At 35.2% G+C, this 72,089-nt stretch overlaps 1 protein-coding gene across 5 annotated transcripts; it reads left to right on the forward strand.

The window, feature by feature from the left end:
* The first annotated feature begins 39,508 nt into the window (after positions 1–39,508).
* Positions 39,509–47,646, forward strand: ZWINT (ZW10 interacting kinetochore protein). Of its 5 annotated transcripts, XM_088791984.1 has the most exons (10): positions 39,591–39,660; positions 39,799–39,855; positions 40,501–40,591; positions 40,758–40,881; positions 41,042–41,208; positions 41,358–41,414; positions 41,900–42,042; positions 42,122–42,266; positions 42,357–42,479; positions 42,649–42,778. In XM_088791984.1, the coding sequence occupies exons 3-9, from the start codon at positions 40,589–40,591 to the stop codon at positions 42,432–42,434; spliced, it is 717 nt and encodes a 238-aa protein (XP_088648110.1). In that variant the 5' UTR covers positions 39,591–39,660; positions 39,799–39,855; positions 40,501–40,588; the 3' UTR covers positions 42,435–42,479; positions 42,649–42,778. The 5 variants fall into 5 exon arrangements, with proteins under 5 accessions (XP_019587273.3, XP_088648109.1, XP_019587274.3 ...); XM_019731714.3 differs by lacking the exon at positions 39,799–39,855 and having other exon boundaries at positions 39,509–39,660; XM_088791983.1 differs by lacking the exons at positions 39,799–39,855; positions 42,357–42,479; positions 42,649–42,778 and adding an exon at positions 44,514–47,646 and having other exon boundaries at positions 39,509–39,660.
* Positions 47,647–72,089: the final 24,443 nt, after the last annotated feature.

Below are 72,089 nucleotides of genomic sequence, written 5' to 3' on the forward strand. Positions count from 1 at the left end.
AATCTCAGCTAGGTAAGAAGAAAAATGAGCCTCAATGAGTGAGGGAACATTTCTTAATTCCAAGGCAAAATACATCTGAACAGATAAAAATTGGATTAAAAAAATAACCGACAATGGGGTTAGAAGAAACTGCACATAAAATAATGGCAGAGCATACATATAGCAAGTACAGAACTTCTACTTAGATCAAATAATAATTACACAGGGTTAGAACTAGAATAAGAACACAACTCATATCTACCACCACAACCTTTAAAAAAGCAATTACGTAGAAGAAAGAATAGATAATAGATATTACTCAAAAAACAATACAACTGTTTCCAACATGTCATCACTAATGTCTCGCTCATATATGAGGATATTGATTCGTTTTGATTGATAAAATTTGTCAAATAGAAAACGGCCTTTGTCTATCTTCCTACCACTATCAATTTGGAAATCTATGAGGAAAAGGCTAGAAAAGATACCCAAACTCAAAAAGTAGTAGTAAGAGGATGCAGATGAGAATGTGAAAACAATAAGTAGTAACACTTTCATGGGCAGATAAATGATGATGAATAGAAATAACAATGACCAAAAAAAGAGCCATGGGCCCATGTGACAACAAATAATGTATACAATAAAACTTCAAGAAAAGGTAACAACTGTGACAAAGAATGAATATAAATCCCAAGGAGAATTAAACATTTTTCTCAAGTGACTAAACTTAAAAAAAATAACTACTGCCTTTTTACATTTTATATTTATCTACTATTCTTCAAATATCCCTGGGAACAACTATGTTTGATATGTATAGGTATTTGAAAAAATGCATGATATCTTTTCTGTACACAATTTGGGATCATTCTCCTTTGAAAAACAACTTCTGTCTGACAACCGTCTTTTAGACTTTTGTTCAGGGGAAGCAGAGTTATCACATTAAAATCCAAAGGTCAGCCATCTGTGACATACTGTGTTAAAAGCCAAGAAGCTAAGGCAGAAACATTCTTTCTCCTTCATCTCAATATAAACTACAGATCAAACAGTGATCTGGACTGACAATGGCCATCCTATCTGAAATGAATTGTATTCCATTTAAAATCTAAAATGTCACGCTGGGTACTTCGTGTGGCTTAATTTTCAACTGCCCAGACTTGTACTCAGTATTTGTACCTTCCAAATTTGCTTTTCTGACCTTCAGATGATAGAATTTTATGCCTAGAATGAACAAGTGAAAGCTTTATTCATCCATTGTAGTCAATGATTGCTTATTTGCTTATTCATTTATTTTTAATATATTAATTTGTGAATAAACAAGAAATACAATCTGAACTGATTTATTTTTAGTCGATTGGTAACTTACAAAGAAATATAATTTTAGCATTCTGTGCAATGGGTAATATTTTAAAAATGGGAACTTGAAACCTATTTTCTCAACAGAATCAAGAATTAATAGATAAAATTAATAGTTATCATATATTTGGTTTCTACCCTATGCCACATACTTTGTAATGAGGGTTGCTAAGCCTCACAATACAGTTTTTAAAAATGTTCTTAACTTTGTTATTCTTTGAAAAGAGGATGTTACTATGAAGATAAAATAAAACCGTCACTAGAGAAGTTCACTTTGAAAAAGCAAATTTCAAAAGGAGAATGTTTTACTTCTTGTCCTTCACATAAGCTTTCTCCAGATTCCTTTCCAATACATGTCCTCCGTAAAAGTAGTATTAAGGAGAAAAATGTCTTTATTTGGAACTTTTATTAATGTAATTGAAGAAAAAAATTTATTTATGTAGAAGTGCCAAGGATGGAAAAAAGAGTACAGGTGACTGGATAAAAGAAAATATACATAAAGTTAAAGAATGGGCTTTGGATTCACTCCAGTGTTTGAGACTCAAGCTCACCAATTACTAATTTTGGAAAAATTCACTTCTCTGAGTCTCAATTTCCTCAGGTTTGTTAATGCTTACTTACCTCAGAGAACTGTTGTAAGAAATATATTAGCTAATGTCTAAGTAGACTACAATGTAAAATCAATAAACATGTATAATTTTCCTACTAAAATTATTTTTTTAAATGAGCTATAGTTGTTGCCATGTAATCATCAAAATAAATATTTTTTGCCTCACTGCTACACCAGATAATCCCACAGTTTTCCTGGTCACTTTTCTGGCCTGAGTAATAATTAAATATTTAATAACACATTCAACCTGGTCACTGACCAATCAGAACCAACAGGAAATGTAATTCTATAGAGGCCCTGATATGCCAGGCACTAAAACATTAGTTGCTAAATGGTAGTTGGGACTTACATGACTGGTAAATGCTTTTGTTTTATGTTGATTATGTGAAGGCACAAATCAAGGACATAGGTTGAGTTCCACGTATAAATAATCAGCAGAAGAACGTGGATAAGCACACCAATTATAAGATGAAGAGTTCAGTACTCACGAACACAAACAACAATAAGAATGAAGCCCACAGAGAAATTCACAGAAAAATTTTCAAGGCTTTTAAACTTCTCTCAAATCGTAAAGTGGAGGGATTTAGTATTCTATGAACAATAAATTTATATTTTAAACTACCTAAAATACATACACTTCCTATAAAATGAATGTTATGTTGCATCTTACCATAATTTATATATCGTAATTCTGTACATTTAGATAATTTTAATAGTCTTAATGTGAGAAACAGAACAAGAATAAACTGCCAGTGAGTTAGTTGTAAAAACTTCAAGAAAATAGGTTAAAAATTGAATATATATATACATACATACATATATATATATATATATATATATATATATATACACACACACACACATATATACATACACACACACACACATATATGCGCTTAGTGGGAAAATTTTTTTAAATAAATTATTGTTTGGGTTCAATTTTCTTCTAAATCTGTTTTTAGAAATTATGTTGGTATTGGATTTGGTTTTGTTCACACAGTCTGGAACCCTCCCTCTATTTCCAGATTGCTGAGGACAAAAAGAAGAGCATTATCTTAAGGTATTTCAGTGAGCATGTGGGTAGTAGCAGTATTGACATTATAATGCTGAGATGATTGTATATATATTGTACTATAAAGCAAATACTGTTGCTTCTATTTTGGAAACTGGGAATTTAATCATCAAAGAAAAATAATATAATTGTGAAGTTGAAGCAATTAAGTACAAACGTCGGAGTCCTAATTTGAATTGCAAATATCACTGTGAACTCATGATGAGTTTACTATTAACAAAATAAATTCCTAGATCTTTCTTTGCTAGGCTGGATAATGGTCCCCCAAAGATGTCTGCTCCCTAATTCCCAGAACCTGTAAATGTTCATTTGTATGGCAAAAGGGACTTTGTAGATGTAATTAAGTAACGGATTTGGGTTTAAGGAGATTATCCTGGATTACCCTGGTGGGCCCAATATGATCAAAAGTGTCCTTATAAGAGGGAGGAAGTCAAGTCAGACAGAATGCAATAAAATGACAGAAGCAGGACAGAGGGAGACTTGAAGATACTAGGCTGCTGGCTTTGAACATCCAACGTGGGATCAGCAGCCAAGGAAGGTATGTGGCCTCTAGATGCTGGAAAAGACGAAGTAACAGATTCTCCACTGGAGCCTCCAGCAGAAACACAGATCTTCAGATCTATTTTCTACTTCTGACCTCCAAACTAAGTAAATAAAATTATATTGTTTCCAGCCACTGTTTGTGGTAATTTGTTAGAGAAACAAATATAATGTCTACTAAAAAGATCAATGTCTACTGAAAGAAGACAATAATTTGCAATGCGTTCACTGACCACTTAGATTGTATATCTAAATAGATTTATGTTACCAAAATTTTCTACCAAAAGGAATAAATCAGGTGTTCTTGAAGAAATGGCTGATTGACGTGTGGGTCAAAGAGCAATCAGAACACGTAAAACCAGATTTAAAAAATGATACGAAAGTTTACCACGATCACGTCAAAACCTCCTAGAGACCAATTTGAAAGCCTTTCCCTGGATATAATTGAGTCAATTTGACCATCAATAAGAATTATAACTGTAAAAGATTGAAATTGATCAAACATATTGAAATCTATGTATAGATTATATCAAAACAAAGCCAAAACTAACATATTAAAGAAACAAACCAAAATGAAACAAAAAAGCTCACTGGTCATTATTAGGGAATAGGTAATTAACTCATTGCATTAAAAACCAAGTACTAAAGGGAAAGAGTCAAGAGTTTATCTCTCCTTACTATAAAAACAGTACCCCAGTACGGATAAATAATTGATAGGAAAGTTATTTTTTATAAAATTATACTCAAAGTTCTCATCCAAAATGCCCTCCAAGTTAGTACATAAAATTAACCATCACAGGTCCTTTGTCCAAATAATTACAAGAAGTATTTTTAGTACCAAAATATGGATGATGGGAAAATGGATTCTTGAAAGATGAGTAAACATTTGTTAGACAAGATACACAATAATCGCCTAAACCAAGAGGCAGATATTTCTAAGCAGAGGGAGAAGCATGGATTTTTCTAATTTCTAAGTTCGTGTTAAAAACTGCCTGTTAATAGCTGTAACACTTTCCTATGCAATGCTAATTGTATTCTAGGAGTGTTCACCACAATATTGGGGATGAGGATTTTATTCTGGAATTAGCCAAATCCATTTTTCTGTCACCAGATTTGAGGGTCAATATGTAAAATAGACTATTCATATGTGATGAATAAAGGAACATGCTCCATCTTTTAATACCATGGAAACATTCTCCCCAGGTTTGCCACACTGGAGTTACAAATCCCAAAGTCAATCTCAGTAATACATAAAATTCTGCTGTGTTCATTATCCCAACAAGTTATATTTAGCTGCAGTTGGAGATGTGGCCTCCTGGAAGCACATAATCATTTTAGTAAATTTCTTTTGGCTTCCTTGGATGCAACTTCCTTTGAAATGAAACACTTCTGGAAATGTTGATTACTTGAATGCCATGAGAGTGAAGTACTTTATTTTTAGCTCTTCTCATTTTTTCCATTTCTTCCATTTTTACAGAAAATACCCCATAGAGGTATTACCTCATTGCAAAGATGTAAAGGAACTTACTGAGTGCCACATTTTGTATGCTGGGATTCAGTCACCATATATGGAAAATTTTACTGATGTTGCCCGTCTCTTCACTCTAAGCAGTTCTGTCCAGCAAATCCATGTACAAGTGGAAATTTCCTGGAGCCAAGATTTCCTGAACGTGTACCCAAAATATTAAACATACCAAGTTTCTCCTTTCTCCCTTTCAGTCTCTCCCACTTTATAGTCTCATGCAAAGCTTCACAGTAAATTTAGCTATACGGCCCTGGTCAGAGGAAATGACACCTATGATAGAATGAGCGAAGACCCCCCCTACATAGCTCAAGCCCCCATACACACACCAAACAAAGACATACCATACGACTAATAGTGGGCTAGACTAGTAAATAGGAGGTCAGAGGGTTTGAAACATGCCTGGAGCACTCTTCTCATCATTTCTCACTTGACTGGTTCCTTTTTATCCCTACAGTCTAAACAGAAAACCTTCAGAATGCTTTCATAAATTATTTTATAGCACTTATTTCATTCATTCATAACTCTGTTTGCAAATTATAAATATATATGTATCTTCAGTTTATATTTTTTCTGGCCATGTCTCCCTCTAAAATGTGAAATAAATCCTACAAAGGTGGGTACTTTGTTTTATTTGCTGACCACTATATACCTAAGATGTAAAATGCATTAAATAAATGTGTGCTAATTAAATGAATACTTAAATTAAATGAAAAAAATGTGAAATATAGTTTTATGAGTGTTGGGCTAACTACTTAACATTACTTTAGTTTTCTCCATCTGTAAAAAGAGGAAATTGTAACTTTTTTAGATGTTTAGCAGACTGTGTGATGATCAACTGGGGAAATGAATAAAAAAATATTTGTAAACCTCAAAACTTCATAGAAATATTGAGGATTTTTCAAATCAGGTTATATCTACCAAGTCATTAAATCCAAACTGTAAGCAGTGCCATTTTAATGTCTAAACATCATTTTTTCTTTAATTTTTGGTCTGTCCAGTGATTTTTTTCTAATTGATTTAATGGATTTTCACTCTGTACTCACACTTTTCTCCTCCAATTTTCCTGTCATCTCATAATACACGGGGTGGCCAAGTTCAGTTGCTTTTTTAGAGGAAATTGTGACTCAGAAGTTGGAACCTGCTCAAAATTTCCCATTTTTAATAAATGACAAGCAGAATCTTGTCCCACATGCCAGGATTCCAAGTCTTTCTATTAAATCATAGGTGGAAGACATAGCAAATAGGAGGGTTAGTCATATTCCTTGAAAGTAAAATAGAATGAGTATGACATTTTGATTGAAATGACTCTTTGTCTACCTATATAATAGTAGAAAATCCCAGGGCCAAATATTACTTTGTCTGATGAATTTTGTATGCTAGGATTATATAAAGTTGATGTTCCATTTCTCTAGCATTCCTTTGAACTCTATCAATTGGATGATAACCCATTTGTAGAAAGAACTGCAGTATAATTTCAGAAATGTTGGGTTTCAACTACAAGAATTAAGTAAGGCATTTGAGTAAAATATTATCTCCCTGAATTACAATTATAGTTCTTCCTGCAGCTATAATTCTATAGGTTTGTCATTGACATTGTTTTGTGCTGCCAACATGTACCTGAAGTAATTAATCTATGAGTATAACTAGATCATCTTCCTTGGCTATGTTCAATAAAATCCACAGGTGAACTACGAGGTTGGTGGAAAAGTTATTGTTGTTTAAAAAGCTAAAAATAATTGCAAACACCACAATTACTTTTGCACCAACCTAATATATTCCAATTGTTGTAAGAGTAGGATACTCTATTTTTAAATAAGTTGATCCTTTAATATATTTTGAGGAAAATAATGCATTCAAAGACATTCGTATCTGCTAGCCAACTTTGCTTACCCTTAAATACATGCGTGGTTGTAGTAGACAGTGTGAAGTCCTATGTTTGTGATATATGTATTTCCTTATGAACATGGTCAAATTAGCTTTACATATAGTTCTTCCTCTGTTTGGTTTTCAAGGTAATTCAGAGGTGGTTGATCAATCTTTGATAGAGAGGCTTTACAATCATAAATTAACTGCTTGGGTCGTCACCTCAATACACTTAGTGAGGCATTTTTGGAAACAATCCTGACATAGTTCTTCCTCAACTCTCCTCCTGACAGAATTTGAAATTATAATATAAGGAATGCATTATTTGTATTAAAGTAAATGTGTAGTAGGCAGAATAATGGCCTCTCAAAGATGTTCATGCCCAGAACCTATAAATATGTTACCTTGTATGATAAAAGGCATTAAATTAATCTTGAAAAAGGAGATTATTCTGGATTATACAAGTGGTCCCAATGTAATCAAAGGGTTTTTTTTTATAAGAGAAACACAGGGGGCAGCCAGTTGGCTCAGTTGGTTAGAACATGAGCTCGCAACAACAAGGTTGTCAGTCCAATTCCCACATAGGATGGTGGGCTGTGCCCCCTGCAATTAATATTGAAAGTGGCGACCAGACTTGAGCGGTGCTGTGCTCTCCACAACTAGATTGAAGCGCAATGACTTGCCTTGGAGCTGATGGATCCTGGAATAACACACTATTCTCCAATATTCCCCAATTTATTATTTTTTTTTAAAAGGGAGAGACATGGGGATCAAAGTCAGAGAGATATGAGAATAGAAGCAGAAGTCAGAGATTTGAAGATGCTGTGCTGCTGGTTTGAACATGGAAGATGGGATCATGAGCCAAGGAATGCAGGCAGCCTTTTAGAAACTAGAAAAGGAAAGGAAACAGATTCTCCTTTAGAGCTTCAGAAGGAGCAACCTTCCTAATAACTTGATTTTAACTCACTAAAACCCATTTCAGACTCCTGATCTCTAGAACTGTAAGATATTAAATATGTATTATTATTGTCAGCCACTAAGTGGGTAGTAATTTGTTACAGCAGCAATAGGAATGTATTACAAAGAACTACTCTGAAAGCCATGACACCTGAATTATGAGCAATTAATACTTTATTTTATCCAACCACTTCTCACTAAAATATGTAATAAAGAAATTGATGCTAAAAGAATGAGAATCATTTATCAACTATTCAATAAATATTGAGCAAAAACTAAACTCTAGGCAATAATAAATGATAGGAATAAATATAAAGTTAAAAACTATGGAAACCAAACCGTAGGATTTTGCTCCAGAGAACAGGCTAGAGAACATAATTCATTATGGGTCTTTGTGTACAACACAGTCTGGGAGAGATATGGGATTAGACTCACGTTTTCCACAAGGTGAAATTTGTGATAAGGCTCAGAAGAGGTTACCTTTAGACGTAACTGCAATTCAAATAACCAGCTTTTAGGGTTTCCATAACGTATCAATCACCATCCCATGAAGAAGTGAATCTGCTCTATTTCTTCTCACACAAATATAGTTATTCTAAGAATTGGCTCCTGTGATTTATAATTTTCCTCTTTGTTAAATGAGAGCGTGCATTGGTAAAGTTCTCCTTTAGCTTTGGGACAGGTTATATCAAAATATCCCAATAATTTAGTCAAACTACTAGTTTGAATCTCCAGGCAATCTTCAGTATTTGGTCATTGCTATATAGTTGTGAGCTCTTAGAATATGTCTTCTCAAGGTGTCTCCAAAAGTTTTCATATGCTGTTTGCAGTAGTGCTAATTTTAAAATGGCATGCATAATCATTTAAAAGATACACTTTTCTCTCTTTTTCTTATTTGATTCTTCAAAATGTCTCATAGAAATTATGAAAACACCATTTATTGTTTTTTGGTTTTTGTTTTTTTTTACTTTTCATAAGGGTAAACTTCAAACATATAAATAAGTCTTCTCACCTACCTTCAATAATTATCAACTCAGAGCCAAACTCATTTCATCTATACCTCTCTCCTGAATTATTTTAAAGTAAATCTCAGACATCTTATCATGTAATTTATCATTATGTAAGTTTATATCTCTAAAAGATAAGAATGTTAAATAAGCATAGCTACAACATCCTTATCATACCTGAAGGAAAAATTAGTTAATTTCAGGTAACTTGTTTATAGAACTCTCAGAATCTGGATATTAAATGTAACTTTATGGATTTGCTTTACATGTCCCATTGACTCCTATATTTCTGGGGAAAATAAAATTAGATTTAAAGGTCCAGGTCCTTTTTTTTTTTTTTTTTTTGGAAGAATATTTGCTCTGGTGTTGGGTATTTCTATCAGGGGACACATGTCTGATTGTCTTCATGGTGTTCACAGCCATCAATGATCTTTCGTAGGAGCCATTACATTCTGAGGAATTAGAGTGATACTCAATTTCTATCATTTCCCCATTAATAAGTAATTGGCATAATTTTATGAAAAAGAACTTTCCTATAAATTTATTTGTATTGAGATACTGTTTTATAGTAAGGGGAAGTAAACTCTGGATTATTTCCCTTTATTACTCAGCTTTTAATACAACGCGTTAGTTACCTATTCTCCAATAGTGACCAGTGAGTTTTTTTGTTTCATTTTCGTTTGTTTCTTTAATATGTTAGTTTTGGCTTTGTTTTGATATAATCTATACATATATTTAACTGTGTTTAATCAATTTCAATCTTTTGCAGTTATAATTTTTATTGATGGTCAGATTCACTCAATTTTATCCAGGAAGAGCAGTTCAAATTTTTCTCTAGGAGTTTTTGACCTGACCCTAGTAAACTTTGGTATCACTTTTGTGTTATGTGGTTTTACAACATGTTCTGACTGTTCTCTGACCCACATGTCAATCAGCCATTTCTTCAAGAACACCTGATTTATTCCTTTCGGTAAAAAACTTTACTCACATCAATCTATTTATTAATAGATATACAATCTAAGTGGTCAGTGAACATAATGCAAATCATTGTCCTTTTTCAGTAGATGCTGATCTTTTTTAGTAGACACTGTATTTGTTTTCTGTTGTAACTCTAACAATGACCACAAACAATGGTACGAATCTACTTTAAAATTTGAAGTATAAACATCGCAATGTATTATGAGAGATGGAGGACTTCAAGAGGTAAAGATCAGCCTGATATAAAACAGAAACTGCAGAATTAAGCCCTGAATAAGTACCTGTTGAATTATTGAATTAGCAATCCAAGGGATATTCTCAATATCACTGTTGAAAGTAAATGCAGCTTAATGTGACACAAATCTGTGAAAAACCACCGATACACATTTCATCTTGATATACTGAATCACTTTTAGTATGAGAATCCTGGCTCTTAGAACTACCTGAGGCCTCAAAAGAACATCTAGTATAATCCCTTGCCTTTAGTCTAATAAAGAATTATGATTCTCATTTTAGACATAAGAGCCAGAAATATTAAGTGACTCAGATGGGAATACAGCTAATAAGTCATCACTTGGGATATAGAATATCTGGATTTTTCTACTTTTTTGCTTATTCATTGAGTTATTTTTTCCACTTCATTGTGTAGTCAGATGTGTTAACCCTTTGGGGAACTTTGAGGAATAGTTATGTACTGAATGAACACTTATGAAAGTGGTATCATCATATCATTTTTGAAGTGTGTGTTCCATCCTTTCTCAAAGGGAATAAAGGTGGTAAATTTTCAACATATCTAAGAGACACAGTCAGCTGTTAATTAGTATGAAATTTCCCAGATGCACAAAATCTTTCCTTTTCTCATATACGATATTATTTCTATTTGACAATGCTTGTAGTTACAGCATCTCTAGCGACAAGTCCAACACATGAGGAAATAATAATTAAATATAACTTTACAAGAACACCTAATTAATTTTTATTATAGGTCTGTGAGGGAGGTAACTATTGGCATAAATTCCTTGTAGGGTGAAAGTAAAAAAACAAAACAAAACTAGACGTGAATTAAGGACTCAAAGCCTTTCTCTCTTTGTCTCCGTTCTTCCTCTCAGGAAGAGTTGGAGACAATGGGATGGAAGGTGAAAGAAAAGATAACAAAATGACACCCTGTATCAGTGCTCATATTTTTTAAATGTCCAAAGTTTACTTATGAGGTCCCCAGCAGAGTTAATTCATTATCCATGTTCCTCTGTGCTGATGGCTTTCTATTTTACAGATGACTGATGATTACAGGGCTAACTGAAGGGCCATTCTCTGGTTTTTCCTGAGCTTTGCATTGATTAAATGTGAATAATTTCTCTTGCGAAGAAATAATAAAATTGTTTTTGCACAAAGGTGAAAATTAGAGGCACTAAAAATTTTTATTTGATGTTGCTTTGCTAGAGGACACACTATTCAGTAGACAGTTTTGCACTATTTGGTTCCAATTCCACAGCAACTTCACTAGAGATTCACAATCTATTTCTAATTGTACTCCCTAAGGACCACTGAAATTTTAAAGGTGAAATGCTATCAGAATAGAAGATAAATCAAGAGTAATGACATTATCAGTTGTTACAGTCTAAGGTTATTTAAAGGTCATTGAGCCTGTTTCCTTCCATTTATGCTTGAAGGCCTTTCAGCCTGTAAAGGTGCAGCTCATTCAAATTCATGCAGCTGGGTAAAGGTGGATCTAAGATTAGGAACCAGTTTCTTAATGATGGATCCAGTTTTCTTTCTGTACCATGATCCCCTTGTTAAGAAAGAAATTATTTAATTTAATCAACTACTAAGATCATCAAAGGCATCAATAGAAGGGCTTCTACTGCCACTTCCCATTCCTGACAAGCAGAGTATGATTTGTCCAGAAGCAAATGACCCCCCTCCTCTGTTATTTAAATTCCTAAATATTTTGTCCTTGTTTTCTCTTCACACTCGTTATATTTTCATTGTGTTTCCATTACCTAGTAGTCTACAATTATGACAGAAAAAAATACAAGACAGACATAGCAGGAACATAATTTCATTAGTGGAAAGTGAATAATGACACATTGAACTTCAGTTTGAAATTTTTCAGTGAGAGAAATACCTGCATACATTCCTCATTCTACTTCTTCCTTCATTTGGGCATAATTACATTAACTTTGCAAGTCTAGATATATTTTTCATGAGAAACATAGTAAAGTTTCATAAGTATTAAATGTGCCCTTATATATATTCTTAAATTTAAAATTCCTTCCTCCCTATTGAGTAACTGAGTGTGTATGTGTGTGTGTGTGTGTGTGTGTGTGTGTGTGTGTGTGTGTGTTTTAATAAAAAGCAGTGATTAAGTAGCAGGACATAGCTAATTCAAGGTAAAGCCCTTCATCTTAAAACACAAACTATTCTTTGTTCATATAATTATGTACTTTTAATGTCCTTCGTTAACCCATTTTTCTAGACACACAATGAGATTAAAGCATTCCAATTTCATTCACAAAGAAAAAATGAAGCATGATACTAAAAGCTCCTAGAAATAATAAAACTCATCGAATCAATTATTAAATTGTTAAAGGAATGTGACTTTTAGGGCTATAGTCAGACAGTTGTGGATAGTTCAATGCTATGGAGTTACCTGCTGTTTCAAACTGATAAAGTAGTATATTGGTCAACTTGGTCTGCAATAAAAAATACCACAGATTCTGACTTGGGGTGGCTTAAACAACAGAAATGTATTGGCTCAGAGTTCTAGACCCTGGAAATCCAAGATCAAAATACCAGCAGAGTTGTTTTTTGTTGTTGTTTTTTTTGTGAGACCTCTCCCTTTGGCTTGCAAACAGCTACCTTCTTTCTCTATCCGGACCTTTTCTCCATATGTGACTGAGTGTCTCTTGTTATTACAAGGAGAGTAGTCAAATTGGATTAGGGCCTAACATTATGACATAATTTAACCTTAATTACCTCCTTAAAGCCTCTATCTCAAAAGAGTGTTGTATTAGGGGTTAGGACTTCAACATACACATTTTGGGGGAAAACATTCCAGTCCATAAAAGTGTGGACATAAATATTTATAAAGTATCGTATACCATGGATCAATAGCAGTGATTACAATTTGCATTTGGAGTCAGTACACTTGGACAATCCATGTGCATGTTATTGTTTTTGTCCATCCTCCCACCTACTTTAATGACTATATCCCCTAAACCTACAAACCTCCCCTATTTTGCTGGGGTAGAGCCTGGAACCATAAACCAGATATCAAGGAGGTCACTTCATCAGCAAGTTCATTCTTAATGGGAAGAAGTGAGAGGAAGGGGCAAATCCAACTCTTCTCTTTCTTTCCCAACTCACCAATTAAATGAAGGCCCTGTCTCCTCTAATGTTAAATATGTGAGGAAGCAGAAACCAGTAGTGCTTACAGGAGAGGGAGCATCAAGGGTAGATGATAGTCATTTTCTCTTCAAACTCCTGCCTTAATAGTGAATATAATTTACACAGATTAATTCATACAAACTGGAAAAAGGTAAATGTTGTGTATGAGTGAGTGAGAGTGTGTGTATGTGTGTGTGTGTGTGTGTGTGTGTGTCTTCAGATCAGGTCATATAAGACAATAGAATTCTGATCTGCCATATGTATATAGGATAATATTTATAATTAAAAAATCAAGTTTAAACATAATTTAAATATATGAAGGGAAATATTAGAAAAAAATAGCTGTAAGAGTTCAAAGTAGTTGTTTCAAAGGAGCATAACTCAGGGGGTGAGGCCAAGTAGCTGCTCAAAAAATAACTCATTTATTTTTTAAGCTTTTAGCACTATTTTATCTAAATAAGTATATATTTTTGCTTTGATATAAATTTTAAATACTATTAAAATAATAATAACAGAGATCAAATTTTTGCCTGTTTTTCTGATATGTATTATAGCCTAGAAAACAAAAGAAAAAGAAGGAAGAAAACAATACAAAGCAAAACAAAAACAACTGGCTCTGGTATAGGTAGAAGTTATGGTCAAAATAAAGACAATGGCATTGCATCTCTGTAGGTTCCTTTTTACAAGGGAAAGAGAGAGAATATTGTTGCATAAGTAGTTTCACACTTCATTTTTTAGAGACCCATGCCAGCTTTCAAGTCCTCTTGAAAGAGCCACAACTGTTCAATATGGTAACCATTAGCCATATGTGGCTACTTAAGATTAAATTTAATATAGATGTTCCTCCACTTACGATGGAGTTCATCCAATAAACCGATCATAAGTTGAAAATATCCTATGTCAATAATACACTTAATACACCTAATCTACTGAACTTCATATTTTAGCCTAGCCTACCTGACACGGGCTCAGAACACTTAAGCAAAGTCATCTAACTTAATGGATACACTGTTCAGTATCAGTTATTTACCCCCATGATCACACGTCTGTCTGGGAGCTGTGGCTCACTGCCACTGCGAGCCATTATGAGAGAACATCATACCACATATCACTAGCCCGGAAAAGATCAAAATTCAAAACCCGAAATACGATTCCTACCAAATGCATTATCACTTTTGCATCATCGTGAAGTGGAAAAATCGTGAGTTGAAACACCAAAAAATGAAGACTGTCTGTAATTAAATTTAAATAAACTTTTTTAATTCTATCAATCACGTTAGTCATCTTCCACATGCTCAAAAGCCACTTATGGCTTCTGGCAACCGTTTTGGACAGCAGAAATAGACATTTCCATCATTGCAGAAATCTCTATCGGAAAGCACTGTTCTAGGTCTTGCTGTTTATATGTTCAATTTGCACTGAAACATTTCCCTGAAGTCCAGTATCTTGAAGAAATATGAACAAACCTGCCAAAGCATCGGTGTCTTCATAAAACCAAGTATTTTTATATCATTTAAAAACAAGCTCGATATTCTAAGCCTGAATATTGACTACTTCATTCCAATTCTACAGATATTTATTGAGTACCAGCTTTGTGCTAGGCAGTGTATTGCATACTAAGAAAACAAGGTTGTTCAAGATGCTCAAAATTCAGAAGAATAATGTCAACAAAATGGTGAAATGGGAAGCCCAGACCTTGGTCCACTACAGAAACATCAACTTAACAACAATATGCAGTCCAAAAAGCCTTTATGAGAACTCCAGAAATCAGTTAGGAAGATGTAGCACCCCAGGCAAGCTCAAATCCAAGTATAGCCACAAGGAAAGAGGTAAGAAAAACTGTTTCATTTCAACCATGTCAGCTGTTCCCCCAAGCTGGCACAACTTGCAACTGGGAGGAAAAGCCCAATTCGTCAATTCTCCTTTGGGAAGACAGAGAAGAGTAGAATGTACATTCAATGTTCTACCTTTTGGGGGTTGGGGGTTGGCTGCAGAGGGACTGCTTTCTGTCTCACCTGACTCAGAGCACTGACAGGGAACTAGCATACCTTGGGTGCCTGAGGGCCACAGACAACAAAAGTGAACTCAGCAGATGATGGCAGCACTAGAGAACTTGCAACACTGCAGAGGGAAACTGTCACAGGATGAGAGTAAGCACCAAGCCCATGTCTTCCCCCTGGGGAGAAAAAGAGAAGAGTGGTGTATGGGTGAAATGTTCTGGCTTTTGCAGGTGTTACCCCAGGGGCTGATTTCTGTATGACGTGCAGTGCTGATGGAACAGGTACCTTGGATACCTAGGGGATGCAGAGAGCTCAGTGGTTTGAGGCAGAGCCAGAGCAGACATCGCTAACTGAGGAATTATATGCACAAGCCGAGAGAAGATGCATCCTTAGAAAAGATTTGAAAGGCCCCTGAAATCTCTAGCTGGGCTGATTAGTGAAGGTCTTTCCCTGTATGATGCCAGTCCATTGGACTAGGAGAGGTGGCTGCTTTTTTTGTTTGTTTGTTTTGTTTTTCAAATGTATGGATCCCAGCACAAAGTTATAAGGCACATGAAGAAATGGGAAAACATGGCCCAAGCAAAGGAACGAAATAAATCTCCAGAATCTGACCCTAAAGAAAGCAGTACAGCACAATATTGTTAACTATATGCACATCGTTATAAAGCAGATCTCAAGAAGTTATTCATCCTTAACTGAACTTTATAACCATTGAACAACAATTCCTGATTCTCCTCTCCCCCCAGCCCCTGACAAACACTATTTTATTTGCTGTTTCTAAGAGACTGACTGTTTTAAATACCTCATCTAAGGTATCTAAAGGGACATTTCATGTTATACGTCTTTTACCACGTTTTGTTTTTTTTTTAAGGTATTTAAAGAAATGCTCAAAATTCATCTGGGCTTTGGACAATTAAATAAGACTACACAATATTATTCAAAGCAATGTGATTAGAACTATTCATAGGACATGCTAGAGTGAGATGGGAGAACAGAGGAAGAGCACAGAGCTAACCTCCAATGGCCATCAGGATCACCAGGAAAGGTCTTTCAGAGGAACTGAGGTCAAAGCTAGGGATGAAGTACTGGTGGTACTTTCCACATAGGCAGGCAGGTTTAGGAGATGACGTATTTCAGTCAAAAGGAAGAGCATGTGAGAAAGGTTAAGGGCAAAAGAAAGCATGTTTTACTTTGGAGTGGGGAGGTATAAGGTAAGAAAATGGGTAAGTGAGAAGGAGAAAATAAAGAGAAAAACTTTGTAAGTGTTTTAAGTAGTGTCCATATCACGTAGGGACTAATAATGCGCGTAAAGTGGTCTCCCAAGCAATCAGCTAATAGACAATAATTTGCATATTTGTTTCATTCTCATCCTGAATCATACTCTTCACATCATAAACAGTACATTGCATGCATTAGATACAAAACAAATATGCATTGATATGCATTGAAAAACTTAATGAAGTGCAGGCATACCTCGGAGATATTGCATGTTCAGTCCAAGACCATCACAACAAAGTGAATATTGCAATAAAGAAAGTCACACATTATTTTTTTTTTGGTTTCCTAGTGCACATAAAAGTTATGTTTATAGTATACTTTAGTCTACTAAGTGTACAATAGCATTATGTCTAGAAACACAACATATACTAGGGTACAAAAATATGTATACACATGACTTGTATTCATCTTTTGCTATTGGTATATATTGAGTATTCCCATTTTCATAGAGTTTTTTTCCATCTTAAAATATGTATACATTTTGTTGACACCCTCTGTATATCTTAAGTAAAAATACTTTATAGCTAAAGTAGGCTAATCATCATCTGAGCCTTCAGTGAGTCGTAATATTTTTGCTGGTGGAGGGTCTTTCCTTGATATTGATAACTGCTGACTGATGAGGGTGGTGGTTGCTGAAGGTTAGGGTGTCTGTGGCAATTTCTTAAAATAAGACAACAATAAAGTTTACACCATTGATTTACCCTTCCTTTCACGAATGGTTTGTCAGTAGCATACAATGCTATTTGACACCATTTTTCCCACAGTAGAATTTCTTTCAAAAGTGGAACTAATTCTCTCTAACCCTGTCACTGTTTTATCAACTAAGTTTAGGTAATATTCTAAATCCTTTGTTCTCATTTCAACATTCTTCACAGCATAGAAGGCCCCTTAAGCTGGACTCTCCTAAAAATGTATTTTCAAGTTAGTCACAATTTTCTTCTATAAATCTTCTCTTGGATGAAGAAATAATGACAACCTGAGATCTGAGATAGCAGAGTAGATAAATACTGGGCTTGCCTCCTCCCGTGACCACATCAAAATTACAACTAAATTATAGAACAATCAAGCTGGAGAAATATCTGAAGTCTAGCTGAACAGAAGTTTTATAACTAAGGATACAAAGAAGAAGCCATGTTGAGACTGGTAGGAGGAACACACACAAAGGGCAGTCGCAACAGGCACCAGAGCCCAATGGGACAAATCCCACTCTGTGAGGTAAGCCCTCTGCACAACAGCACATAAGCTGTGGATGTGGCCAAACCACACAGCTAGTCAGTGTGAGGGTCAATACCACCTACTGACATGCCAACAGCAATCAAGTCTCAACTATAACAGAGGGCACAAAAGGGACACTCCTGGAACACCTAGCTCAGTTGACCAGGGGGACTGTGCCACTGGGCCCCACAGAACCCCTACTACTTAAAGCCATCTGGCAAGACTGGGAGGTGTAGCAGATCTACCTAACACATAGAAACAAAACACAGAGAGGCAGCCGAAATGAGGAAACAAAGAAATATGTCCCAAATGAAAGAACAGAAGAAAACTCCAGGAAAACAAACAAACAAACAACAAAAAAACAAATAAAAAGCAAAAAAACAAAACTAAACAAAATGGAGGCAAGCAACCTACCAGAGACAGAGTTCAAAACAATGGTTATAAGGATGCTCAAGGAACGAAGTGAGGACTTCAAGAAAGAGATAGCAAGCATATAAAAAAGACATAGAAACCATAAAAAAAGAACCAGTCAGAAGAATATAATACTGAAATGAAGTGTGCAGTAACAGGAATCACCTGCAGACTAGATAAAGCAAGAATCAAATCAGTGATTTAGAAGATGAGGTAGCAGAAAACATCCAATTGGGACAGCATTAGGGAAAAAAAAGATGAGGATAGTTTAAGAGACCTCTGGGACAACATCAAGTACAACACAACAACATTCGCATCATAAGGGTATCAGAAGGAGAAGAAAGCAAGGGATTGATAATCTATTTGAAAAAAATAATAACTGAAAGCTTTCCTAACCTGGTAAATAAAATAGACATACTCATATATAATCAGATTTTCATTTTAGAGTGTCCTATTTATATTTGGGAAAAAGGTCTTTAAAAGGCAATCATAATATTAACTCTAAACAGTCTGTACATACATCTGAAAAGAGCAACCATAATTACACATATATTATGAAGCACACTATAAAGCTTTTAAGACTAATGTACATGTACATATCTATAATATATGTAAATGTGTGTATACATGTGTGTATAAAATGTTTATGAGATTAGCACATTGTATTCTATATTTCTTCATTGTTGACATTTTTATTCTTACTTCCAAAATTTGTATAGTACTCTTTATATAAGGCCATTAGTGAGTGGGGACTGAAAAAGTAACCATATGTACTCTCAGCACACTCCTAGTGACTTCTTACATAAAAAGTTCACGTGCTACCGTGGTTCCCCGAAAGTAAGACCTAGTCAGATAATCAGTTCTAATGCACCTTTTGGAGCAAAAATTAATATAAGACCCGGTCTTATTTTATTATATGAGACTGCATATAATATAATGTAATGTAATATAATATAATATAAAAGACTGGGTCTCATATTAATTTTTGCTCCAAACGATGCCTTAGAGCTGATTGTCTGGCTAGGTCTTATTTTGGGGAAAACAGGGTAATGGTATATCAACAAAGCAGAATGATGAGTGAAATGAAGTATCCATTAGACTTGGAGCACAATTTCCAACAAAGACACAGACTGCACTAACAGTTGGCTAGGCATTAGTCATGACATGTTTCTTTACACTTGATGTTCAAAGATAATAGCCAGTGGGTAGATTTCTCTCAACATGTGAACATATTTAAAAAAACAAAAGTAAGTGACCAGCTGCTCACAGGTGAGAGCCCTATTGAGCCTTTCATTTTTGGCAGTTCAACTTCTTTGACTCGTACCCTACATATGCCATTGTTTGGGAGAAAGTACAGACTCCCTTATTGTTTTGCACCAATTCAAATGACTTGCTGTTGTTTCCCACTACTGCACAGCTGTGTCAAAGGGTTTGCATGCTGCCTCGGGGGTTACAACTATAAGCTTAATAGCAGACCACTTTTAAGTAGAGCATCAATCGTGAGTTTCAGAACTGTGAGAGCCACAGCATACATGACTAGAAGGGATCACCAATTTTAAGCAAAGCTTTAGTTTAGAAATGAGAAAACATAAGTTTACAGAATTCAAATTGATAGCCAATAATTCTACACTGGCTTGTAACACAAGTGAAGCTGGTGTTCTTTCCAATATATAATGTTGTTGTTAGAAAAGCCCACTAACAATAGTATCTTCCTTTCTTTTCCTTTTTTCTTCCTTTATTCTTTCTTTCCTTTCCGTCCTTCCTTCCTTTCTTCCTTTCTTCCTTCTTTCCTTTTATTTAGGCAACCAGTCATTGGTAATTCACATATTTACAATTTTTTTCCAAGCATCTACTGTGTTCCAGGAACATTGCTAATTGCCAAGCATATTGTCATGTGGGGTCTCTGGTCCCGCTCCCCACATAAGAACACAGGATATGGCAAGGTCAAAAAGGAACACCAACGGAGCCATGAATGGGGGGTTCATACCACTATAGTCTCGCTGGTGGCTGGGTTAGAGACACAGGAAGCAGGAGCCACACGATCGGCAATCTGCCATCCACTTCTCTGCCAAACAATCAACCAACACCCTAGCGTAGCCATAGCAGTTATATTAATAACTAATGGCTAACCGGTAATAGTTGATGGCCACCCAGCCACAGTGGATAGCCATTTGATTACAGCTGATGGCCATCTAATAACCAAACCAGCACCTGTCCACATGAGGCTGAGAGCCTGAAAACTGCTCTCTGGGACTCTGTCCCCACACATATAAAAATCTAAGTTATAATAACAGCTATAAAATAATAGCTAAGGCTTCAGGAACAAGATGGTATAGACCCACTTTCCCCTGTTCCTTCTCTCTAAATATAATTATATACCCTAGAAACTACTTGATAGACTCTGAAAGCTGAAAAGGAGAAAGTGGACAGAAATTGGGAACTAACAACATAATGAATACCGTGGGATTTCTTTTCATCTCCTGTATACTGTAGACTGGATGGACAATGGAGAGGCCAGCAACAAGGAACGACCAACAGCCATAAAAGAAAAAGAAGGAAAATCCTGTTCTTTCTGACCGAAGGACTGGACAAGTAGATGCCTAACAAAGACCTAGTGGAGAGCCCCAAGCACTTCTCCATAGCTGTGGCCTCTGGTGAGGATCCAATTTACCAATAGCAGTAGTAGCAGTAGAGCCTCAGCCATCCCAGCCCCTGCTCAGTAACTCAGACCAGGTGAGTGCTGAAATCTCCCAGCAGCTGCAAAAGCAAAGTCCTAGCCATCATATCCCCAAGTCTAAAACCAGGGCCCAGAGAGTGGTCCCATCTTCTCATAGGTACCACAGTAGCAAAGCCCTGTGACTCCCTGGCTTCTACCCAGTGGCATAAAGAGACTAAGTCCAGTGGTTTCTAGCCTCACCTCAAATGACAGCCCAGTGATCCCACAGATGGTACCAGTAGGGCTTGAGCAAGAGTCCTAGCAGCACCAGAAAACAAAGCAGACTGGAATAACATTGCAAGCGTTCAGAAACTCAAATTTCATGGAAATTTAAGATCAGAGATGTAGACTATAACTTATAAACTAATTATACAGGGAAACTGTCTACTAAAATACAATAAATAGAGTCCCCTAACAAAATAAACAAAATATCCAGACTGCAACTGAAAAATCTTTCACTATACAAAGAAACAGGAGAACTACAATTTAATGAGAAAAGACAATCAACAATTGTCAATATGGAGATGAATTTAATACTGGAATTATTTGACAAGCATTTTAAAAGCAACTGTCTTAAAAATCCCTTACAAATCAATTACAAATTGTTTTAAAACTCCTGAAATTGGAATATTTCAGCAAATAAATAGAAGTTATATCAAAGAACTAAAAGGAAATTATAGAATTGAAACTATAATAACTGACATTCAAAAATAACAAAATAAAATCTCACTAGATGTACTCAATAGAGTAACAATGAAAAGGACAGAATCACTAAGCTTGAAGACAGACCAACAGAATTTAGTCAGGCTGAGTGACATAGAGGAAATATTAACAAAATCTCAAGTTTCTGTAGAACAATTTAAAAAGTGTAAAAGTCCATATTATCAGAATACAAAGAAGAGAAAGAGTGTTGATGTTGAAAAAGTATTTAAAGAAGTAATGGCTGGAAACTGCTCAAATTTCACAAAAGACATAAATCAACAGATTCAAAAATGCAAGAACCTCAAATAACCTAAAAGAAATCCACACCAAGACATACCTTAATTAAAATTCTGAAAATTAAACAAAAAGACAAAGTCTTAAAATTGCCTGAGTAAAATACTGCATTATCTATAAAGGAACATTTATTTGAATTACAGCGATTTCCTATCTGAAACCATAAAGGCCAGAAGGAAGTGGCACAACACTCTTTTTAAATGAGACATATGAAAGCACAAATCACAAAACAAGACTGATAAATTGGATGAAGACCAAGGTTTTCTTGAAATTTATTCTTTATAAGCACCATTTATAAACACCATTAAGATGTTGCAATGTTAGAGACAGAGGAAGAGAAACATTTTACAAAACTTACATTTGACAAAGACCTTGTGTTCAGAATATATAAAGAACACTTATAATTCAAAAATAAAAAGACAAACCCAATTTTCAAAGTTGGATAAAATATTTAATCAGACCTGTCACAAAGGATAGTCTACTGATGTCCTTCAAACACCGGTATCTTTAATAGTCCCTAAATTCTCATGCTAAGACTTCCCTCAGGAAGGCTGACAACATATTAGAGCCTATAACTGGCTCTTTAGGAAATACAAATCATTAATAGAATTATAAAGTTGATTAATTTTAATATATACCCAGGGACAGACTATTAAAATAACGCAAAAAATAACTCAGAAAAAATTTAATAAGTGGAGGTTTTTCTTGATGTAACTTCATTTTGATTTATAATTTTAATACAGAAAACAAGTATCTTTGTACACCTTAATAAAAGTATTCATATCCAGATATTTAAAACTGCAAAAATAAGTAACAAAAATACCAATAAATTACTAGTTTTAAAATGGCACAGTACATTATGAAACTGAAATAATGAAAACCTATGTTGTAAGCACTGTGAATTTTTAAAAAATATTTTACTTAAAAACTAAAATAACTGTCTATGTCATACTACTTTTGAACATAGTGTATCATGTGATATAAAGAGACAGGTAAAAGGGAAGACGCCAGGAATGACTTGAGTTTTATCTTTTAATACATTTTATTTAATGGAAATATAAAGTTACCTGAAGATTTATGACTTTTTTTTCTTGTAATCATGTTTAAACAGAAAACGTTTTTTCCAAGGAGTTAGTAACTTCTATAGCAATAATGCAACATTGTACAGTAGGTGGATATGAATAAAATTGGGGGTAATCCCTAGACTGTCTTTGTTTTTTCCCTTGCTTTTCCAAATCGACCAGTTTGTGCACCTATGAGACTGCAGCTGTCCCTGGTGAATCTTGATGGGTATTTAATGGTAAAAACAAAATCAACTTAGCACTTAGGTTAGTCTAAGAAGGGAAACAGATAACTCTTCTTGAACACAAAAAGGGAAAGATTTATATAGATAAGGTGAAATGATCTCCCTTGAAAATGAGAGGGAAGCAATGGGCACAATCTAAACATGATTATAAGTGTAATAGATACATAAAAATGAATTTGAGAATTATAAACAGTCCCTTTAGCTTTCAGGCCTTCATCATGATGTTCTGGTTCATCACTGGAGGGTTAGATCATGATAAGAAAAGAGTCAAAAGACTTTCATGGGCATTTGCTACAAGTGAGATATCTTTTCTCGTGAGGGTCTTGCAATTTAGTTCTGAAGGTCCTTGTCCAATTGCATGGAGGCTGAACATTGTTAGAGGAATAGAGGAATGACAGACTGACATGGGGAACTGAACAGTGTGTAAGTCTGAATCTATCCATCTAAAACTAGAAAAACAAGGAAGATTTGCCTTATGGTCTATATTTTAGATGTTAAACATGGAGATTCTTTCTAAAACAAGATGTACTGTGTTTTGATAATCCCAGTAAAGCACAACTGTAGCGCAGAATCATGGTTCATGGAAGGGTATTTTCTATTCTTTTCTCTTTTCTTTTACCTTTTGTTTTTTTCTTTTATTTTTATTCTTCCTTCCTCCTTTCCTTCCCTTCCTTCTTCCCTTCCTTCCTTCCTTTTTTCCTTCCTTCCTTCCCTCCCTCCCTCCTCCCTCCCTCCCTCCCTCCCTCCCTCCCTCCCTCCCTCCCTCCCTCCTTCCTTCCTTCCTTCCTTCCTTCCTTCCTTCCTTCCTTCCTTTCTTCTTGGAATAGTATTTTTTCATTGTTTCAGTGATTTCCAGTTTATTGATCAAGTTGACATATAAAAAAATGGATGATAAGAAACAGTGAAGGGTAAAGATTATAAATCATATTAAACATCAATGCAATTGGAGGAGATATAGTTTATAGGAAAACAAGTCTAATTCATGTTGTATACAGTTAAGCATTTACTGTGTACTTATACGAAAGCTTATTCCTAACTAATTTCTGCAGTTATTCATTTTCTGTCTTTATTTAATTATTACTCCCAAAAGGGGATGATGGAGATGGAAACTAAAATGTTAATAACATTCACTATTTGTCAAACAAAGGTTATGATATTTTCCAAAAGTACTTGTTTTTCACAACAAACCTGCTCATCATCATCTCTATTTAATAAATGAGAAAACGGAACTTCTGATTTTACTTAAATTGTTCAAAGTCACAAAGGCACTAGGTAGTTGAACTGAGACTAAAGTTGAACTGAGACTAAGCCTGAATATCTTATTACAAAGACCATGTTCTTTACATTCGCCATGAATTGTGCTGTAAAAAAACTAATTTTCAGCATCTCCAGGGTACAACTAGTTTCCTCTGATAAAATATGTCTCTCTCACCTATAGTCAGAGATAAGGCATATACTGTGTGTGTGTATTTTGGTAAAGCACTACTACTGCATGTAGGTAGAACAGTACAAACATTTTCAAAAAGCAAGCTTAAATCAATTTTAAAAACATTTACTGAGAACCAGGTAGAGAGAATAAGATGCTAATGACATAAGGAAAAACAGGCCTTCAACAAAGGCTGAATTTTATTGCTGAAAACCTCTCAGGTCTAACTCCAATTAATGTATGTAATAGAGAGAGCTGTCTGTGGTGCAGGGAGATTTATTTCATCTTTAGCTTTGCAACTTACTTGCTCTGTGGCCTTGGTTAAATTACTTTGGTTAAGCATTCCTGAGCTTCCGTTTCTATTACTTTGGAATAATGAAAGTTACTCCAGAGAGTTTCTGCGTAGCAATTAAATGAGATATTTTTTTAATCCAATATAGTGTCTTTAGATTAATAAATGTGAATTTCACCCATCCAGTACAAAATTTCCACAGATGCCAGGTTTAAGGAGAAACCTATCTATTTTCTCTTCCAAATTTAAAAATATGAACTTCAGTTTAGAATTTCCTGTTGCTTTTTTTTTTGAAACACTGAGATACTTAACTCCTGAAAATTTCAGACAGAGTGGTTTTCTTACATTTTTATAATGAAAAGAAAATACTTAATGTATCAGAGCAAATTATCTAGCTTGGTCAATATAACATTACTGTGTCCTGTCAATGAAGCATTTAACCTTTGCGCCTACTTTCTTTTAAATAAGGTGCAGTTATTGTGTCAAATTCTTTGATTTGAATGTAATTTTCTTTTCTAGATGTCTAACTGACCTACCTCTATGTCAGTGTTTAAAACATTTATCTGGAGAAAGAAGAGTTTACTAGCCTAGAGTGCATTCTCACCAATTCCATAGAATTCCTTGGTAATGTTTAGTTCAGTGTCTCAAGCAGCAAGGATATTCAGTCTTCTCTGAAAATTACTGACAGCCGAACTTTGAAATATATAGTGGCAAAAATAAAAATACATTTAGAGAGAAGCCAACACCATAATCCATATCTTCCAACCTAATTCAATATAATCTATAAAAAATCGAAGTGGACCTTTTGCAAGAAATTGGCAAGTCATTCCTAACATCGATATGGAAATAGAAAAGACCCAGGATATCCAAGTCATTTTTGCAAAAGAAGTAAAGGTTAGAAAACATGCACTTACCAATTTCTAAATATACTAAAAAGGTGCAATATTATAAATAAATAAAAAATTAATAGGTATTTTATTGGGATTTTGTTGTTTTTATTTTTTTATTAAAGTTATTGGAGTGATGTTCATTAGTAAAATTATATAAATTTCAAGTGTACATTTCTGTAAACACAGACAACAGTTTACTGGTTACCAGAGGGTAAGGGGGAAGGAAGGGTGGTAGAAAAGGGAAAAGGGGGTCAAATATATGGTGATGGAAGGAGAACTGACTCTGGGTGATGAACACACAATGCAATATATAGATGATATATTACAGAATCATACAATTGAAGCCTATATAATTTTACTAACCAAAGTCACCCCAATAAATTTAACAAACATTTAAAAAAATTTTTTTTTTAAATGAGATAACCCTTTACACCCACTAGAATTGTTATAAAACTACTGATTATATCTGATTATATATACCCTGTGAAGATATGGAGAAAGTGAAAGCCTCATATATTGCACATGAAATGAGAAATGGTAATACTACTTAGAAAATACCTTGACACTTCCTTTAAAAATTAAACATAAACTTACTGTGTGACTCAGCAATTTCATTACTAGGTATCTACTCAAGAGAAATGTAAACATATGTTCACACAAAAACTTGTAAGGGAATATTCACAGCAGCATTATGTATAAAACTCAATAACTAGAGACAATCCAATTTCCATCAACTGGTGAATAAACTATATGGTATATCCACACATTGGAATATACTCATGAATAAAAATTAACAAGTTACTGAAGTATGCTACAACATGGATGTTGCTCCAAACATTGTGCCAAGGCAAAGAAGTAGAAGCAAAAAAAAAAAAAAAAAAAAAAAAGCCTACAAATTTTATGTTTCTGGAATGTCCAGAAAAGGATAGTCTATTATAGAGACAAAAAAAAAAAAAAAAATGTCATTATTGGTCTGGGCCTGAGGGTAAGAACAGAGATTCACTTACAAACAGGCAAAATGGATCTCTTAGGAATGATGGCAATGTCTTAAAACTGGTTATACAACTCTATAAATATAATAAAATCATTGAATGTTACATTTATAATTGATAATTATAATTTGTATGCAATTCATAATCCAATAAAGCTATTAAAAAGTAAGTAAACAATGGGGATTCCTTTTCAGGAGAAAACTGAAAACACACACACACACACAAACATACACACGCACGCAAGAGATAAATACATACATAAATAAATAAATAAATAAATAAATAAATAGATAAATAAATAAATCCAGAGGATATATTCATTGATTGATAAAAGCAAAAGTATTTTCCTTATCAAGAGTTTGAGTTCACATGAATACTTTTTGATTAACTATTTGTATTGTCTGCCATATGATTAGTTTACTATATAGATGTTCCGATCAGATATACAATTTCCCTTAATGCATTAAAACACCTATACTAAAGTAATAATTGTTTATCAAGTTTTTAAATGAATTTTCATCATGTACTTTGTGATGCTATTGAAAAGCATCCTAAAAACTTATACTATTAACAAAAATAACTTTTACTTTTACACTTAGCAGGCTAAATTATGTAAATTCTAAGGTCCTGTTTAGAGAATATTTGAAACAGAAAAAAAGTAATTCATCAGCTAATGGCCTAAAGTGACATAAACATAGAAGCATTCCTATGTTTAAGAAGGTAGAAAAGATATGTTTTTGATAATTATATCACAATAATGAATAAAACAATATATTTTTAAGCATCTTTTAAAAATGTCCTGGCAAATGTGTTTGTTTTATTTACCTCTCATTATTGCTTTAGCCTCTGAATTAATAAGTACCACAATGAAATTACTTTTTAGTAATCTGTGAGTGACTGTGACAATGAAAGCAAAAAATAGGTGATTCCATAGGGAAAAAAGGCTGGTATTAAAATTCTAGGAGAAAATTAAATGGATTTTAAAATACTACTTTTTAGCTAATGTTTATGGGTAAAATATACAAACACATATGAAGATGTCTGTAGAGATGAATGGCGATAGGTAGATAAATAGACAGACAAAAGATAGATGTATATGTATATATGAATATACATATCAATTCATATGTAATTTTTGTGTTTTCCAATACTGCAGCCAAGTCTTATGTGGCTAAATTTATTTTTTTTAAACATACTTAATATACACTCTTTTACTAGTTTCATGTTTACACCATTGTTATTCAACATTAATATACCTAATGAAGTGTGGTACACATTTCCAGTTGTAAAATAATGTCATGGGAATTAATGTACAGTATAGAGAATACAGTTAATATTATCATAATAACCTTGAATGATGCCGGATGGTTATTAGACTGAGCATGTTATCATGTCTTTAGGTATCAGTAATGTTTTATTCATTGTGTTTCCCATGACTCCTTTAGATGACCTTGCCACTGGGCAGAAAAGACCTGAAAATACCACTTCAGATTCTAAAACAATGTTAGGAGAGCTAGACATACAAGTTTCTATGCAATTGGAAATCAGTTCCAAACACATGATACATTGTTTTTATGTTTTATAAAGTACTGGAGGCATTTTTCTTCTATAGAGAAATTTGAAGATATGTCTTATCTCATTACTTATATTTACTTAATGCTCTATGAATCTCAGAGGAATCTGCCCCCATAATCACTTCATGCATCCCAATAAAAACATTGATGGTCCATTTGAGTGCTAATGTAAGTACTATTTTCAGAACAATTTCATATGCATTACACAATAAAACCTTCAAAATGAGTGAGGTGATTTTCTACTTCCAGAAATATATGCTTTATTTTATTTTTATTTTCAACTTTTTCAATGACTGAATAGATGTTTCCATCTTAATAATGAAAACACAAGCCCCATATCAATTATATGCTTAAGAGAATTTTCTTTACATCCTAGCTGGTTATGCTATTTTCTGCAACAGAGGAAAATGGTTCAGCAGCACAAAATTTCTGTATATAATTTATGGAGGTCATTAGAGTTCAATGAGCTGCAAACAGCACTCTTTAAATTTATAGGCACATATAATTTATACATTTGAAAATTCTTTACTAAAAATTTGACTTTTTTCGAACTGTGGAATTTCTTTCCTTGTTAGTTGTTAAAATTAATGTAAACATAACTTCTGGTATATAAAGTACAGGATATATAAATATATATATAATATATATGTATATATATATATATATATACACATATATATTACATATATATAATATATTGATATGAAATTTTATTTGAATCATCACTGTCCAACTGAAGTTTCTGTCCATGAAAAATTCTAAAATTTGTGTTGTGCAGTATGGTAGCCATTAGCAATACATTTCTACTGAGCATTGAAATGTGGCTAGTGTGACTTAGAAACTAAATTTTTAATTTTATTTACTATAATTAATTCATATTTAAATACCCATATGTGGCTTGTGACTACTGTATTGGACAACACAGAAATAAAGAAAACTTAGAACCACACCTTTTGAAATTGGTCTTTAGTGATTTTCATTAGAATTTTAGGTCGGATCTCTCCAAAGCTGAGTCAAGTAGAGGGTTAAACACAGTTGAAAAATTTATGCAATGTGATGTTTAAAGTCATAGCATTCAAATTCAACTTGTAGCATATCATTTGATTTGCTACTTGCTGTTTGATCCTTTAATCATTTGGTCTCCAGTTCACACTAAAAATATTTATATTTATATGTAAAGTGAGGTTGTTCAATATATTTGGGAAAACAATTATTCAAAAGGCAATATTTCCATGGGAATTTGTGATAAATAGATCAAGGAGACCTAAACCCTCCAAACATAAAGAGATTGATAAAGTCAACGTTTGTCATTCTAATCAAGTATGCTTTTTAGAAACCATCATTAATTTTCTCTACTGGATCATATATGTAGAATATTTAGAAAGAGTTAAAAAAATAGATTAATCAAGGAGGAAGGATTCTTACTAGTCAAGCAAAGTGGTCATTTATGGAAAGCATAAGGAAAGCACTTCTCAATAGAAGTAGTACATAATATAAGTTGCAATGGAGTTTATTAAAACTTTAATTAGTGAAAAACAACTTATTTGAGAGTTAGTATGAGTGCATTCTAGTGTATTCTGGAAAGTTCTCCTAAGAATTTTCTGTACTACACATCTCCATTATTTTGCTTTAAAGCTTCTATATAATCTGTTTTATATTTGCTCTTTATAATGGCTTCTATGTTTTAATCACTTTATCAAACATCTCTCAAAATGAATAGTAATAATCACCATATTGCTAAATCCAATCAGTATTCCCTTCCCATCTTACTTGATCTCTCAGTATGATTTGCCATGGTGATGTCTCTTTTTGGAAAACTTCTTGCCCTATGTCTACAACATCACACTCGATTGCTTTTTCTTTTATCATTGTAGACTTTTTTGTCTTATTAAAAGCTCATCCTTTCTCCATAAATCCATAAGACATCAATTACTTAACTATATTTGTTCTAGCAATCTGTTCTTTTACACTTTGTATTATCAACCTAGGAAATGACATCTATCTCTATGGTTTCAGTTGCCTATACGTTTCTAACTTTCAAATGTGTACATCCAGTTCTATCTTCTTCCAAGTCCTTAGCCCACTTGCTCATGCATCTTTTTAAAATATCTGTCAGATGGCTAAAACATCTCTAATTAGTAGGTCAACAGATACTAGTTAAGGATCTTTCCCTGTGATTCCCAAACAGGATTCTCTCCCAGGAATAGTGACAAATTGAAACACAATTTATCCAGTTGCAATCAGAAACCTAAATACCATATTTGATATATAGTTTAGCAACTATAACATATCCAGATCCACTCAATTATAAAATCTATTGATTATTCCACCTAAAACATCGAGTTATTTCTATCTCCACTGCCACTTCACCAAACTATCATACAATCCAAAAATATTTTCATCTTTCACTAAGACTACTGGAATAATGTCATTTCCCAGGGTTATTTTTTTCACCCTGAATTCAGGTTTAATTTTACTATATTGAAATCCGACTTGAGAAATACTGAGAAACTTTCAATAGTTGTCTATTACTCTTATGATAAAACTAGCATAATGAAAACATCCTATAAGACCTTGAATAAACTATCCCTTATAAAATATGAATATAACAAGTTATTAATCACTTGCCATTATTTATGAGCAAACATGTATCTACCCCCTGCCCTCAAGAAGGTTGATAAGTAAAAAAAGGAGAAATAATCAAATAAATCTACAATCAAATGTAAAAATGCAATCATGACCAGTATTAAAAACTCCATAGAGCTTTGTGAACCTGTGATAAATGGGCTTGATCTAGACAGAGATGTGAACGAAGGCTTGATCAATGTCTGAAAAAATTTGAGCAGAAATCTAAAGAAACATTAAGAAATTATTAGACTTAAAACAATTTTTTAAAAGACTAATTCATAGAGTATGTCATCATGTTCAAAGCATATAAAAAAGGTCATTTTGATACTTTACAAACAGAAAACATACTTTGTATAGTTCTATTCATTTATATATATTAACATTCATTTCATAACCCATATAAGGGCTTGTTTAACTTTTTGGTGTACACAGAGAATTAATGTTCTGCTGTGAGGTTCAGTGTTCTATCAAATATTGTAAATGACTTAGTAAAATCGCAACTATAACTATGGATTTATTTATTTCTCCTTGCAATTCAGCTAGTTTTTGATTCATGCAATTTGATGGTCTCTTCTTAGGTGTATATAAACATTTATGATTATTAAGTTCACATGATGAATTGAACTATCATTATGAAAGCACCTTCTTTATTTCTGATAATATTTTTTCCTCTGAATATCGGCATTCATCATTTTATTGTGCTTCACTTTATTGTGCTTTACAGATATTGCATTTTCATCAAGGCTAGACCCTTTATAAGCAAAAAGATTACAATTTGCTGAAGGCTCAGATGATGATTATTACTTTTTAGCAATAAAGTATTTTTAATTAAGATATGTACATATATGTGCATAATGCTATGGCACACTTAATAGACTACAGTATAGTATAAACATAATTGTAATGTGCACTGGGAAACCACAATATTCACGTCACTCGCTTTATTGCACTATTCACTTTACGGAATTAAACCCACAGTATATCTGAGGTATGCCTATAATACTGAAATAGCCACTACAGTATTCTTTTAATTAGCATGAGTATGGTATATATTTTCCATCCTTTTACTTTCATCTATTTGTGTCTTTATATTTAGTGCATTTCTTAGTATATTTTTCTTTTGTATCAAGTCTGATAATCTCTACCTTTTTGTGTATCTAAACCATTTTCATTTAATGTAATTAGGCTTAAAGTCTATTATCTTGTTATATGTTTTTTATTCCTCTCATTTCTTTTCCCCCCTTCTTTCTTTTTGCTTCCTTCTTTGGAATCTGTTGAATATTATCAAGATTCTCTTTTATCTTCTTTATTGGCTTATTAGCTATAACTCCTTATTTTAGAAGTTGCCTGTATTAGTTTTCTATAGCAACACAACAGATGACAACAATTTAACATCTTAAAATAATAAACAGTTTGGATTCCCAATCAAGATGGCAAAATAGGTAAAGCTGTGTTCACCTCCTCTCAGTACCACACAACTACAACTAAACCACAGAACAACCATTATTGAGAATCACCTGAAGTCTATCTGAACCAATGCCCTACAACTGCAGACATACACAAGAAGCCACCTCGAGACTGTGAGGAGGGGCAGAGACGAGGAATGGGCTGGTCCCACACCAGCCTGTGACCATTAAAAATTGGGAGGAATATCTCGGCAGTGGAGATCCACCTCCTGAGGAGCAAGGGGTCCCAGCCCCTCCCCAGACCAGAGTTTCAGTGCCAGGGAAGGAAATCCCCATAACTCTGGCTATGGAAACCAAAGGGGAGATTGTGGCTGAGTGAGATGGAGGGCAGCTGCACTCCCAGTTGCTCCTCTTACATGGCCCACACTTGGACTTACTTGGTGATGGACTCGGTCTGAGCTGCAGCTCTGGGGCAGCAGTTCAAACTTCACCAGGGACATATGGGGAGGAACAGAATTGTCGTCCTCAGAGTGAGGGCTGGAGCAGCAACTTTCTCCTGGACAGAGGAGCTGGTGGAAGCCAATGCTTCTTTGCTGAGCCCTCCCCCTTTCTACGTGCAGATGCAGGCAGACCCTGTATCTGAGTCTCCATCCAATTGGCTATCATCTTTCATCTGCCCTGCCCTAGTGATTCACTGAGACCACGCCCAGCCCAACCCAACTTTCAGGCACAACCAAGCCATTTCCAGTGGTTCTTCCATATAAATGGCAGCCTTGGCTCCTCCTATGGACATTCCTAAAATCTCTCAAAGGTTCACAAAACCCAAACAAGCAGAATCTAACTTCAGCATGTCCTGTATGTCGGGCCGAGCAGCCCTAAGCTCCGCACTAGCGGCAGCTGGCCTTGGTTCGCAGCTTGGCCTCTCAAGGTACGTCCAAGCACAGTACAGGTGGCAGCCATCTCTGGATTACTTTGTTGTTCATGACAGGTGGCCCAGGCAGGGCACACTACAGCTGAACTTGGTTTGCAGTGGGTCCCTTCCCAGGAGGCCCTGGGCTCTCAGGCTCAGTGGCCAGCTTTGGATTGGGCTGGAGCTTCACCTGGCCACCTCCCAAACTGACACACCCAAAAGGTAGATGGGGTAGGCATCTGAGCCCCTTAAAGTGAACCCTGCTCTGTAGGGTCAGCCCTTGCACAACAGCTCCCCCACTGTAGTCATGGCCAGTCCTCACAGCCAAGCAACCTGAGGATCAATCTCTAACATTGACATGCAAACAGCAACCAAAGCTCAACTACATCAGGATTGTACACACAACCCACATAAGGGACATGCCTGGAGCACCTACGTCAGGTGACCAAGAAGACTGCACCACTGGATCCCATAGGACACCTACATAAGGGCACTCTGCTAAGACCAGGAGGCATAGCAGCCCTACATAGAAACAAGCACAGGATTTCAGCCAAAATGTGGAGACAAAGAAACATTTCCCAAATAAAAGAACAAAATAAAGCTCCAGAAAAAGAATTAAACAAAACAGAGACAAGCAATCTACCAGAAGCAGAGTTCCAAACACTGGTTATAAGGATGCTCAATGATCTCAGTGAGAACTTCAGAAAGATAGGAACCATAAAAATGGAGATAGAAACATAAAAAAGAACCAATCAGAAATAAAGACTGCAATAACTGAAATGAAGAATACATTACAAGGAATCAACAGTAGATAAATTGAAGCAAAGGATCAAATCGGTGATTTAGAAGATAAGGTAGGAGAAAACACCCAATCAAAACAACAAAAAGAAGAAAGAATCCAAAAAAATGAGGACAGTTTACGGATCTTTTGGGACAACATCAAGAGTACCAACATTAGCATCATAGGGATACAAGAAGGAGACGAGAGAGAGCAGGAATTGAAAACCTACTTGGAAAAACAGTGACTGAAAACTTCCCTAACCTGGAAAAGGAAATAAATATACAAGCCCAGGAAGCTCAGAGAGTCCCAGATAAGATGAATCCAAGGAGGCCCAAACCAAGACACATCATAGTTAAAATGCTAAAGGTTAAAGACAAAGAGATAATCTTAAAAGCAGCAAGAGAAAAGCATTCAGTTACCTACAAGGGAGCTCCCATGAGACTATCAGCTGATTTCTCAACAGAAACTTTGTAAGCAAGACGGGATAGGCACAAAATATCCAAAGTGATGAAAAGCAAGGACCTACAACCAAGATTATTCTACACAGCAAAGCTATCATTTAGAATCTAAGGGCAGATAAAGAGCTTCCCAGACAAGAAAAAGCTAAAGGAGTTCCTCACCACCAAACCAGTATTACAAGGAATGTTAGAGGGACTTCTTCAAGACATACATACATACATACATACATACATACATACATACATAAATACATAAATAAATAATAAAATGGTGATAATTAAATATCTATCAACAATTACTTTAAATGTAAATGGATTAAATGCTCCAATCAAAAGATAGGGTGGCTGAGTAGATAAGAAAACAAGACTCTTACATGTGCTGCCTATAAGACACATACTTCAGATAAAAAGACACACAGAGAATAAAAGTAAAGGGATAGGAAAAGATATTTCAGGAAAATGGAAACAAACAAAAAAGCTGTGGTAGCAATACTTATACCAGACAAAATAGAGTTTAAAGCAAAGGCTATAACAAGTGACAAAGAAGGACCCACTTCTGGGAAATTATCTGAAGAAACCCAAAACTCTACTTCGAGGAGACATGTGAATCATTACAGTATTGTTTACAATGTCCAAGATATGGAGGCAGCCTGGGTGTTCGTCAATGGATGAATGGATAAAGAGTAAGTGGTACATACATGCAATGGAATATTGCTTGGCCATGTTAGGGAATATGTTTTCACCATCTGCAGCAGCATGGTTGGTTATAGAGGGTATTGTGCTGATAAGAGTATGTCAGGCAGCAAAAGACAGATGCAATGTAATTTCAGTTGTATGTGGAATATAAAGAACAAAATAAACAAACAAACAACACAGAAAAAAACTCATAGACACAGAAAACATTTTGATGGTTTCCAGACAGGACGGGGGTTGGAAATAGATGAAAAGGGGGAAAGGATTAAGAAGTACCAGTTGGTTGTTACAAGGTAGTCTTGGGGATGTAGGGTATAGCATAAGGAATATAGTCAATAATATTGTAATAACTATGTATGGTGTGAGATGGATAATAGATTTACTGTAGTGATAAATAGGAGAGGGATTAGGGGACAGGGTGAAAAAAGTGAAGGCATTAATAGGTACAAATTGGTGGTTACACAGCAGTCATGGGATATAAAGTAAAGTAAAGCACAGGGAATCTAGTCAATAATAACTATGGTAATAACTATTTATAGAGCCAGACAGGTACTAGAGTAGTCAGGGGGATCATTTATTAAATTACATAAATGTCTAAGCACTATGCTATATACCTGAAATTAATATAAAATGATATTAACTCTAATCTGCAATTGAGAAATGTAAAAAGGGAGGGAAGAGGTGAAGGGGAATAACAGGTTTAAATTTCTAGGTATAAAACAAATAAGTCATGAAGATGTAATATACAGCATGGGGAATATAGCCAATAAAATTGTGATAGCATTGTACGATGTCAGATAGTGGCTTGATTTACGGTGATCACTTCTTTAGGTATATAAATCTTAAATAAATATTGTGTACACCTGAAACTAATATAATATTGTATGACAACTATATTTTAATAAAAATCAAAAAAAAAAAGAAAAAGAAAAAGAGAAAACAATACACATTTGTTATCTCACAGTTTCCATGGGTCAAGATTTCAAGCAGTGTCTGTGGAATAGGATTTTGCATTCTTCTCAGGGTCTAAGTTATAATCAAAACATTAACTGGGCAATATTCTTTTCTGGAGCCACAATTGGGAAGAATTGGCTTCCAAGCTTATTCAGATTGGTAGAAGAATTGATTCTCTTGTAGCTGTTTGACTGAGGGCCTCATCTTCTTATTAGCTATCAGCTAGTCCTGGATGCCACACACAGTTCCTTGACACCATAGGCAGGTCACAACATGGCTTCTTGCTTGAGGCCAACAGGAGAAACCTCTCTCTAGTTTGCTATGGAGTATTACATAATAAAATGGTATCATGTGAATGCCATGTCATCGCCTTTGCCTAGTAAATAGCCTAATCAACAGAATGATATCTAATCACCATTACTCTATACTCTCACTTAGAAACAAGTCACAGGTTCCACCTTCACTCAAAAGGAAGAGATTATACAAAGGAGTGACCCATTGGTGGACACTATGGGGTATGTTGACACCATTGCTTAAGATACCACTGCTTTCACTGATTATAGCCTACTTTCACCTATATACAACTTTACATAAACTATAAAGATTTACTTTCATTTCTTCTGTCCCCCACTTTGTACTACATTTTATTTCTGTGTATGTTATGAATCCCACATCACATTATTGCTATTTCTGTTGGTACAGTTCATTTATTACTTTTTTAAAATGTATTTAAATATTAAGAAATACATATTATATAACTACATACTCATGTAGTTATAATTGCTGGTGCTTTTCATTTCTTTGTATACATTCACATTTCAAACTAATGCCATTTTCCTTCTGCCTGATAGACTTCTTTCATATTTCTCATAGTGTAGATTTGCTAATGATAAATTGCTTCAGCTTATGTACGTATAAAAGTATCTTCTGTTAAACATTTTTGGAAGGTATGTTTCCTGTATATAAAAATCAAGGCTGACTTTTTAAAAATTCTAATAGTACTTTAAAGATGTTGCTCCACTGTCCTGTTTCTTGCATTGTTTCTGATAAGAAATTTATCATAATTCTTACCTTATTATTGTTTCTCTGTATGTAACATGTCCCCCTCCCTACACACCTATCCCCTAGATGCTTTTAGGATTTTCTCTTATCAATAGTTTTCAGCTATGTAATTATGATGTGATTTGTTATAATTTTCTTCATGTACCTTGTGCTTAGGGCTTGTTGAATTTAACTATGTGAATTTATAATTTTCATAGATTTCAGAATCTTTGGTCATTATTAATCTGTTTTTGTCCTCTCCTCTTGCCTCTCCTTCAGGGACTCCATTTACAAGTATATTAGGCTGTTTGAAATTGTCCCAGAGCTCACTGTTGCTTTGTTCTTTTTATTTTGTTTTCATTCTCTTTGATTTGTGTTAGTTTCTAAGGCTATAACTTTAATGTCATTTATCATTAATTATACAATGTTTAATCTGCTATTAATCCCATCTAATTTCATCTATCACATTGTAATTTTTCATCTCTGTAAGTTTAATGTAGATTTTTATTATGTTTCATAATTCTGATTAACATTTTGCAGAGCTTTATTGAGACACATTTAATGGCTTTTTGTATAGAATTGTGTAACCTTTCCCATAATCTAATTTTAGAACATTTTCATTTAACCCCCAAAAGAAACCCTACTTCTATTTACAGCCTCTTCATATACCATAGCTGTCTCTCCCCAATCCTGACAGCCCCCAGCCCTGGACTACCACTAACCTACTTTGTTTCTTTAGATTTGCTTAATGCAGACATTTCATATAAATGGATCATATAATATGTGCTCTTTTGTAACTGGTTTCTTTTTCTTAGTATAAGTTTTAAAGGTTCACTCATGTTTTAGCATGTGTTGGTACCTCAGTCTCTCTTATTACTGAAAAATACTCTACTGAATGGATATAGATTTTTTTTTTCCATTCAACAGCTGATGGGCATTTGGGTTCGTTCTACTCATTGGCCCTTGTAAATAATATGGACGTATGTGTATGAGTTTTTGTGTGCACTTTTTCATTCCTCTGGATATATACCCAGGAGTGGATTTGTGGTTAAGGTTAGGGTTTAGTATTTTGATGAAGTGTTAAACTGTTTTCCAAAGCAGATGCACCATTTTACATGCCCACCAGCAACATTAGCATTCCACATTCTCTACATCCTTATCTTTTATTATCTTTATTATAGCTTTGCATATCTTTCTGAATTTAATGAAATAATTATAAAAACAGTTTTAATGTTCTTGCCTGTTCATTTTAACATCAATTTCTGTTCTGATCAATGACAGATTTTTCTCTTTATTATGGGTTTTCTTTTCTTTCTTCGTTTCAAGCTTTGTAATTTTTAATTGGATGCCAGGCATTGTAAACTGTACCCTTTTGGTAGCTGGACAGTTTTGCACTACTACAAATACTATTTAACGTTGGTCTGTCGTTATTTCTAAGCAGTTTGTTAACAGGTTTGGTCCACTTGGGTCTTGCTTTTAAGATGTGTTAGGTGGAACTAGAGCAGTGATTAGCCTAATTATTCCCTACCACTAATGTAGGACCTGTGTCCTCTATCCAGGGCTTCATGGGTTACGTTTTCCGGCCTGAGAGGTGGGTAGTCACTATTTCTGACCCTAAATGAGCTCTATGAGTCTTTAAAACCCTTTCGGGGTCGTTTCTTCGCTTATGGGATGCTCAGTACTCAGCTGAACACGAGGAAACTGCAGAACTCCGAGTTCTCGCTCTGAGCAACTCTCTCCTTTCTCTTACACGCTGCCAAGAACATTACCTTCCTTGGTCTCTCCAGAATTTCAGCTCAATCTTGTCAATAGTGGTAATCCGCTGGCCGCTGCTTGGGTTCTCTCTTCCTGCACGACATCCTAGAAAAATCTTTAATTTAAAGGCAGTAAGCTTTTTGAGCCAGTATCATTTTGTTCCCTGTGTCTCCAGGATCTCTGTCCCTCGTTACTAATGACAAATGTCTTGGAAGACAGAAACAGTGTTCTCTATCGCCATATATATATATAAACATATATATATTATTTTTTAATAAAGTTAATGCTGAGAGTTTCCCCATACCCAAACTCAAAGGAATTCTTTTCCATCTTCCGCGTAGAGTAAAAGGAACGCGGCTGCGCGCCGCCTAGTGAGCTCATACTCCACCTCCGGGATCCAGTACCGCCTACTGGTTAGTGCGCAAGCGCAGAACTCCTGTGCTCCCGCCCTACCCAGCTATGACTGCGCCTGCGCCAAACAGCATCTGCCAATGAGAGCACACGATGGCCCTTGATTTCCTCCCATTGACCGGGCAACCAATCCCCTGCCCTGGCGCGCAGTTTGCTGTGGATCCAAAGAAAGAAGTATTAGGGGAGGTTAGAGCTGAAAAGCGGCGCGGAAAACGATGGAGTCGGCGGAGACCGAGGCAGAGGCTGCAGCCCTAGAGTAAGTGTCTGCCGCCAAGTGGCAGGTGGGGGCGGGCCGTGACGGATCTTGCGGGCCTCTGAGTACAACTGACGATCCCCTAGACCCCTTAAAGCTGTTGGAGATCGCGCGGTGAACTGATCCTGACCCTACTCGTAGGTTCCTGAGGTGACTTGCCTCTCTGCCGGAGTACGGCCTGTGACGGACCTCCCAGGGGTGTGTCCTGAAAGGAGACGGTTCCTACCCTGTCAACGCTTCCATCTCTTCGCGGATTGCACCATCCTAATAGACTTTCCACCCCAGTAGACACCCTGGGAGGGCCATTTAATTTCTGTCTGCCCTATCCCGACACACTCTCCCATTAGGTTATTTTATCCAATCCCTGCCTTCTAGTGGGTGGCTCCAGCCCCTAACAAGGAAGAACTTGGAGAGCCTAGATAGACCTAGACATCCAGCACCCTGTCCTGGTCACTCCCCAAGTACTCTTTGCCCGAAGGGATCCCCACTGCCCTTCAGTTTTGCCCTTATTTTTTCCTTTCCCGGTGATTTCCCTGACTGTCTTCAGGTCTTGGCTCAACTGGTTTCTCTTCAGTGAGATGCTCCCTATTTAAAATTGCAGCCCCTACCCCACACTCCTTACTCCCCTCGCCCTGCTTATTGTTTCCTCATGGCACTTATTACTTTCATATGTCCTGCATACACACACTCTTCCTGGTCCCAGACGGCTCTTTAGGCTTGTGTGTAGATACTGATCAGGGCAAGACTCTCAGCATTGATACATCTACATATGTGCATGTACACACACGTTCTCCAGACTAGAATCTCAGGATCTGCAGTTTTCCCTGTTTTCTTGACCTTCAGGGCCCTGGCCAAGCTGGCAGACGTCCTGGAGTCTATAGGCCCGCAGGAGGAGGCAGAGCTGCCAGCCCCGATCCTGGCTGAGTTTGTGATGGTATGTTCAAGATGGGAGCCAGCCTTTCCCAAGCCAAGGACTGCTCCTGGGTCCTCCTATTGAGATACTGGGCAGCACTGATGGTGAGCATAGTGGAAGGCAGCTTTGTCGGCCTGCAGTACAAGGAGGTAAGGATGTTCCCTGCCTCTACCTTCCTTCTGAACAGGACTCCAGAAAGAAAGACAAGCTGCTCTGCAGCCAGCTTCAAGTAGTAGACTTCCTGCAGAACTTCTTGGCTCAGGAGGATACTGCCCAGGGCCTGGACCCCTTGGCTTCTGAAGACACGAGCCGTAAGTAGGAAAGGGGTTGGAACAGGGGCTGCCCTGAGTGGGGCAGAAAGGTGAATGTCAGTCAACTCAGCTGTATGGATGATGAGAAGACTGAGGCCCCAGTGTTTCAGGCAGGCAGGTCACCCTTCACTCAGGTCCTTATTCTGGTGACTCATCTCAGGACAGAAGGCAATTGCAACCAAGGAGCAATGGAAAGAGCTGAAGGCTACCTACCAAGAACACGTGGAGGCCATCACAAGTGCCCTGACTCAGGCCCTGCCCAAGATGCAGGAGGCCCAGAGGAAGCAGGCACAGCTCCAGGATGCTCTTGAACAGCTCCAGGCCAAGGTGCACCCCGGGTGAGGGGAGGGAAAGACATAGAGAGAGGAGGAGGGAAAGTGTGAGCATGCTGGGTTAAACCCAGTGGCCACATCCCAAAATCCCACCATAAAAATGCACTCCTCCTCTCCTTGTCCCCCTCCTTTGCTTACTTACAGAAGCAAGTGGCAATGGAGAAACTCAGAACAGCTCAGAAGCAGTGGCAGCTGCAACAGGTGGGTCCATTCACCTAGGAAAATACCCCTTCCCACCACTATGCTATTAATGGGCTAAGTCCTCTGCCTGGAGAATCTTAATCTCCTCTCCTTCTGTAAGGCGTTATAGTTACCAACATGGATTTGAATCTAACATCACCACTTAAAACTGTTTGACCTTGGGCATTCACCTAACTTTCCATGCTTTTGTTTCTTCATCTGTGAAATGGAGGCAATATTAGCACCTATCTGAAAGAGTTGTTAGGATGATTGAGGAATTAGAACAGCAAGTGCTTAAACAATATCTGGCACACAGCAAACTAAGTACGTGTTATCATCATGTTTCTGATCCTTTTCCCTAGGCCCCTGGTCCTGCCTAAAGTGAGTAGCATCCGTCTTTCCATCTGGGTCTGAGCCCTGAGCTGGGTCTAGGCTGAAGGAGTTAGAGGAATGGCTCTAAGCCCTCGGCATCTGATGAGCTATGTTTACATTCTCATTCCTCGTAGGAGAAGCGTCTGCAGCATTTGGCAGAAGTTTCTGCAGAGGTGAGGGAGCGTCAGATAGGAACTAAACAGGAATTTGAGCGGCTATATCAGGAACTTGCAACCCTGAAGCAGCAAACAGGGCAGGAGCGGGACAATCTGCAAAGGTGAGGCTCGGAGCATAGGTTGCAAGCCTGGGATAGTCCAGCTGAGTTTCCCTTTCATCACACCCACCTCTTTTTCCAGGCATCAGACCTTCCTCCAGTTGCTACACACTTTGCAGGGTAAGCTGCTATTCCCTGAGGCAGAGGCAGAGCTGCCACAAGAGCAGGATCTTCCTGAGGATAAGCCCCAGGAGCTGAACACTGGGGACTCCATAAGGGCCTCCAAGGTGAATGAGGGATGGGACAGATGAACCGGGAGGTGGAGAAGGAATCTGGGAGATGGGCCTTACCCACTGCCCAAACCATGTCTCCCCAAGGCTGGCGGCCCACAGCCTGCTGGTGATGTAAGCGTGCCAGGGCTTCTTGGAGCACAGCAACATAGGGAAGGATCCTAGATCGGGTCAATCTCCAATTCAGGGCCTTGTGTTTCTGGACTACAGGTATAGAAGTGGGGAGGGCCTCTGGTCTACCGGTCTCTGTATATGAGCCCCACTGTTCCCGGGGTCATAGGAAGTGGGAAGAGCAAGGAGTGTATCTTATTGTTGAAGCTAGGCACATCTTCCCCATGCCCAGCCTACCCCGGCTAACCCCTCTCTTACTCTTCCCCAGCTCCTGGCTCCACCCTCATTGCAGGTGAACTGTGAACTTCTGAGTGCAACCTGATTTCTGGCCACAACCCGGGGGTGGGGGGGTGGGAGGGCAAGCTCTGGATTCTGTTGATTAAAAGCCCTGGAGTGCTCTTAGTTGCCTATTTGTCTGTTTATCTTCATATTTTGGTGGGAAGAGGCATATTCAAAGGCCAGTAACATAACAGGTACTGGGACCTGTGTGAATTAAGAGGGTACAGATGTGGAGGAGGACTTGACCTGGGGCCTCGGGTTGCTTGCTTATATCAAAATGATTCCAACATACTGAGCTTAACTTAGAGAGCAGAATGCTGTATTGTATGCAGGTGGTTAGATATGGTAAGACAATTTTACCCCAATCCGAAAGTTGATGGAGTCCCTGCCACATGTAGGCTCCTTGCTGTGAACTGGAGATATATGCAGTGGGCTTGTCTGACAGTCCTTGGCCATGTGGTACATAATGAGCATGAACAAGTAAACAGGTGGATAAGGTGATTTCAAAGTGTAGAAGAGTAGTCACCTAAAACAGTGACATGATAAAGAACGGTACTGAGAACATATAGTGGAGAATACAGAGACCCTTATCTACCTGTAACGACTTAGTCTGTGTGAGTTAGCATTTCTGTGTGTGTGTATTTCTGTGTCTGTGTTTGTTGTTTTCAGTCTCCATTCCTCTGTGTATCTGTTGCTGGGTGCGTAGACAGTGGGGGACACTGGTGTGTGTGTGTGTGAGAGAGAGTGCATCCCTGATTGGGAGTGTGGGAACTGCTATCTAAGAAAAAGCAAGAGCGATCCATGACAACTCTCACAGTGGAAAACCTGTTCTCCATACATGTGAGAAAGACTTGACATCTCTGAGAAAGAGACACCGGGGTCCTTTGTTTTTCGGGGAGAGAGATTTTCAAGACTCATTGTTCTCTTCTATCCCAGACTGAGATGGCTTCTCTCAGCTGGCGATTGAGATTACTGTGCACTCTGATGGTTTGCTCTGCTTTTCTGAGGTATCCCTAGTTTTTCCCTCAAATTGTTCTTTTAAATGTGTTGGCCTCATTATTTAGGTTTGAAATAGGACACATCAGGGTTCTCCGAGGGCCTGCATCACAACTGAATGGGGGTGTCATTGAGGATTGAGCATACCCCGGGGAGCACACAAATACCCAGAGAGGCTTCTTCAGTCTACCCATCCCATTCCATCCCACATGGTCTCTACTACAGTTGTCTTGTACCCTAGATACTCATTCCATCCTTTCCTTTCTTCCTACTGGGAAGGCTTCCCCATCCCTACAGTCTGCTTTCTTTTTCTAATCTCCTGTACTCTGAATTTTTGGCAGCACAAAGGAGAGAGCAAGAATTTATCCACCCTGGGAAAGGAGAGTCTACTAAGGGACACTAGATTATGGGCTGGGATGGTGTGGAGTTTCCCTGTCCTTGAGTACATGATGGCTGACAAAGTCAGCAGAGAAGGGAAGGTGCCCGTGGAGCTCATCAGGCTAGAGGTGAAGGATAATATCCTGAGATACTCTAAGCAGGGGACAGGGGGAAGAGATTGGAAAAACGTACAGTTATCAAACCTAGAGGTCTGCAAAACATCTGGGGATCAGATTTCTCCCAGGGGGTACTGAATGAGTCAGTTCACAGTGAGGCCAAAGGGGAGTGGAGGCTTAAATATCAGTTTTGTTCGAATCCCCTGAATTGCCTGTGTGTCTGCAGCCTTGAGTTGGGCAGAAGTGTCTTGACTGACAAGCTCAGGAATTAGGATTTATTTTCAGATAGAAGCCAGATTCCAACTTCCAGTCTTTCTGAGCTTCCTCATTTGTTCCCCTGAAGACTATCCTTTTCCTCATTCAGTGACACCTGCACAAGTTAGACCTGAGCAAGGAGGGAAGCTACCTTTGGGAAATTGTGATCTCTTACACGAGACACCGCAGCTGGTGAGTCCACCAGTTTCCTGCTGCTTGCCAAGGATTTTCTCTTCCTCATTTCCATCCAAAGGAGGGACACAAACCAGTGAAGAGAAGAGGACGATGGAGACTAGCCAGTGAATCAACTCAGTCAAGACACTAACTATTTTGACGAGAAGAAGCCTCCTATATAAAATGAAGATTAAGGTTACTCAATGAAACAAATAGGAAAACTTTATTTTTCTATTTTCTAAGAATAATGTTTTCCTTTTTAAAGAGTATTTTTTTTTTATGGTGAAACATTGTTTTGCTTATATTTTTCTAGTTTTCATATTTTTCTAGGAATTGTCACACTTTTTCTAGGAATTTTTCATTTCTAATCTTTTAAATGTATTGGTATACAGTTGTCATACTCTTTTTTTATCCTTTTTAATATCTGCATCCCGTTTTAGGATGGCCCAATGTTACAGTTTTGATTTTTTTTTGTGCCTTATCAAGTTTTTCATTTGATTCATCTTTGCAGGTGTTCATTCATTTTTAAATGTTCAAAGATTACATTTTGTGATTTGCTATTGTATGTTTATTCCAGTTCATTTATTTGTAGTCATATCTTGATAATTTCCTACTGTCATATGTGTACACATACATATCACACATACACATACACACAGTCCTGGAAAGCAGACAGAATTGAGTAAGATAAGTATACAATATTCACTTATTGCCATGGAAAAATAAATCTTAGGAAATAAAAACCCTTATCTGTGATGAGATACATTGCCTAAATTACTGGTTCTTCACCAAACACACAGCTAAGCTACATTTCCTACCATCCTTTCGCTTTAGGCTTTAGGTGATGCCATGTGAGTGGACTGTAGCCAAGCTGATGGGGACAGAAACGATGTATCTTGCTTCCAAGCCTGGCTTATGAACCCCCCACACACACACACACCACCTTCTATCCTTTTTCTCTGACTGCTGGCTAAATGGAGAGGACACAGAGGTTCAAGAGGAAGGTAGAGACAAAAAATTAAGGGAGACTGGGTCCTTGTCACTTGGAAGAAAACAGCCTGATTCAGGACAACTGTGTTGGACCATTCTGTGAATAAGGAAACAATATTTTGTATTATATGAAGCCACTGCAACATTTAGGTGATTATATCAGATAGCTTAAACCTTCTGGATCCAATTCTAGTTTCTTTAGTCAAATATCAGAAAAATCTTTAACCTTCTGTGATAATTAAACATTAATTTGGGAAAAAAACATTTCTCGAAGGGTCGTGTCAAGTAAAAAAAAGTATGTACACTGTGAGTGGAATTCTGGTCAAAGGCAAGGATAGTAGTTTCATTAAACTCTATTTCTCACACAAAGTTGCAAAAATACTACCACCCAGAGCTTCATTCACTATCGATGTCTTTCATTCTGTGCTTAAATTCCTAGGCATATCTGATTAGAAGACATGATTGCTGAACTGTTTAGCACTTAAAATATATAATGTTATAAAACATCCCTGCGTTCTTTGGAAAACTGAACACTGAGTCATTTTGTCTCACACTGAGAAAGTTTATAAATCCTCTTAACATGAGTTTTAAAGTCAGTAGTAATGAATTTTCCCTGTACTGACCCCTGCCCTAAGCAGACAAAAGTTTTGTTTGGTAGGTTTGTAATATGCTCAGCTTCAATCTGTAAATCAGGAAAGCTGCTAAATGTTACTCTGAGTTTGAAATATTTTTATCTTTGGGAAATTTCTTTTGTTTACTCAGCTGCTGCATTTTCTTTGCTGGCATTTTATTATGCACATTCAGATTAGTGTTTTGTGTTCCCCTTTTACTTCTCACTTCACTTGCAGTACTTTATCTCTTACCTATTTGTTAGTCTACTCTAGCCAGAAAATTTATGAGAAGGTAAATGAATCATCATAAATGGTTCTCAAAATGTATTTTTAATAAGTACTTGCAGTATCACAATTCAGTGTTATTATTTTGGATTCAAGTACTCTTGAAGAATACATGCTTCAAATAGGAAGTTGTTTTTTTTTGTATGTTTTTTTTAAAGGCTACAATGATTTCCTTTATCTGCTTTCTAGTTTACAGAAGTCACATGCCATTTTTCACATTTCAGTATTCACTTTGTATTTACTTCCCCCAATCCTTCTTTGCCCTCACACCTCCCCCTTCCCCCAGAAGGCACACTGGGATGAGAACTGTTTAGGATGGTGAGATTTGGGGATGGCTGGTTTTCCTCATTCCCCCCCCACCCCGAATTCATTGGTCTTAAAGACTTGTTTACCTATAAACAACATCTAATTATCGTTTTTATTTTTTTATGTTTTAATTTCAAAATTGATTTTATTGCAGCCAAAAAACACTGGAATAACTATATAATAAATGATTATATATAATTATCTTTTTAAAATTAAAGTAATAAACCTCAAACAATTGTCATCTTTATGTATAATTAATAAAAGTAAAAATGTTGATTTTCAGCATCATGGTGTTTTAGTCGAATCTCTGAATATCTCAATATAACTGAGTTGCCATAGCAATACCTGTGAGATGTGCAAATGCAAGAAAAATTTTAAATACATGTTTTGATTGCATCTGTTGCTAATTGGAACTCTTATTTCTCTTGTTTTCATTAGTTGTTTTTATAACAATTTAATGGGGAAGATGTTTATCAGCAGTTAGAAGTTATTTTGTAGACTGTAAAACTATTACAACTGTATCATAAAAATATGAAATATATTTGCAATACTTTGACAGACCTTTACAAAGCAATGTGTTTATCACAGTTATCTTTAGCATATCTCAAAAGCAAAAAGAGCCAAGATTTGCTCCTCTGTGTGTCTGCACCTTGAGCGTGCATTCCACCTGGCACTCACCATATCTATGGAAAGTACTGTGTTGACATTTCTAATTTTGTGCTATCACTTTGTCTTCTTTATCTATTATTACTACAAAATACAGTGCTTATTGCATGATAGGTATAGACGAGTTGTTTCTTTTCTTGTTCTCCATCTAACTTTTGAGGCTTATGTCCCAGTGCTATGGACTGAATTCATGAGGTACTCACTTGTCAAGATACTTAAAATTGCAAATGAATACTTAAAATAAAATGAAATTTACCATTTTAACTATTTTTAAGTCTACAGTTCAATAGCATTAAGTACATTCACATTGTTGTACAACCATTAGCTCCATCCATCTCCAGAACTTTTTCGTCTTCCCAAACTGAAACTCCATAGCCATTAAACATTAGCCCACCATTCCTTCCCGCCAACTCCTGACAACCACCATTCTCATTTCTGTCTCTGAATTTGACTAGTCTATGTACTTCATATATATGGAATCATACAATATCTGTGCCCTTGTAACTGGCTTCTATTAGCATAATGATTTCAATATTCATTTATGTTGTGGTATGTGTCAGAATTTTCTTTATTAAGGCTGAATAATATTCCATATATATATATATATATATATATATATATATATATACACATATATAAACAGAATGTGATATATATATATATATATATATATATATATATACATATATATGTGTATATCTATATCTATATCTATACCACATTCTGTTTATCCATCAGTGAAAACTTATGTTGCTTTAACTTTCAGCTGGTGTGAATAATGTTGCTATGAACGTGGGTATAGAAATATCCATATAAGTTCCTGCTTTCAGTTTCTTTGAGTATAGGCCCAGAAGTGGATATGCTAAATCATACAGTAATGCTATATTTAATTTTTGAAGAAACCACCATACTGTTTTCCACAGGGGATGTACCACTTTATATTCCCACCAGCAATGCACAAGGTTTCCAGTTACTCCATGTCTTCACCAAACTGGTTATTTTTGTTTGTTTGTTTTTTGGTAATATCCACGCTAATGGATTTGAAGTGGTATCTAATTGTGGTTTTGATTTCCATTTCCCTACCAATTAGTACTTTTGAGCACCTTTTCATACACTAAATTGTAATTTCTTTAGAGAAATGTTTTCAAGTTTTTTGCTTATTTTTTGATCAGATTGTTTGTGTTTTTTGTTGTTCTTGAGTTATAGAAGCTCTCTATATATTCGTAATGTCAAGCTCTTATCAGATAGACGATATGCAAATATTTTCTCTCATTCTAGTCTGTTGATTATGTCAATCGATGCACAGATATTTTAAATTTTTATAAAATCCAGCATCGTTGTTGTTGTCCCCTTGCTCTTGGTGTCATATCCAAGAAATCATTGCCAAATCAAAAGTAGTGAAGATTTTTCTCCTATGTATTCTTCTAAAACGTTGATGGTTTTAGTTGTTAGGTTCAAGTGTTTGATCCATTTTGAGTTATTTTGTGTATGATGTAAGGTAAGAGTCTAACTTTATCTTTTTGCATGTGGATATCCAGTTTTCTAACGTGATTTGTTCAAAAGAGTCCTTTCCCTATTGTGTGGTCTTGGCACTATTGTCAAAAATCATTTGAGAATGCATGTGAGGGTTTACTTTTTGTAACTTTGCTGAATTTGTTTATTAGTTCTAACAAGTTTTCTTGTGGAATCTAGGATTTTCTACCTGTAATATTATGTTATCTGTGAACAGAGATAATTTTACTTTTTCCTCTCCTATTTGGATGCCTTTTATCTCCTTTTTTTGTCTAATTGCTCTGACTAGGATTTCCAGTGCTCTGTGTTAAATAAAAGTGGCAAGATGTAGGATCCTTGCTTTGTGCCTGATCTTAAAGGAAAAACTTTCAGTTTTTCACCTTTGAATATGATAGTCACCATGTATTTTTTTATATATTGTTTTTTGCATGTTGAGAAAGTTTTCTTATATTTCTAGTTTATTGAGTGTCTTTATCATGAAAGAGAGTTGAATTCTGTCAAAAACTTTTTCTGCATCAATTTATTTGACCATGTAGGTTTTTCGCTTTCATTCTGTTAATGTGGTGTATTTCATTCTTTGATTTTCATATGTTGAATAATCCTTGCATTCCAGGAATAAATTCTACTTGGTCATTGTGAATAATTCTCTTGACATGATCTTGAAGTTGGTTTGATATTATTTGGGGGGGGGGATTCTAGCATCAATAGTTATAAGAAACACTGATCTGTAGTTGCTTTTTATTGATACATATTTTTTCTCGTGGTGTCTATTGGGCTTTGGTATCAGAATAATGCGAGCCTCATAGAATGAGTTAGGAAATTATCTCGGTATATTCAGATTGCTATAACAAAATACCATAAGCTGAGTGGCTTATAAACAACAGAAATTTATTTCTTACAGCTTTGGATACTGGGAAATCTAAGATCAATATGACAAAAAATTAAGTGTCTGGAAAGGGGCTGATTCCTGGTTCATAACCAGCATTTTCTCACTGTGTCCTCACATAGTGGAAAGGGCAAGGGCTCTCTGGGGCCTTATGAAGGCACTAATCCCATTCATGAGGCTTCTACCACCATGACCTAGTCACCTCCCAACAGTCCCACCTAATACCATCATGTTGGAGATTAGGATTTCAACATACAAAATTTTGAGGAACACAAACATTCAATCTTTAGTGGAAATACTCCCTGCTCTTCAATTTTTTTGGAAAAATTTGAGAAGGATTGTCCTAATTTTTTAAATTATAGAATTAAATAGCAACACCATGTGGTGCTGGGCTTTTCTTTACTGGGACATTTGGATTATTGATTCAATCAACCTATTATAGATTTATTCAGATTTTCTATTTCTTCATGATTCAGTCTTGGCACTGTGTGTGTGTGTGTGTGTGTGTGTGTGTGTGTGTGTGTGTGTGTTTAAATGAGAGAATTAGGGCCTGGAGCTTCTTAGTCCCCCACCTTGCTGTCATCATTCCTTGTTGCATTACTTTTACATTTGTGTTAACAACAGAACTACTACTTCTCCATATTCTCTAATTAATTTTCTTCACATAAATTTCTCCATTCAAAATCCTTTTCCTCAGCATCATCTGATTACATTCTACCACAGTGTCTAAGTAGCCATGATTACTCAGTTATAGAAATGTTCCCCAAGACCCAATACTCTTCTTAGCTATATCACAAGAAGAATGTTGTCCATCCATGAAAACATTCATTAGCAAGTAAGGATTCACTTGGGAGTTATATAGTCTAATTCTAGTCTGCTTCTTTAAGTAAGCTAGTTTTGAAATTATCTTTTTGTTTTTCAAAGATATTCTGTGATTATAAACATATCTAAACTTTTATTTTTAGGACAAATTTATAGATGTTTTAAATCTATATGCAAGGTGCTTTCCTGTGCAATCAGATGAGTATTGGAGGCATATTATATATTTCTTCCTATGAGTTATTTATTTCATGACCTGTCCAAAGCCATATACACCGTTATGTGTACAACTTGAAAAATAATGCCTAAATGCTGACATTGAGGGTATTCTTGGTTTGTATACTTCCTAACCATTTTCTTCCACTGCCACAGTTAGGACCAAAGACCAAATAACATAGTCAAACACAAACACACACACACACACACACACACACACACACACACACATTCACACACACTCCAAAAATATTCTCAGTGAATGCCTTATGTTCACCACTATGTTTTACTTTTGTCAAAATCTAAAGTTTACATATTTTTCCTACAATCAAGGACTCCTAAAGGTGCAAAACAAATGTCTATATGAATGCCTTGAGAGCTATTCTTATAGGATATAAATCACTGGCAGTAGTAGAAAATAATTTGTTCAATAAGAACTCACTTTTCTTGTTTTTGAGCTAAGTGTTTTCTGTCACTTTTGCACCATTGTGTATGTCTGATTGCATCAGTAAAATTAATGATTAATATATAAATCACTTATTTTGACATGAATAAAGTCTGTATTTTACACTGAAGGCAGTATATTTTAGTGAAGGGAGTAATGACTGCTTTTGAGAAACATGGATTCATGTTCCAAGCCTGGTGATAATCAACACTAGTATTTTTGGGATTCAATTGGCTCATATGTAAAATTAGAATGTTGGAGTGAATTATTTTTAAAGGTCCTTATATATTTAACACTCTTTGATTCTCAAATGCAGATAGTAATTAAATTTTGAATCTGGGTGCCATAATATAAATGAGAACAAGAATATTTTCATGGGTATCTACCTCAGGGACATATCTACCTGAAGCCTTTTGGATTAACTCACCAGGAATCTCCCACAGAAATAGTGAAATGGGCACTGGGACAAATTGTTAAAACCTAAGACAATAGAATCAGACTCTTAAACATGTGCTATACCAGCCTCTCAGAGTGGTATAGGGTGTCTGTGAAGTTTGAGAGTAAAGTAGAACTCATTACTGCACATTTTCCTGGTGGGAATGTTTATTGCTGTCAGGAAGGATCTTTGGGGAATAACACTATCTGATATACCTCAAATATCCTTTGATTCAGTCCTAGGAGAATATGGTACAAGTTCTTTAATAAAAGTAGGCATTTGAATCTGACAGAGAAAGCCCACCCTTGCTGAAATGTAAGAAAATATAGAGGGAATAAAAAAGAGTGATGAACTTCTTCATTGTCAATGGAAAAAGAAACTGGGTTTCCAAATGTGGAAGAAACTATATAATATTTACATGCAAGATCCATCAAAAAAACTTTCACAAACCACTCATTCAAATATGAGATAACATAAGACTGCTTTAATATTGCTTATTGCCTAAAAAAAATGATTATTGGTTACTTTAGGACTTGAGGTCTTTTAACACTGTCATGAAGAAAATTTGTGTACACGAAAGGAGATTCTGTATTTTCAGAAAATGTATCATGGAAAATAAAATAAACTATATCTGAAGGGACTTCTAAAAGCAAACAAAATTCAATAAATATTCAGTTTACTTGAGATGTTAAAAGTTAGCATTGTTGAATAATTGTCTCAAATATTTATTTTGGTTAATATGCTTTTGTTTGTTTACAATTTCCCCATAACTGAAGACTGTTATACTTTATAAATGTCAAATATGCATTGCTATTTATATTATATTTCCATATGCTGCTATGTCATTTATTTTCCATTATTTTTAGATATCCACATTTTCACACATATGGTACTATTAATTTATGTCTTTTTTTTCCGCTCATGAATGCCAATACTAATAGTAAAAAGAGAATTGAAGTATAATGAAAATGCTGGAGACCATCACAGTGAATAAAATAATTCAAACGATACTGTTTGAATTTTGCAAAAGTTTCATAAAAGTTCATTTATGTGAGTTAAAATCTAGTAATTTTTGGCTAAGATGCTCAGTCCTAACATTTGTATAATAGTTGGATGCAGGCAAAATATAAAATACCAAGTATGAAAGAATGTGGCAGTATCATTCTGGCTGTATCCTTTTACTAGTCAGGAATAAATCAAACTCCTGTGGGAGGTAACTGATGAAAACACCTCAAGGAGAGGATTCTGGGAGGATGGCAGAGTAGGAAGCACCAGGAATTTGTCAACCTACCTAGACAACAATTGCACCTGTAGAATCTGTCTAATGTAACTATTTTGGAAATTTGGAGGCTTATAACTTCCTGGAAGGTTTCAATGGTAAATTATGATTAGTTTTAGTCAATTTCAGCTCTAAGCTCAGCAATGGCGACCTATCACCCAGGTTCAGTCCCAAGGCAAGCAGCCATGCACGTATTCTTGGAGCAGCTTGTCCTAGCTTACAGAAGCCAGGGGAGGCAATTGGCTCCTACTTCCACATATTAGTAATCTGTGTTCAGATTACTGATTTTTGCTTCTGATTATGGATGTGGACACAGACAGAGGTGGACAGCCATTGTTGCACCACCACCCCATTATCGCAAGCCCCTCCATCTACTGCTGACACAACTTCCAAGAGATTTAAAGGTATGACACCTTTTCTTAAAACCCCCTTTATTTTTCTTATCTCTCTTTTGGGAGCCAGACATTAAAGACTAACATATTCAAAAGAAACTGCATATGTGAGGAAAATTACCAAGTCTCTGCATGCCCAAGGAAAGGTACAGGCTCATAAATTACCCCAGAAGACAAGTTTACACCTCAGGCTGACCTTTGGCATAAAGGCGGCCTAAAACAATAAAAACAATGAAACAAACCAAAATGCAACAAACCCTGGGAGAAAAGGAGAATCTGATTACCAGAATTACATTATTAGGTTCAAAAGTTCAGTTTTCAACCAAAAACGTCAGAGGCATGCAAAAAAATTGGAAAGTATGGCCCATTCAAAGGGGGAAAAAATGAGGATGATCTGATGGTGGGCCTGCTGAGCAAAGACTTTAAAACAATTGTATTTAAGATGCTTAAAGAACTAAAGAAAGACATGGAGAAAGCCAAGAAAATGATGTATTAACAAAATGGAAATTTCAGTAAACATATAGAAAACCTAAAAACAAACTTTAAAAAATCCTTGAAATGATACGTGCAATAATTGAAATGAAAAATTTGTTAGAAGAATTTAAAGAGAATTTAACTTTGAGCAGGCAGAAGAAAAAATTGATGAAATGGAAGATAAGACCATTGACATTGAGTCAGAGGAACGGAAGAATAATGATTGAAGAAAAGTGAACAAAGCCTAAGGAACTTCTAAGTAGTCCAACATACTCATAGTGGGAGTCTCAGGAGAAGACATCAAGAAAGTTGGAGAGAGATTATTTGAAGAAATAATGTCTGAAAACTTTGCAAGTTTGGTAAAAGAGAAATATAAATATCTAAGAAGCTCAGTGAGTCCAAGTGGGATAAACTCAAGGATACCCGTTTTGAGACATTATAATCAAATTATTGAAAGACAAAGACAGAAAATCTTGAACAAAGCAAGGGAGAAGCAACTCATTATATATGAAGGATCCTCAATATCATTAACAGATTTCTCGTCAGAAATTGTGGAGACCAGAAAGCAGCAGGCTGATATATTTAAAGTGCTAAAAGAAAAAAAAAAAAAAGTCAACCAATATCCTATATCCAGCAAAACTGTCCTTCAAAAGTAAGACAGAAATTGAGATATTCCCAGACAAACAAAAACCAAGGCAGTCATCACCACTAGACCTTCCCTGAAAGGAATGCTGAAAAAAAAGTCTTGCAGGTTGAAATGAAAGGACACTAGACAATAACTCAAAGCTGTATGAAGAAATAAATGTCTCATAAATGGTAAATGCATGGGTAAATGTAAAGCTAGGATTATTGTAACAATGGTTTGTAACTTCATTTTTTGTTTTCTGCGTGATTTAAGAGACTAATGCATTAAATAGGACATTTGTGAATCTAAAAGCTAGCATTATTGTAACTGTTTTGTAATTCCACTTTTATACACAATCTAAAATTATTTAAAAAGAAAACAATTAGTTCATGTTTTGGAGCAAACAGTATAAAGATGTAATTTTGTGACATTAAGAACTGAAAGGGGTGAGGACAGAGCTGTAAAGGAGCATACTTTTGGTATTTTTTTTGAAGTTAACCTGGTATAAGTTCAAATTAGCATTATATCTTGGATGTTTAATACAATCTCCATGGTAACTACAAAGAAAACACCTATATTGGATAAACAAGAAAATGATAAATTTAAACATTTTACTACCAAAAAATCAACTGAACACAAAAGACAATAACGCAGGAAATGAAGGGATGAACCTATAAGACAAATAGAAAACAAATAGCAAAAGAACAGAAGTAAATCTCTTATCAGTAATTACTTCAAATGTAAATGGATTAAATTTTCCAGTGAAAACACAGAAAATGGCAGAATGGATTTAATAACATGATTCAGTTTACTATATGCTGGGTACAAGAAACTCTACATCCAAATAAATATTAGGTACATAGTGAAAAAATGAAAGAAGATATCCCAAGCAAATAATAGCCATAGAGAGCAGGGCAGGCTATACTAATATCAGACAAAAAGTACTTTAAGTAAACAGAAGGTTATAAGAAACAAAGAAGGATGTTTTATATCAATAAAGGATTCAATATAGCAAGAAGATATACTGATTATAAGTATTTACAGGGTTATAATGATTATAAATATTTACACACTTAATAACAGGCCACCAAAATATATGAAGCTAAAACTAGTAGAATTGAAGGGGAAACAAACCATTTTAAAATCATTGTTGATTTCAATAACTTTCGATAATGGATAGAACAATCAGATAGAAAATAAATAAGGATATAGAGAACTTAAACCAAATAGTAAGGCAACTACATCTATCAGACATACATTGAAGAACAGAATGTATGTTCTTTTCAAGTGAACCAAGATGTTTTCCAAGATTGACAACAAATGAAGTCTCAGTAGATTTAAAAAGATAGGTGTCATACAAAATATCTTCTGTGAATGTAATGGAATGAAATTAGACATCAATAACAGATAACAGATAGAAAAGTGGAAAATGTATGAAATTGTGAAAATTTCACAACCCACTATTAAATTGTTCAAAGAAGCAACCAATTGTTCAAAGAAGAAATCACAAGGCAATTTAAAGAAAATACTTAGAGACAAATGAAAATTAAAACAACATATCAAACCTATGGGGCACAGCAAAAGCAGTGCTACTCGGGACATTTAGAGCTCTAAATACTTACATTAAAAAATCAATTTCACTAGGAAAATAAGCACAAAATAAACCTAAAGCTAGGAGAAGCAAGATAATAATAAAGACTAAAGCAGAGACAAATGAAATAGAGACTAGAAAAATAATAAAACTCAATGAAACCTAAGTTGGTTTTTCAAAAGATCAACAAATTTAACAAAACTTTTTTTAGATTCACTAAGTGAGAAGACTCAAAATCAGAATTGAAAGTGGGGACATTACTTCCAATGCTACAGAAATAAGGAATTGTGAGTTCTATGTACAACTGAATGGCAAAACATTGGATAACCTAGATGAAATGAACAAATTCCTATAAATGCAAAATGGTCTAAAAATGAATCACAAAGAAATAGAAAACATGAGTAGACCCATAACTAAAAAGGATTTCAGTCAAAAATCTTCCAGCAAATAAGTCCTAGATGTGATGGCTTTATTGCAGAATGCTACCAAACATTTAAAGAATTAACACCAATTATTTTCAAACTTTTCTAAAAATTGAAAAGGAAGAAACAGTTCCTAATTCATTGGAGACTAGCACTGCCCTGACACCAAAGCCATACGAAGATGATACAAGAAAATAAAACGGCAAACCAATGTTCTTTCTGAACATTGATGAAAAAAATACTCAACAAACAGTAACATACAAAATTCAGCTCACAATGAAAGAATTACACTAAAAGACCAAGTGAGATTTATTCCTGGAAGGCCAGGGTGGTTCAACATATGAAAATCAATCAATGTAATAAACTACATTAAAAGAAGAAAAGAAAAAAAAATGATTTAAATTGATGATGAAAAGCATTTGACAGAATTCAACATCCCTTCATGATAAAAACACTCAACAAACTAAGAACAGAAGCAAACTTTCTCAGCATAAGTGTCACAAATGGAAAACCCACAGCAAATGTCATATTCAATGGTGAAAGACTAAAAGCTTTTCTCCTCATATCAGTAACAAGGATCACTACTTCTATTCAATATATATATTACTAGAAATCCTTACCAAAGAAATTAGGCAAGGAAAAGAAATAAAAGACGTTTAAATTGGAAAGGAAGACATAAATTTATTTCTGTTCACAGATAATGTCTTACATCTTATATGTAGAAACCCTACAGATGCCACACACACACACACACCACACACACACACACACACACACACACACACACACACAAAACAAAACAAAATTGTTGGAACTAATAAAACGAGCAAAGAAACCAGGATACAAGTCAATACACAAAAATGTGTTTTTATACACTAATAACTAACAGTCTGAAAAGGAAATTAAGAAAACAATTCCATTTAAAATAGCATCAACAAGCATAAAACACTTAGGAAATAATCAAGCCAAGGATGTGAAAGATTTGTACAATAAAAACTACAAAACATTGCTGAAAGAAACTGAAAACATACATGCATGGAAAGACATCCTATATCCATGGATTAGAAGACTTAATATTGTTCAGCTGTCAATGTTACCTGAAGTGATCTATAGATTCAATTCAATCCATATCAAAATTCCAGTGACATTTTTTTTTTCCAGAAATAGAAATATCCATCCTGTAATTCACATGGAATCTCAATGAAGAGCCAAAATAAACTTGAAAAAGAACAAAGCTGGAGAACTCATACTTCCTAATTTCAAAACTTATTACAAAGCCATGGTAATCAATAGAGTGTGGTACTGTCATGAAGACAGACATTTGGATCAATTGAATAGAATATAGAGTCCATAAATAAACCCTCACATAGTATATGGTCAAAAGATTTTTGAAAAGTTACCAAGATCTCCTATAATTGTTAACAATAATATCAGAAATTAGCAGATCAGTCTAAAGTTCACTTGTACAGGTTTAAATGGCCTTAGTCTATATCCTGGATGTCTGAAATAAGACCTACTGGCCCCCTTGGGACTTATGCATAGGTTACTGAATCTGGGTTCCTAGCAGGCATGGTTGAAGCCAGTAGTTCAGATTTGTCTCATCTTCCTGCTTGAAGTTCTATTGATAGTAACCTTAAATTCTGCATGAGATTAATTTAATAGATTTAGTTCCAGCCTCTGTTGCTTAGATTATTCAAATAACAGATGGAATGGCATACTTGTGTCCATATTGGAGATCAGCTAAGAACGTATAGGACAGTTATTGGGAGAGGCAAACTGCCATAGGCCCTGAGCATCCCTGAACATTTTTGCTGGGCATGCCACAAACACAAGGCCCAGACCACTCTGCCTGGTTATGTCTCAGGGTTGTATGTGCAGCAGACAATCAGAAAGAACTAAGTAATGTCTTTCTCTAGTAAGAGCAGCAGGCTTGCTTACTGCCTTCTATATAAGAGCGGGCTTCTTCATGGTCAGTGTTCCTCAGATGTGACACAAACACACTATATATGTGTAGTAGCCACAAGGCTCCTCTACCGTGACCTTGTGGTACTTGGAGAGCAAAAGGAACCAATACAAACATGGTTTTGCTACTTTCTGTACTGTGAGTAATAAAGTGCATTGTCTCTGGAAAAAAAAAAAAAAATTCAGTCCAATAGATGGAAGAAAAGAAAACCTAAACAAAAAAATAATATTAAGGAATGTACACAATGATAAAACAGAATTTAGTCCAGGTAATTGCTAAATATAGACTAAATTTAATTGATAAAATGCCGAGGTTCTGAGAAGGAATATTGAAATGATCCGTCTCATATACAAAAGATACACTCATAGCATGTGAAAAGAGAAATAATGAAAGTCATGGAATGATCAAACATTTTAGCAAACAAATAATTAGGCTACTGTTATTAAATACTTAATATGCACCAAAAATTTTGCTATGATATTTAATAGTTGTAAACTATCACAAAATCTTAAAACAATTGATCTTGCTTGTTAGAATGCTGCTAGGTGATGTCTTCATTGACTTTATGTAAGGTTTATAAAAAACTCGAAAACCAGATATCTTTTGTTATTATTATTTTTAAAAAGACATTTATTCAGTGTCATCATCAGACTATTATATTTAGCAATCAACAGCATGGTGCAAAAAAATATTCTACATTACAACCCTTGTTGGAATGCTTTATACTTTCCACAGAACAGTTTGGAGGTGACAGAAGCTACAATTTTGGCAATACAACAGTCAATCTTCAGATTTGGACCCATGACAGGAAGAAACTTTGGAGGAAGAAGCTCTGGCCCCTATGGTGATTGAGGCCAACACTTTGCCAAACCATGAAACCAAAGCAACTATGGCAGTTTCAGCAGCAGCAGTAACTATGGTAGTAGCGGAAGATTTAGTCTCAGCGGGTGAATGGTAATATAAGGAAATGGATCTGGATAGAAAAGATTCAGTCTCAAGCAATATACAGATTTAATGCAATCCCTATCAAAATCCCAATCACATTTTTTTAAAGAATTAGAACAAAAAAATCATCAGATTTGTATGGAACTACAAAAGACCCTGAACAGCAAAAGCAATCTAAGAAAAAAGAATAATGCTGGAGGTATCATACTCCTTGACTTCAGCTTTTACTACAGAGCAACCATAATCAAAACAGCATGGTATTGGCAGATAAATAGACACACAGACCAATGGAATAGAATTGAAAAACCCAGAAATAAACCCACATAAATATGAACAGATAATTTTCAACAAAGGAGCCAAAAACACAATGGAGGTAAGACAGCATCTTCAATAAATGGTGCTGGGAGAATTGGAAAGCCATGTGCAAAAGAATGAAACTGGACTGCTATCTGTCACAAGTACCAAAATTAACTCAAAATGGATCAAAGACCTAAACATAAGACCTCAAACAATAAACTGCATAGAAGAAAACATAGGTACTAAACTTAGGGTCCTTGGGTTCAAAGAGGATTATATGAATTTGACCTCAAAGGCAAAGGAAGTAAAAGCTGAAATAAATGAATGGGACTATATCAAACTAAAAAGCTTCTACACAGCAAAAGAAACCATCAACAAAACCAAAAGGCAACCAACCGAATGGGAAAAGATATTTGCAAACAACACCTCCAGTAAGGGGCTAATATCCAAAATATATAAGAAACTCATATAACTCAACAACAACAAAAACAAACAATCCAATTTAAAAATGGGAAGAAGGCCTGAGAGGACATACAGATGGCCAATAGACCTATGAAAAGATGTTCAACATCAGTAATCATCAGAGAAATGTAAATAAAAAACACAATGAGATATCACCTCACCCCAGTCAGAATGGCTATCATCAACAAGACAAATAGTAACAATTGTTGGAGAGGCAGTGGAAAAAAAAGAAACCCTCATACACTGTTGGTGGGTGCAGCCGCTATGGAAGGCAGTGTGGAGGTTCCTCAAATAATTAAGAATAGAATTACCATGTGACCCAGGAATCCCTCTTCTAGGCATCTACCCCAAAAATCTGAAACCATTTATCTGTGAAGATATATGTACTCCTATGTTCATTGCAGCATTATTCAGGCCTAGACATGGAAACAACCAAAGTGTCCTTCGACAGATGATTGTATAAAGAAGATGTGGTATATATACACAATGGAATACTATTCTGCCATAAGAAAAGATGAAATAGTGCCATTTGCAACAACATGGATGGATCTTGAGATTATTATGCTAAGCAAAATAATTCAGACAGAAAAAATAAAGAACCATATGACTTCACTGTTATGTGGGATATAAAACTGAAAGCAACAAAGCAACAAGACAAACAAATGAAGAAACAAAACTCATAGACACAGGTAATAGTTTAGTGGTTACCAGAGGGCAAGGGGAGAGGGGACATAGAAGAAGGTAAAGTGGGTCAAATATATGGTGATGCAAGGAGACTGACTCTGTGTGGTGAACACACAATGTGATATATTGATGATGTATTACAGAATTGTACACTTGAAACCTATGTAATTTTATTAACTATTGTCACCTCAATAAATTTTAATATATATATACATATATACACATATATGTATGTGTGTGTCTATATATAAATGTATATATAAATATATATTTATCTATATAAATATAAATATAAATATAAATATAAATATAAATATAAATATAAATATAAATATATATATATATATATATATACACAGATTCATAAGGGGGAGAAAAAGGAAAGATTCATTCTCTACAACTCAGAGTTTTGTTCCTTTATCCTCTGAAGTCACAGATTTACCAAGGGAGGAAAAAGACCTAAAAAAATGTCAAATGTAAGTGGATATGAAAGTATGTGTGTATTTACAATGAACTTTCTGAGAGAGAATTAAAAGTATCCCAAATATGCTTTGTCAAACAATCTTTCTCTACATAGTTTCTAAATTTGGGAGCAAAACATCTCCAAGGATTTTCTCTTTATAAATCAACATCATTATCATCAATCATCATCATTATCATCACCATCATCTCAGAAGAATGCTTAAGTGATGATAAGAAATGATGAAGAGAGACATCTGCATATGTGCAATTGAGTCTGTACTTTAACAACCAGCCTTTGACCGTTTTCTACCTGGATTTCTCATATCTTTATTTCACATTTTTTAAATTGATTGTATTTTTGTTGACTCCAGCTCTGCTGGAGAAATATACATTTATAGTTTGGGCCACCGATTCATTTCACTAAGTTCCTTTTGTTTGATTTGCTTAAATATATTTAAATACCAACAATACAGTTATTCATTCTTATAGCATATTAATACTTAATAACCGTAATGCTCTGATCTCGTCACTTGGAATACAGTTGTGAAACCAAAGTTCCTGATTTCAGTGACTTACAATTTAATAAAGGAGACTGAACAATCAGAAAACATGGATTATTATGTCACATAATACTATGAAGGAAAAAGAAGCTACAGTTAAAAGGATATAATGAAAAACTTTTATATTAGATAGGTAGTCAACACTGATGACATTTAAGCAGCGAGAAGAACAAAATGCGACAGAAATTCAAGTCAATGGCTGAGGGAATCAGTATCTTGGAAGGAGGAAATAGTAAAGCAAAGGCCCTGAGACAAGAGAGTGTTTCACATCTGTGTGGAATATTTAGAAGACTGTGATCACTGAGTAGAGAGAGAAAGGAGGAGAGAAGTTTAGAAGAGAAGCTGAGGGCCAGATCAGAGGGAGCTTTGTAGTCCATTTTTAGGAGTCACTTTTATTTTGAGTGACTTAGGGAGTTGGTAAGAATTTTTAGCAAGGTAGTGGTATAGTCCAAGTCATATTTTAAAATACCATATGGCTATTTCATGGAGAACAAAATATAGGAAGGCAAGAGGATGATGCTTGGATTGGGTAGTACCATTGAAGGTGGTGATAAATTACTATATTATGGATATCTTTGGAGATTATAGTTGACAGGATGTGCTTGTCCTCAATTCCTGACATGTATATAGCCATATTAATGTATTAGAGTAAACTGAGGACCTGCTTGGACTTTCTTTATTTGATAGACTTTATCTAGCCAGGGTCTTGATATTTTTTCAACACTTCTCATGACACCAGGTGGCATATCCAAAATAATAAATATGATGAGATAAAAGCTGACAGTAAGAAACAGAATAGAGTCTCAAAGTTGAAAATCTTGTTGATTAGAGAGAGGAGGATGAAATTATTCTAGCCTAGGGCATCCTGAGACTGTGGCTGTGAAATCTATCTCCCATCATTTGCTAATGATTTCCTTTTCTTGGTTGCTGTCAGTAGAATCTGATGGGTCTCTTTGCTTGATCTTGGTATTCAAGCTTGATAAGGAAGGCTAGTGAGAAATGCAATCAGACAGATATAACTATGTTGGGGAGAGAGCCTGCTGATATACCATATGGAGGTCAGCTCTCCATATTTGCACTCAACAACATTGAGGCAGCTGCTCTCAGTGACATATCACATGCCTCAAGGGATATCTGTCCTTGATAGTTAATGGTTCCAATTTTTAGGATCAGAGAACCTTGGAATTTAAGTGCTAAGTTATTTTTGTCTGATAGAGAAGAAAACTAAGGGTAAATGCCAGGGATAATCCTCTATCATCAGACAGTTGAATAGAAGAAGAGATGGAACCAGTTCATACCCTCAGTATGTTAGGTAGTCTTCCTTTAAAAGTCCATCCGAGTTCATAAGAATTTAACCAAACAGGAATTAAAAATGGAGAATCACTGGGACTGAATTTCATCTTTAACAACAGGACATATAATTTTTCCTGTGGTTTTATTATTCTTCATTTTGACAAGAAAAGTTCCATCTGTCTATTATGAACACATGTCTGAAAGTGTAGTCCCAGATTTTCCCCTTTGTCTTATTTTATTTTATGTCTTACTGAGATTTTGAGAGGAATTATAAGAATAGTTTAAAATAAGTCATGGAAGAGTCTACACCAAGATTGCAACATAGGAGGCTCCTGAATTTCTGTCCTCCCATGGGCACTCTGAATATACAGCTGTGCGTGGAACAATTCCCTCTGAGAGAAATCCAGAAAATGAGTGACATAGGAGCACATAAATATATAAAGTAAATATGAACATATAGGAAGGGAGAAGTAAACAGCAATGTAATAGTAGTAGGAGATTTCCATACCCACATTAAAAAATGGACCAATTATCAAGACAAAATTAATAAGGAAAAATTAGACAAAAAATTACATGTTAATCCAAGTGGAACTAGCAGATATATAGGACAATCCACCAACAGCAGAATACAGACTCTTCTCAACCACTATAGACCATTCTTCAGGAGAGATCATATGTCGTGCCAAAAAGCACATCTTACTAACTAATTAAATTGGAATTATACTAAGTATCTTTTCTGACCATAATCGTTTGAAACTAGAAATCAAATAACAATAAAAACTGGAAAAATTACAAATATATGAAGATTAACCAAAATGCTAGTGAACAACCAGTGGGTAAAAGGAAAAATAAAAATGGAAATCACAAAATATCTTGAGGTAAGGAAATGTGGAAAAACAAAATACCAAAACATATGGGATGCAGCAGAAGTAGTTCTAAGAGAGAAGTTTATAGCAATAAATGCCTACATTAAGAAGAAAGGAAAAGATCTCAAATAACCAACCTAACTTTACACCTCAAGGAGTTAGGGGGAAAAATGACAAACTAAGTCCGTTAGTAGAATGAAGGAAATAACAAAGATCAGAGTGGAAATAAATGACAAAGACTAGAAAGATAATAGAAAAAAAAGTCAATGAAACTAAAAGCTAGCTTTTGAAAAAATAAATAAAATTAACAAATCTTTATCTTGATTAACAAAAGAAGGGAGAATACTTAAATAAATAAAATAAAAAATGGAAGAAGTCATTACAACTCCTACCACATACATACTAAAGATCATATGAAACTACTGTCAATTTTATTCCAACAAATTAGATAACCAAAAAGAAAGGGATAAATACCTAGAAACATACAACCCACCAAAACAAAATCATGAAGAAATATAAAACTCAAACAAATCAATTAATAAGGAGATTACACAATAATTTTAAAACAACAACAACAACAAAAAAACAACCCAGGAACAGATGACTTCACAGGTGACTCAACCAAATATTTAAAAAATTACCACCAGTCCTCAAACTCTTCCAACAAATTGAAGAGAAGGTATCAATCCTCTTCTATAAGGCCAGCATTTCCCTAATATCAAAGTATACAAGAATACTACTAGAAGAGAAAACTATGAATATAGATGCAAAAATCCTCAATAAAATATTACCAAAGTGAATTCAACAGTATATTAAAATGATCATATTCTATGATCAAGTGGGATTTATCCCTGGGCTACAAGGATGGTTTATGCAAATTAATCAATGTGATACACTGCATTAACAAAATGAAGGATAAAACTCATATGATCATCAAAATAGATGGAGAAAAAGCATTTAACAAAATTTAACATCTTTTAATGATAAAAACTCTCAAAAATTGAGTATGGAAGGAATGTACCTCAACATAATATAGGTCATAGATGTCAAATTCACACCTGAAAGCTTAGAATGGTGAAAAGTTTAATGTATTTCCTCTAAGATCAGGAACAAAACAAGAATGGCCCTCTCACCACTTTTATTCTCTATAATAATGTGAATTCTACCCAGAGTAATTAAGCCAGAAAAAGAAACAAAAGACATCCAAATCAAAAAGAAGAAGTAAAATTGTTCTTGCAGATGACATGATATTATAAATAGAAAACCCTAAGGACTCCAACAAAAATCTGTTAGAACTAAGAAACAAATTCAGTAAACTTGCAAGATACAAAACAAAAAACAAACAAACAAACAAATCAATGTACAAAAATCAGTTGTGTTTCTAACTATTAACAATGAAATAAAAAGAATTTGTAATAGCATCAAAAACAGTCAAATAGTAAGGGATAAATTTAAGGTATAGAAATTTGTGTACACTAAAAACTATAAAACATCGATGAAAGAAATTGATGAAGACACTGATAAAATGGAAAGGTAATATGTGTTCATGAATTGGAAGAATTAATATTGTAAAATGTCAATACTACCCAACCAATCTACAGATTCAATGTAATCCCTATCAAAATTCTACTAGCATTTTTCACAGATATGGAAAAAATGATCATAAAATTCTTGTGAAACTACAAAAGACTGCAAATACCAAAGTGATCTTGAGAAAGAAGAACAAAGCTGGAGGCATCACACTTCCTGATTTCAAATTATATTACAAAGTATAATAATCAAAATATGGTACTGGCATAAAAATAGACATAAAGATCAATGGAATGGAATAGAGAGCCCAGAAATAAAACCATGCTTATATGGTCAATTAATTTTTGACAAAGGAATCAAGGGTGTACAATGGGGGAAAGGAGAGTCTCTTTAATAAATAATGTTGGGGAAATTGGATATGTAAACGCAAAAGAATGAAACACTACCCCTATTTTATACCATACACAAAAATCAACTCAACGTGAATTAAAGACTTGATCATAATAACTGAAACCACAAAACTCCTAGAAAAAACAAAATTAAAAATCTCCTTGATATTGGTCTTGGCAATGATTTGTTTTTGGATTTGGCACTAAAAAAGCAAAGGCAACAAAAGCAAAAATAAATAAGTGGGACTACATAAAAGCAAAAAAGCCACAACAAAATTATAAGGCAACCTATGAACGGGGGGAAATATTTGCAAACCACATATCTGATAATGGGTCAATATTCAAGTATAAAATGAGCACATACAACTCAATACTAATACTACTACTACTAATAATAATAATCTCAATTAAAAAATGGGTAAAGGAATTGAATGGACATTTTTGAAAGAAGACCTAGAAATGGTCAACAGATACATGAAAATGTGCTCAGCACTACTAATCATCAGAGAAATACAATTCAAAACCAAAATGAAATATCACCTCATACCTGTTAGGATGTCTGTTATCATAAAGGCAAGAGATAAGTGCTGTTGAGGATATAAAGAAAAGGGTATCCTTGTAAACTGGTACTATGGAAAACAGTATAGAGTTTCTTCAAGAAACTGAAAATAGAACTCCCTATGATAAAGCAATATCACTTCTAGGTATATATCTAAAGGAAACAAAATCATTATCTCAAGAATTTATGTGTGATCCCATATTCATTGCAGCATTAGTCTCAATAGCCCAGGTGTGAAAATGACCTAATTGTCTGTCAAAGAATGAATGGATAAGGAAAATGTGGTAGTGTAGGGATCTGACCCACAGGCAGATGAGCTGGCAGCCAGTCAAGGTCTCCTGGCTTAGGACGCTGTGTACATGATACCAGGGCCTGACAGATAATTTCTCCCATGAAATGCTCTTTGTGTTGCTGTACCTATATAACCTTGCTTTTTCTCCGCCTGTGTGTGGATCACTATTATTCCTCTGGTGGGCCACCACCCGAGACTCTCCCCAGTCAGTCTCAATAAACCAACTCACATAACTCGCATTCAGCCAGCCATCTGGTGTGTTCTTTGGGCTTGCGGCTTTTCAGGCACAAATCTTGGAACAACTTAGATTGGTCCAAACAGGTCATATACACAATGGGATATTATTCAGCCTTAAAAAAAGGCGGGGGGGGGGGGGGGATATCCTGCCATTTGCGACTATGTGAATTAACCTGGAGGGTGTTATGCTAAGTGAATAAGCCTGACAGAGAAAGACAAATACTGCATGGTGTCCCTTAGGAGTATGTGGAATCTTAAAAAAAATCAAACTCATAGAAGCAGATTAGAATGGTATTTGCCTGGGGTATATGGCTGGGGGTTGAGGAGAAGGTTGGTATTAATAAAAGAGTATAAACTCTCAAGGATAAGATAATAAGGTCTTAGGACCTAATGATGTCTCTAGTTTATAATATTGTATTGTATAATTGAAATTTGTAATAGAGTAGAACTTAATTTCACACACCCCCAAAAGGTAAATATGTGAGGTGATGGATGTGTTAGTTAATTCGATGCTGATATATGTACAAGGTGTACATATATCTAATCATCACATTTCAAAAGTAGACCTAGAAATGGTCAGCAAGTACATGAACATGTGCTCAGCATCAGTACTTATCAGAGAAATATAAATCAAAACCATGATATATTGTATATATGATATATTGTATATGTATATGAAATCATCACACATATATGATGATTTCATCACACATATGACAATTATATTTGTCAATTATGTCAATAAAACTGAAAAAAAAGAAAGAGGAGCAAAACAAATGTCAAAATGTTCCTGCCTTGCAGTCATCTAGAAAACTGTACATAATGTTCCCAGAAAACTCATATTAAACATTTACAAATCATTCCACTTTTTTTGTGGATGATTGTAATGTGAAGTGAAGGTGGATACATTGGGGATCATTGGGTGGGACATTTCTGCCAGCTCGATTTTTTGCCTGTGAACTGTGAAAAATGACATCCGTATAATTTGTTCAAGCTCTCCACAAGAACACTTTACCCTAGTCCAGGATTCCTATCTCCCAATACACATTTCCTAGAAGATATTTTTCCAAGTATGCTGTGTAGAAAAAAAGAAAACAACTTAGAGATTTTTTGTTTTTGTTTTTGTTTATCTTTTAATGATTCACATTCACTCTGGTTTGTCAGAGCCATCATGCACCTTCATGATGTAACATGTCATATGCGACTCAAATGGGGCTTTCAATGACAAGGTCTTGTATTTGTTTCTTTAACTCACATTTGCAACCACTAATAATGGAATTTTGTCTTGCTTTTGTGTGTTTGCACATGGTTTATATTTGAAAATTGTAACGTTAGGTAAATTAATTGCAAAATTTAGTACAACATCCTCTTGAGCCCCTCAATAGCTCCTCAGACACGAGGCTGGGACAAAGGAACTAATGCATCAGAACAAAACCAATACACCTCTCTGGTCTTGAGTTCTGCATCTGATGTACTTAAATGAGTTTAGATTATTTTCAGCTTTTTTCTGCTATAACCAGATCATTAAAGACCTTAGCAGCAAGAAATATTAATTCTAGTGAAATACCAAATGCCATTATTAGTAAATGGTACTGGGATCCATTTTTCCAGTCAGGCTCTTGAAGCTTCCTCATTACTGATACCAAATAGTTCAGCAGAGAGACACAATAGGTAGCTGTTTCTTTTAAATTGCCATCATCTGGAGCTCAATCATTCTGCAAAAATGTGAAATCTATGTTCTATATTAATGATAAGGAGACACATATAGAGTTTTCAAAGAGAACTTTTAGATTAAAGGATACCACATTTTAATGTGGATAATGAACCAGCATATAAAATAGGGTAGTTTCTTCAGGATAAATTATAACCAGTTACTAGTTAACGGGGGACAATGTAATAATTGCATACATTATATTTTCTCACTGTCTTGAGACTATCTCGACAATTGCAAAGTCTAGACCTAGCAGTGAGTTGTTTCAAGCACTGCTTGTAGAAAGAGAATTTTCCAAAAACTGCTCTTGTTATAAGTAAAGATTTGATGACATCTTTCATTGCCTTAGTTCTTAGTAATATATTTATTAAAAGGAGGCACTAGGAAAAAAGATTTTTCATATACTATGAACTATTCACATTTATTCTGATTATTCTCTAGTTCTTTGGGGCTGTTTGTTTGTGGTCCTCTTGGGCCAGAGGCCAGTATACCTTTGATAGAGTTTGCTACGTATAAGATAAAGGTAAATGATGCCTCAGAAAATAAACAAAAACAAAACTTACATAATTAAACTTACTTCACATCTGACTTTCCATAGAATCTAATTCTTTTCAAAGTATTCAGAGAGGCAGTAAATTATGGGGGAAAGGTGAGATTATTCAGTAAGACATAACTGAGCACAAAGAAGAATTCTCCAGATGGGTGTTACTTCTCTGATTCTCTGTTTCCCACATTAAATAAATATCGTATCAATATTATGATATGTCTGCAATGAATTGAATTAATAGAAGTGTCATATCTGGCACTTATCAGGGACTCCACAAATGTAGCTGGTTGGTACTATTTCTATTATCAAAATTGTTCTACATTCTACAATATTTCTATTACCAAAATACTTCTGGCATCAAAAGTGTTATAAATGTGGAACTCTGAGACCTGAGTTTTGTGAGAACTTGTGTGACCCTCTCTCTAGACCTCAACTTTTTCATTTTTAAAATGAATAGATATAGGTTAAAATGGCTCTGCAGCTATAATAATTACCCTGAAATTATAATTCTGTGATTAAATATGTGGACTACTCAAAAATATATCAGAAATCCTAGGTCACTGTGATATATATTAAAGTACGAAACGGACATTTAAACCCTTAGAAACAACAGAAATAGGAGGAACAGAGACAACAGAACAACAGACAGATGAAGAAACATGCAGAGATCAATGTATAACCTGTAAAATATGGCACAAGATCAATATTGCATTAAAATTAAAATGGGACTAAAGACTTAGATAATTTACTACCATATAACTTGTAAAATGAAAATGTATCCATGAAGAGTTTAACATTAGTTATATGTATTTTGGTAGTAATTAGATTAGTTATTTTCCTCTACAGACCTGAAAAATAGAACAAATAATTAGAGGGTGGTGAAAGAAAAGAAGTAGTGAAAGGTAATCTTGGAGCTTATAACACAATGCTTGGGAAGAATTAGCCTTTCTTCCACGTGTTAGACAAAAAGAGGTAATGTGAAAAGCTTTAAATTGGGGGAAAGAGAGTGGAAGCACCTGAAAACCAGAAAGGACTTACAAAAAGAATGTCCTGTTCCAAATCCCCAGCCTCATTCAATGCTCATTCCTTAGAGGATGCCCAATAAATACATGGGATTTTTTTTTTTAAATGTGGGAACAGAGCAGCAATAAACTTTTTCTTATCATTATAATAAAAATTTAAATTAAGAATTGTAAATGTACAGGTAAATAAATAAATAATTAAAGTTAGCATCATGTAACTTTAATTTTCCACGGGTAGTTTTCAGAACTTCAGGTTTTATCTATAGCCTTTAGAAAGTACTGTTATAAAGTGTGGATGTCTATTACCATATTATCATATTACCTCCTTTGCACTATCATGATTTTTATTATGATAAACACTCTAGAACTGAGTGCCATTCTATGCCATTCATCTTGGTAAGGCATTATATTTTTAGACCTGGCTAGATATTTTTACCTTTGCAGTGGAGTTTTTCTATAAATATTAGAAAATGGTTTAGTAAAAGAAATGTTTTTTCTAAAATTAATGTAGAAAATAATTTTTTTCTCCTTAAATTGTGGGCTCATTCTCCTGCTAAAACAATATCATTGTAAATACTCTTTCCAGAATGAAATAGGCCCAAACTATAAATAGACAAAAGTAAATAGTTTCTTCTACAATATATCAAAAACATATTTCTAATGAAGACTAAATATTCATATGGTGTAATTTTATATTTAATGGCCCATTCAGGATATGCTTTCTTTCAATTTGTGTCTATTTTCATGAATATGTGATACTTCGTCTGACTGAATATCTACTCACTTCGTAAATCAAGTCTCATTCAACAACCATAGAACCAATCTTTCTACAATGTTTTGTCTTTATTCACTGCCCAACATATCATTGTTACTGAAAGAACAGTCTCATTCTGAGGCAAAAGAACAGTTCATTATGGACATTCTACCTGTGGCTCTTCTGTCCTCTCTCTATCTCTTCTGGATCTTAAGCCCAAGAACACTTTATACCTCCCTATACCTAAGCTTGTCCTAAGCATGGCTGCCCATATGGACTATAGTCTTTGCTAATAATCAATATTTTTTTAAGTGTTACAGGGGCACTGCAAAATTAAGGTACCTTTTGGGAAACAATTTATATTATAACCCAGTTTTGGAGATGTACAGTATAATTTAGTGTACTAAAGACTGATAAATCTTACAGCAAAGAAACCTAATTAACTTTAAAAAAATCAGCTTCACAACCCTTTTTATTATAATGTCTATTCATTTCCTGCATAATTAGCATTTTGTAGAACACATTTTCTAAAATGTTGCTTTTTCCTTGACCTTATTTTTTCTTTATCAAAAATATTCTGTATTTTTCCCAGTCTTCAGACAACTGGTAGAAAATTTAGTATGACAATTTACAATAAATTGTGGAAGAGATCTCATGACTTAATATGGTTGTTTTCCGAAGGATTTGCAAGTTATCAGGGCCTTCTAAAGAGATAATGCTTTATACTGAGATAGACAACAGTACAGCCACAGGTCAATCTGGCGCATTGCCTGCATCTGTAAATAAAATTTGTTGGAACACAGCCACATATTCTCTATGGCTTCTTCAGTGCTACAATGACAGAACTGAGTAGTTGTAACTGAGACCTTATACCCACAACACTGAAAATACTTACTAGTTGTCCCAACATAGAAAAAAATTTGCTAGCCCCCACCTACAGGATAGAATAGTAATTGTAATAGGTGAGGCTCTGGAGCAAGACC

The sequence above is a fragment of the Rhinolophus sinicus genome, chromosome 15, assembly GCF_057876585.1.
Source record: "Rhinolophus sinicus isolate RSI-liver-muscle chromosome 15, RSI-T2T, whole genome shotgun sequence".
NCBI lineage: Eukaryota > Metazoa > Chordata > Mammalia > Chiroptera > Rhinolophidae > Rhinolophus > Rhinolophus sinicus.

Bases quoted from the DNA above. Each gene is read 5' to 3' on its own strand.
- ZWINT (XM_019731714.3), top strand. From the start codon at position 39,620: ATGGAGTCGGCGGAGACCGAGGCAGAGGCTGCAGCCCTAGA. The intron at 41,209-41,357 runs GTGCACCCCGGG...GCTTACTTACAG, and splicing joins TTGAACAGCTCCAGGCCAAG to AAGCAAGTGGCAATGGAGAA. The intron at 42,043-42,121 runs GTGAGGCTCGGA...CTCTTTTTCCAG, and splicing joins GAGCGGGACAATCTGCAAAG to GCATCAGACCTTCCTCCAGT.